Source organism: Magnolia sinica, chromosome 8, assembly GCF_029962835.1.
Source record: "Magnolia sinica isolate HGM2019 chromosome 8, MsV1, whole genome shotgun sequence".
NCBI classification, from domain to species: Eukaryota; Viridiplantae; Streptophyta; class Magnoliopsida; order Magnoliales; family Magnoliaceae; genus Magnolia; species Magnolia sinica.
In genome coordinates, this window is record NC_080580.1 from 60,306,611 (window position 1) to 60,378,699 (window position 72,089).

Sequence of the window (72,089 nt, forward strand, 5' to 3'; positions counted from 1 at the left end):
AGAGGAATGTCCTTGGTCCGAAGGACTTACTCCTTCCAATCAAGGATGGGGATTGGCTTCACAATGTAAGAAGCATCCTCACAGACCTCAAGAAGCTACTAATCAATCATGGGAATGGTGCTTGACCCACACTTCCACAACATCAAAACATGGAAAACGTTGTGGATGCTAGACAACTGAGAAGGTAAGGCAAGCTTATAGGTCAAGATGCCAATGTGCCTAGTGATCTCGAAAAGTCTAATAAACCTCGGGGCGAGCTTGCCCTTCGATATAAATTGAACCTCGCCCTTCATGGGTGAGACCTTGAGATAGACTTTATCCCTAACAACGAACTCCAAGGGATGATGTCGGCGATCAGCAAAACTCTTCTGCTGGCTCTGATCTGTGCATCCTCTGCCTAATGATGTTGATAACCTCCAGTGTCTACTACACAAGCTCGAGGCCTAGGAGACGGTGCTCTCCAACCTTAGCCTAACAACTGGGAGATCTACATGGCCTGCCATACAAGGCCTCAAAGGGAGTCATGCCATTGGTCGCCTAATAGTTGTTATTATATGCGAACTTAGCCAGGTGCAAATGCTCATCCCAGCTAACTGAGAAGTCGATCACGCAAGCCCTAAGCATATCCCCAAGAATCTAGTTGACCCTCTCGGTCTACCCATTGGTCTACTGATAATACATGGTGCTGAATTGCAAGGTAGACCCCATCGCCTTCTGGAAGCTCCTCCAAAACTAAGATGTGAACCTCAGGTCTCGGTTAGAAACAATCGAAACTGGACATTGTGCAGCCTCATAATCTCATCAATAAACAATCTGGCAAGCCAGTCCATAGGCTAAGTCGCATGATTAGCAAAAGAATGTGTCGACTTAGCCAGATGATCCACGACAACCCGGACGGCGTCATGACTGCGTTGAGTCCTCGGCAAGCCCATAATAAAATCGGTGGATACATGCTCCCACTTCCATGACGGGATGCTCAATGGCTATAATGGACCTAGCGGTCTCTGATGATCAGCCTTAACACGCTGACATATGTCACACTTGGCCAAAAAACTTGCTATTTGGTGCTCATCCCTGCCTAAAAATACTGTCTCTTCATATCACGATACATTTACATTGAGCCAGGGTGTGAAAGTACTATGTTGATAAACCCTATGTTTTGTCAAATTTTGGTGTGACAAACCAATTTAAGTTTGTATCTTGATTTATATCAAGCTTGTACATCTATTCACATTGAATCTTCGATGTTCGTTTTATTCGTGCTGAATCTATCTTACTAATATCTACGACAAACTTACCAAGATCTTCAAACTGGAAGAAAGTGAAGACTTTCATATATTGAGAGAAGACAGAGTTTTCAAGAACATTGCGGTTTAAGATCTGGAACTAAAAAAGTCTAAGAACTCAAGACCTAGTTGAAAATTATGTTTGGTATGTCAAGTTCAAGCTTTGAAGATCGCTAGAATGAAAGCTACTGAAGTGATCAATAGATTAAGTGTTCATATGTTCTATCTCACAAGTAAGCTATGATTGACCTAGATTGACCTTAAATCATGATTAGATCATTTCATACTTTCGGTCAATCATTTTGGTCATTTTATAAGTGTAAAATTCTGTTCTTTCGACTAGCCCTAGCACTGGCTTGACCAGGACCAATCCTAGTATTTCCTCGACTAGTCCAAGATTTGTTATGAATTTTCAGAATTTTTCTGTTGGTCTACAACTAGTACTGGAAACTGCTCAACCAATTGTGTGAATAGTGTTCGACCAGTCGTGCAGTGCTCGACTTGTTTTTCAACGAGTAATCTGGACTCACATGACCAGTCAGGTAGTATCCATGACCAGTCGAGCAGGCCACTAGGCCAGTTGTGGGACCAACAAGGACAGTTATGCAACTGAAAAATCTTATGGCGCCAGAATTTTTAAAAATTTATTTGGATAAGGCCAATCGTGTGAACCAATTTTTCACCTATAAATAGTGCTTGAATTTCAGACTTTTCTATTCAATTCTTATCATTCTTAAGCAATCACTCTGAGATAATTTTGAGTACATTCTAAGCTATTTTGTGCATATTTAAGATTCTTTAAAGTAGCTCTTATTTTTTTTATTTTGATTCTCTATTCCATTCACATTTTGAAAAGGGATATTTGATTTACCCTTCCTTGAGATCAAAATCAGTACAAAGCTCTTTCTGATTTAATAAAAAATCATCTAGACTTAAAACCCTATACACTTGCAAGACTAAACGTTAAACATCTACGTCATCATCAAGTTAGTTCTATCTGGCTACTTTAGAATCATCACGCAGATAAGTTTTTGGTTTTTCTATAATTCAATTCATTTCTGGTTTGTGAGATTGTTCAAGAAAATCTCTATTTTGATTTTGTCTGAGGTGATCCAGAAAATCTCAGAGCGAGGGATTTTTTGAATTGTATAAGCCCATCTAAAGACACAATTGTGAAGGTTTTAGGTCTAATTATATTATTGTGTAATATAATTATGTTTTTATAATATTATATTATAATTGTAATATAATTATATAATATTATAATTGTGTAATATAATTATGTTTTTATAATCTAATTGTATAATATAATTATGTTTTTACAATTATGCTTCTGACAGGGTTTAAGTTCGGATTGGAATCTGGGTTAGGCTAGTTTTAGGGTCTAGGCTAAGTTTAAGCTAGGATTTAGAGGTTTGAATTAGGGTTTCGGGGTTCGAATTAGGGTTTGGTGGTTCGGATTAGGGTTTCGGGGTGCAAATTAGAGTTTTGGTGTTCGGATTAGGGTTTTGAAGTTTGGATCAAGGTTTCGGGGTGTGGATTAGGGTTTCAAGGTTCTCGAACTGCCTTAGCCTTCTCAAGATATTAGCATGGGTGGGGTGTCTACAGATGCCCCTCTTTGGCTAAGGTTGTAAGCAACCGAGTGCCAAAGCGAGTGGACACCCCACCCTTCTGGTCAGAAAGGGTAGTGATTCGAATCTGTTGCCTACCATTGTATCATTGTCAATTGATTATTTGGGAAAAAGATGACTTGCACATATCATGAGGGTTGAGGAAAACATTGTGATTGTCCCTGCGTGTTCATGCGGCATTATGGGTCACCAATCACAACCCTTTCACGTCAGATTTTTAATAGCATTGGAGGGTAAGTCTGAAAGTAGGGCCACTGCGCGTTCATTGCGGCTTTACGATGATTCCTGTACTATTTGATCTGTCATTTTCTTTGCTATGTAATCACCCTAGGAGTATTCGTTCTGTTTGATCTCAAAGTGGTTAGCTACCATGCACGTTCGTGCGGCCTTATGGGGAACTCAATACGCCGACTTGGACTCGATCAAATTTTTCGAACATCCCGAACTAGGTATGTGCAGGTAATCTTTTGTCATGTAGTCTACTAATTCTGATACTTTGGTTACAATGGATTGTTATCACTTTGAGTTACATTATTTTTTCTAGAGATAGATCCACTCATTTCTACTAGCATTCATACGACTGTCCAGATATACAAATCAATCCAATCGTACATGTATCATGTACGGATTCGATCATCCTCGAGGGAAATCGGAAGAGATCAAATCTTATTTAACTGTTTGCACTGGCCGCAACTGGAGAATATGGAAGATTCCTCAGTGTACTGTGCGCCACGTGCAGTTTTTAAATTTTTTATTTGAAAGTTATTCCCTTTAGAACTAGACTCCTTGAGGATTTTTTAAAAATATATTTTTTGGATTTTGAAAAATATCCGTTCGATCTCGTGGGTGGGTGTCGTTGTTCGGTTTTTATTTGTGCAAGTTGAGTAAATAGTCGCATCGCCTCCACTAATGGTTGGCGGGGCTAACGGTTTTTATTTGAAATATTTTTGAGTTTTTGGTAACATCCGTCCGATCTTGCGGGAGGGCGTCGTCGTCTAGTTTTTATTGTACAAGTTAAGTTAAATAGTCGCATTGCCTCCACTGATGAGTTGGCCAGGGCTAACAGTTTTATTTGAGATATTTTTAGGATTTTTGAAAAATATCTGTTTGATCTCGAGGGAGGGCATCGTCGTCGGTTTTTATTGTACAAGTTAAGTAAACAGTCCCGTTGCCTCTACTTATGAGTTGGTGGGGCTAATGGTTTTTATTTGAAGATATTTTGGGATTTTTTAAAAAACATCCGTCCGATCTCGCAGGAGGGCGTTATCGTTCGACTTTTATTATACGGTTCAGATCGAATAGCCAGATGACCTCTACAAATGAATTAATGGGGCAATTGGGGAACATGGGCCTGATTTGGACATGTGGGCATAGGAAATGGACTTGAAAACATGGGCCTTGAACCATAGGCCTTTGGACAATGGGCTTGGTGGGCTTTTGACATGTGGGCCTTGTGGACTTTGAACTTGTGAGCCTTGTGGGTTTTGATATGTAGGCCTCGTGAACTTTAAACTTGGCTTTGTGGATCCCCGACTTTGTTGGCTGCTTGTCTTGTATATGTATGGATGCTTTTGTTTTTATTTTGTAATAAAAGAAAAATGATGTACAAAAAGACTTTTTGAAAGGAATGGAAATTTTGTTTGTGCCATATCTTATCAGTGTTTGCTTGCATTTGAACTTGTGCTTAGATGGTGGAATCAAAATATTGAACTTAACCCACGTCGAATCCGGTATTCTGAGTTGTTTAATAGGGATCCTGGTTCCCTAAGAGTAGCACATACTAGGATCATGCCCCTTGGATTTGGGTAGAGTCTGACAGAATTCTGATCTGAGACTTATCTTTTCTTTGTGCTTCTTCACTTTGCTTATTGCCTTGACTTCTCCTATTCCTGAACTTTTTTTTTCTTTTTCTTTTCTAGTCATTTTTGCCCGTAGCACCTTTTTAGGTTTTCACCACGACTAGGTTTCTCGTCATTTTTTCCCGTGGTGCCCTTTTAGATTTTCAGCACGTCCCGATTTTTTGCTCTTCCTTGCCCCTTAGCAGCTGTGCTCTTTTTACCCTTGGTGTTTTTTCAGGTTTTCACCAAGTCCGCTATATGCTCTCTGTTTTTACTTGAGGGGCCCTTTTGTGTTATCACCTCACCCGTTTTGCTTAGGCACGTTACTTTTCTTTTGATTTCTTTTTTCCTTGTATAAAGGCAGAAGGCTAAACTCCATTCATTGTCGGCTGACTGGTGAGCTTCCTGACTTTGTCTTCAATCACGATCGTGAAGCTGTTGACATTGGGTTAAACTATCATGAGGGGAAACAGGTTGGTGACTTGTGTTCTCACTCATTGGGTTCGACTTTTCTTTCTTTTTCTTTCTTTTTTTCTTTTTTTTGGACTGCGCGCTTTTATTTGTCCATTTTTTTAATTTCTTTATCTTTTTTTCTCTTTTTGTTTTCAACCCTTTATTTTTTGGAACACTTATTGGAGGGAACGAATGATGATGGAATGTACCTCAGTATGCTAACCTTTTGTCGTTTGACTTTAGCTTTACGATTGTGGTTATTAACATAGTCAGCCCCTAATGATGGTTCCCAAACGATCAGTGAATCAGCCTAGCATGACTTGGACTTGCCCCCTGGATCTAGTAGGCGCAATGATAAGATGTGCAATGTTACCATATTGCTAACCTTTCTTTCAAACTTGTTTCTCGTTGGTCCTAACGATCGTTGTGCGCTTTATATCTGTGAGATGTATTTGGTTGTATCAAGATTACCACCGAGCATTTTCCTTGAATTCTCCTTTTTATTCATACCGATGATGTAGGATGTTGTCGACGTCTGCTTTTGCCTACCAAGAGAATGTATTCATGACCATTGGATGCCTTTGGGCTCATTCTTTCGATGATGTCTACACCCCATGGTGAAGAGGGGTTAGGGTGTTGCCAGGTTATAAAGACTCGAATCATGCACATGGATCCATTATGCAAGCTTTGAATACTTGAAGCACTTTATGATATGTTGCAATAACTTATCTCCATCGTTCATCACAAGTTCTTCTTAGACATTGCATGTTCCTTTACACGCAAGTTGTGGACTCCGTTGTAGACTTCAGACATGATCTTGACATCTTTGCTTAATGGGCTTTGACTTCAGGCTTCATAACAGATAATGTATGATTGGTTCTTCATTTGATCTGAGTAAGGCTCCATAAGAGAACCCAAATTTAGATAGCCCTGGGCCTCAGGAATTCTGTCATTGTCTGCTTGTATTTAGGAGGCGGGGATCTCTTGATGTGTATTGTTCTAGGGAGCTCAAGGGATCCCAAGTTTACGATTTCAAAATCATCTGTGACGACATTGGCCTTTGCCTCGAACTTTCAGAGGGAATCCTTTAGCTCGAAAGTCAGATCATCATTTTTCACATCTTGGGCTTCATTCAAACCCACGAGTTTGAAGTCTAACTCCATATCCAAATCATATGAGTCAACTTCAAACTTGGGTGTTGTAATAGACGCATTTGGCACATTATTGCTTGTGAGTTTTGAAAGATTTTTTTTATTGTTTTTGTGTTTTGAGAAATTTCTGATTTTATTTTTTTTTTGGATTTTGACAAGTATCTAATTTTATTTTATTTTTGTATTTCGAAAATATCTAATGTTTCTGGCTTTTGGAAATTTTCTAATTAAATTTTTTTATTTTTTAGATTTTTTTAAGAAAGACGGCGATGTGAACCAGGGATTGCCTGATTCTGTTTGAGGAGCCAAACATTATTTTCTTTAATTTTTGTCTTGGGGATTGTGAACCAACTATTGCCCTGCACTCCCTCCCCTGAGGAGGTAGGGCCAGACGGATCAGTAGGTGGGCCCTCATTGTCGTGCCCAAATGTTGTGATGAGTTTGGGATTAGGCTCTGAGTTGGTGTTGGATGTCACTTTCCTCAGCTCATCCCCCACGCACTATGACTTTTTGGATTCTTTCAGCTCGGGTGGGATCCAGACTATGATCAAGTCAATCAGAGGCAATTTGTGCCCCTTGCCCAAGTCATTTCCAAACAGCCTAGTTAGGCTCATTTTGCTCATTTGATCCTCCACGGTGGAACTTGGCTTGCCCACCGGATAGATGATCCCCTCCTTGATGGATCTGATTGATGTGTATATGGAGGGATCATCCTCCTCTTACCGATTTTGCCCTCCTCCGATACATCTGTGCTTTGGTATCTCACCCATAAGAGGTAGATATCCCAGTCCTCTCATTTCTACATTCTCTTAATATTCGAGCTTATAATAAAAATGTTGGTGATCGACTAAAGGGAAGTCATAGTTTGATCCGATGGGACATACAAGAGGCATGTAATTTAAAGTCTTGAACTGAAGACTATGGTATGGAATATCCTCATCAGAGCATTGTATGTCTATGATCGGGATGGATAACTCTTGATGGTTGACTGCCTCTATCAGAAAGATTTGTTCAGGATCATCCGGAATGGTTAGCGCCTTGTCTATGAAAATGTACTTGGCCTTTCGGTGAAGAATTGAAGAGAGAGCCTTGACTCTATGGATCCAAGACCGATCAGGGAGGAGATTAAATAAAGCTATGATGTCAAAGACCTGAAAAGTGATGGTTGATGCTTTAAGGCTAATCAAGATCTTGACGCTAATTTCTTTCTCGACCTTTCTCCTAGAGGCGGGAACCACTCATCTTAGACTCTTCTCTTGAATGATTGAAGACTGAGCAGAGCTAACTAAATCCTTTTGAGTACCAGAATGTCCTTCCTGGAAAGTTACCACATGATTGAAGCTGGGCCCTGATTTTACTAAGGCATGTGGTATGTTGATCGAGGAAGGAGATTTTTCTTGGAGCATAACAGTTGGAGCAAGGGTTGGATAGGCAGATGGTGACCCTTACGAGACAGAGGATGTATGGATTGGATTGAATGGGGGTGGATCTGAGGGCACGGAGATTGGACCGGCTAGAGATGCCCCTTGCATATTTAAGGGCGTAGAGATTAGATTGGATAGGCATGCCGCTTGCAAAATCGGGAGTATCGGTGTTGGACTGGCAATGATTGAATGGATGCATTGGATTGGATGGCAAGGCGATTCTTCCTAAATGATATTAGTGACAGGGGTGCCCAATGAGATAAGGCTTACTTGATATAGTGGCAAGGGATTCTGTAGGGTGTAATGGGTGGTGGCAACAGTAGGAGAGGTAACCACAATCGTTTGGTTGTCAATCAGATCTTGTACCACATGTTTCAGGGTGAAACAACAGTCCGTTGTGTGGCCTCAGGATTGTTGGTATGCACAGTACTCATTCTCATTATAATTTGGTGGCTAAGGGTTTGGTGGGAGCCTAGGCAGTAGCGGTGTAAGTATTTACCTTTGGACTAGTGTGAATAGTATCTCACTATAAGTTTGGGCTATCGGTGTAAACTGCCTAGGTTCCCAAGCCACCCTCATCTGCTGACAACGTTTGGGGTACTAAGGAAATTTCCTTTGTGTTATTGTTGTCATTGTCCCTTTTGAGGAGCGAATTGAGCACCTTAGGTAGAGGCAATAAGATTGTCTTCTTCTGTTGGATGGTGGTTAGAAACATTTCTATTACCGTTCTCGTATCTAATAGACCTTCCTTCCACTATCTATTGTACTGGGGAGGCCTGATGAGGCCATCAAGGGAAGATCGTCTCAGCCCTTATTCCGACTTCGACTTGTTCCCTAGCACAGATGAGTTGGGTAAAGTTGTCGTATAGATAGGAGACGAGGTATCCAGAGATACTCGAGTTTGCCGAGTGGATGATCATGTAGATTTGCTCCTTGTCATTAATGGGTGTTTTCATTCTGGCAGCCAAGGCCCGCCACCGTCCAACGTAAACTGAAAATGACTCATTACTCCTTTGCCTTAAAGCAGCAAGATCTACCCTTTTGGGTGCTACATTAAGATTATACACAAAATGATCAATGAAAGCTTGGGAAAGTTGTTCCCAAGTTTTTATTTGATGGTAGTTTAATGATGTGTACCAATCTAACGCATCGCCTTTCAAGGATTTTTGAAACAAACAGATCAATGCTCTGTCATTACCTGCCATGGTATTAAGCTCTCCATAGAATGCTCTTAAATGGCCCATAGGACACCCCATACCATCAGACATTTTGAATTTTAGTACCTCAAAGTTTTGATTTACCTTTGAATTGGGAAAGGGACAAAGATCCCTGAACTTGGTGGATGGGAAATCCACCCCTTGCTACTTCTGTAGCTTCCTCTGCATATCTCGTAATTGCTCGTGGAGTTCTTCGATTTCGGAGGGATCATATGAGGGGGGTTTTGCCCAATTGAATTGACTAGATCTCCTACTAGGAAGAGGATGTTGGAATTGGATGTGATTCCTGGCTGTGAGGGGTTGATTTTGATAGCGGTTCTCATTAGGGAGAGGCTGTTGAAAAGGATTCTCAGCCGAGGAAAATTGGGTTTGAAGGTAACTCCCATTACAGGGCGGATGCTGGAAGTTTAAGATGACTAGAACACTAGGAGAAGACACTTGTATAGTTTGGATAGCCTCTCTTTGAATACATTGGGTAAGAAGGTCCTGCAAAGCTTTAAAATTTTGGGTTATTTCGGCCATGGATGCAATGGTTCCTATATTACTAGCCATGAGTTTAGGTCATATGGGGGTACCTTTCAGGCACAATGGTTTCTTCTTTTGGTTTTCCATGACAGCTTTGGAATGAGTAAGCATGGGGTGAACGGAAGCCTTGAATGGGTGTAAGCCAAAGATCGATCCTCATCTTTCTTTCTCTCTTTCTTTCTTTTTTTATATGCAAGGTATGAATGCAAATGTTTATATGTAGAATATCCCTTAAGATTATATTACCACATTATTTCGAGTCGGGTCTCAGCTAGTACGAGCTAGCAAATCTCTAGTGGAGTCATCACATTCTGTGAATGTTGGAAATCGGTGCCCACATTGATTTGTATGTTGGGTTTTGGTGATGGGGGTGATTAGGTATATTTGTGGATATTGGAGTCGCCACTAGCCACTTAATCTTAGAATCCCGCAGTCGGCTAGAGCCTGTAGAATATTCAAGGTTGGAGAAATCCGAAGACTCTCCTACCTTAGATTGACTCCTGGTCTGGGATCCGGGATTTCGAGTAAGGGACCTCGGTTATAAAGAGGGAAGGCATTAGGCACCCTCTCTGCCCGTACAAATGTACGGTCTCTATTTAGTGTGGTAAGGCAATCTCAAGGGTTGAATGATGTAGTCAAAGTAGGACTAGGCACACGTGGATTTCTGACGTGGTAAGATCTGAGATTTCAGCAAGCCCCAAATCATATGTCTAACAATGTGTCTAGAAGGTGGATGTGATGATGCTTATGTAAAAAGGTAAAGAAAAGTAGACTAGATCATTAGGAATTTCTGATATGATAGGATCCGATGTATGACAAGTCACATAACATACGTTCACTAGAGATCTAGAGAAGCAGGGGCGTTGATAAGGGAATAGATGTCATGACGAATGCTTGTATATAAAATAAAAAGATCTTTAGCTTGAACTTGAATAAGCTAAGACATGGGTTGCACCATGATCAATCCGGTCTAGACTTGGGGTTTGAGGTGGTTAGGAGGAGGTTAAGGGGTAGCTAAAAAATATGAACTTTAAGACTTGGGAGCTCCTTCTTACCCTCACTCTCTTCCTTTCTCTCCCTCTCACCCTTTGAAATGAGAAGAGTTTTCTCTCTTGGAATTGTTGTGTCAAATGTGAAGAGGAGAGAGTTATTTATAGTCTTTTGTGATGGCATTGTGGTAATTGTTGGGCTTATGAAGGGTAAAAGCTAACATGGCAGCTTAGGATTGATTGAGGAGAGGGGAATGTCATGTGGCATGCTCTCATTGGCTTTTAAGGTTGGTAAAAAGGTAAATAGTATAAGCTGGAAGGGTAATTTTAGGAGAAAGTTGACTTCCAGGTGCAGATACAGCTATTCCTCGGAGGATACATGCACCACACAAGCGGAGCTAGTCGAAGTACTGCTGGTGGTAGTCAAACTACCGCCCGAGCCTAGTCCGAGCCGGGCTTTGGTCGGTGGACCTCGTTTGGTGCGCTAGCTCGTCCGATAGTCTTCTTTTGAGCTTTTGGGTTCGAATAGGTGAGTTTCTATGTTGAATTGCGTATATATTCTGATTCTGACAGGGTTTAAGTTCGGATTGAAATCCGGGTTAGGCTTGGTTTAGGGTCTAGCCTGAGTTTAAGCTGGGATTTAGAGGTTCAGATTAGGGTCTCGGGGTTCGAATTAGGGTTTGGGGGTTCAGATTTGGGTTTCAGGGTGCGGATTAGGGTTTCGAGGTATGGATTAGGGTTTCGAGGTTTGGATCAAGGTTTTGTGTTAGGGTTTCGGGGTGCGGATTAGGGTTTCGAGGTTCGGATAGAATCATGGCTCTCGGACTGTCTTAGCCTTCTCAAGATATTAGCTTGGGTGGGGTGTCTACAGTACCATACCCTAAGGCCAATAATAGGATGATCTGTTCCGTTCACCTTTTCGGCCAGCTCGTCATGGGCCCAAAAAGTTCTCACTTGGGTAGTGTTCACTTCTAACATACATCACAATGAGCCTGGAAAGTTTCAACGGTGGGTGCCACTGTCACTATTATTTTCTATTATGTGGCTTACACAAGCTCTGGATCAGGCTGATATTTAGGCCCTAGCCCTAAAATGACGCGGCAAAAAAGATGAGAGGCATGAATTATACACATACATCAATGTGGGCCCCACAAGTTGGGCCTTGCCTATGCTCAAAAAAGGTTTTCGTCCACATTACTTTCTTAGCATTAAATAATGTATAACTTCTTAATTACTAAAAAACCGTATAATTACTGAACAAAGTACAAAGGCATTTTGGTCTAAAAGATTTTTCAAAGCCTGTTAGAAGACTAAAAAAAAAAAAAAAAAAAAAAACCCTCTTTTGCAAACATGCGTTTTCTTGGAGGGCTTATTGGGTATGCAAGATCCAAAACGTCACTTTACACTTTGCTGGACAATGCCCCCTCTTTCCACCGTAGGATGTGTCCCACATTTTACTCGCCATGCCTAGCAAAACCGAAATACTTCCAAACACTAGATGGCAAAGGAAGCTACATTTGTGCCTATCCTAAGAGAACTGACCACCTACAAGTGACCACACCATAATTTGTGCACAACACGAATATCTTTCCCGCCAACAGGCTGCCTATGTGGAACATCTGCACCGTCCAAACTATATGCACAATCATGAAAATCAGTTGAGATAAAAATCAGGATGGTCGACCCATAAGGTAGACGATGCCACCGCAATCTATGGGAAACTGTCAGTCTTAATCAATATACAACTGTGTGCCCCTTCCAATAAGTTGATAATCCTGATTTTCGAGATGAGCGGTCCTAAAGCGGGGAGTAACGTTTCAATGGTACTGACGTCGTACAGAAATGTCTTGTCAGTAGAAAAGAATGGCCAAATGAAATGTTATGGTGTGGTAGGCTGTGGTGATCTGCTCTTCTGTACTAAATGGGTAGGGATCTCTTTTAAGTAGCTGCTAGAAGTTATATATTTTTCTTTTGGAGGTGTTTCCATGGAGAAATGCATTCCTTCGGGTCGGGTTCAAGAGACCCATCGCACCCAGTTCCCTTCCATGTACAAAGGTTGTTTGATCCTTCCATGGCCTGCCCATGTAACTAGCCCATGGTTTGTACGTGGAACCACCTCCTCTTCATCAATGGAAGAAAGTGTAGAAGCAAGGGCCATAACCACTTCAAGCAGCCACAGCCAGGCTGAGAAAAGGCGTAGGGAGAGGATCAATGCGCACCTGTCCACACTCAGGCATCTCATCCCAAGTGCAAGCAAGGTCTCTCTCTCTCTCTCTCTCTCTCTCTCTCTCTCTCTCTCTCTCGTTTTTGGTAAATAGCTTGAGATATGTGTGATTCAGCTCGTGACTAGGATGAGTTGACTCGGTTGAGTTGGATTCATGAACCCGAATGTACACACACACACACACTCTCTCTCTCTCTCTCTCTCTCTCTCTCTCTCTCTAGTTTTTGGCAGTTAACACTATGGGAATTGTTTGACTCAGCTTCTGACATGGATGAGTAGACTCGGTTCAATTGGTTCAATGAACCGGAGGAAACTGACTCTTTACGACTTGAGTTGCAATTGGTTTCACCTAAATGCTCTTTTGTCATCTTTTTAGATAGGACAAATGCTAAGTACTGGCCTGCATGCCATCACGGAACACCTGTGTGAGATCAGGGCCATTTACCTGCTGGGGGTTAATCTGCAAATTCCGTGTTCCAAAACCATAGTGATGTACTCATCAAGTGGGCCACACATGTCATGCAGTACTGATTTTTCTACCTAACAATCCATTTTCATTGTACATGTCTGGTCCACCTGATAAATGGGGTTGCCTGATTTATTGAACAGGGCAGGTTCATGGCCCTACCCACTGACTTCGCCAGGATTTTACACGTGTATGCTATGATGTTTTCGAGGAAGCCACAACCATTCTTTTCGGGATTCATCCCACAAGGATTAATTTGTTCAAAATAGAAGTATTCAGGTAAAGGGCGCTGATCCCATACAGCCATCATACTGCAACTTGTGATGCCGTGCCATCTTTCCACTCCAAACATGCAACTTGCACAGGACATCTGTACCATAGAAAAGGTAGCCCCTGCAGTGAAGATCATGCTTCTCGAAAATGGAGCTGATCCACTAGCTAGTTGGCTTACCCCCCCTGTATGCTGAGTCAGACCATCGGCTGTATATTGACTACAACAGTGTGGTCCTGCTGGTTAGTGGAACAGCGTGATTTTTGTCTAATTGATCTTTATAGTGGGTACGAACCTTTTCATGGTGCTCATGTCCTGTTCAAGGGGCATTTTGGGAGAGAGATGGTACAATATTGCAAGCTGTGGACCCTTGCCACACGAGGTGAACATTTGGCCGAGTTATATCCCATCTCGGTGCATGTCCGAGTCTCCGTCGTACTCAGGATCTATGTTATCCTCTGGATCCAAGAATCTATATTTACTATATGTAATACGACCAGCTTTGAACATTTTTGGGCCGTAATTAGTTTAACGCGGCTAAAGTCTTTGGCTACTTCAAGGAAGCGGTAATATAGTTTAAATGAATTTAGGCATGTTTTGGGGAATGCAAAACGTGGTTGTTGTCCAGCATATCCTTCGGACTTCACCGGTAAAAACCAGTAATGATCTATTTTTTTGTCATTTCTTTTCAGTTCTTTGATTTGACAAACCTGCTCGTAGCTTCACCTTCACTAAATGTGGGATTATATTTGGGCATCAACCCAAAACACAAGTCAGATCTATAATTTGAGTGGTCCACAGCACAAAAACATGAAAATTGCACACCATTGGAATCTTGAGTACTCTTCTCTTTCTATGTCTGATAACTTATCTTTGTGCGTGGCCTGCAAGACAGAGTGCTAAGGATACCATATAAATAAGGTTCTACGGGGCCATTATAATACCCCGTAAAATCTATATCATAGATTTATCACACTCGATTATTTTATAGGTTAGGCAAAAAAAAAAAAACTAGGCAAATCTAAAGCTCGAGTGGGCCACCACACAAGTGGTCCACAACATAGTAAAACGCGGAGAAGGATCACCTAGAGTTAACATAGTGAGTGCTATCTCTGTTTCTATGTTTAGTGGCACCTTTATAATTTCTAGAATTTTCTCTCCCTCCAATATTTCTCCCATCATCTCTATACATGCCTCGCACCACTCAGTATGCCCCTACTTTAGTGATTTTTCGTTTGGGATTTATATAAGATATAAATATTGAATAAATATTATATGGTTGAATTTATCATTCATTCATAAGATATCTATTAAACATTCTCATCACAATACCATGTCTACACAAGAAATATAAGAATGCATATAGTAAAAAAGTTATTATTATTATTATATGGGTTATTGTTACACTCAATGTTGTTATTTATCATAAACCCTTAATTACATTTTGTAGAATAACCTTTGATTCTAAGGTAAGATATGGTGATAAAACAGTTGTAAATATAGTTATGGTGATAAAGGGGGGATACGTAATAGAATGTGAGAGAGGTATGTAATACAAGGATGAGATTGTAGACACCCCACCCTAGGCTGATAAGTTGATTGATTTTAAACCAATGGATGGTCAACCAAAACCCTGATCCTAAACCCTAACCCTAGAGACCTAAACCCTAAGAATTATTATCCTAAACCCTAAACTCAACCCAATCAACACAACCAACCCTATCAATGTTGTCAATCTAATCATAAATCCTAAGACCCTAAAATCATAGAGCCTTGAGTCAACTCACCAATCCAACTCCCTGAGTCAACTCACCTAATTCAGCCTAAAACCAAGCCCGAACCAATGCCCAAAATCAAGCCCAATCAGAGTATAGTGCATAACAACAATGCAACATCCTTCATAAAAGAACCTCCACACTAGTGAGGGAGGTGGCCTGCTGAAGGAGTTCCAAGTATGGATAGCTAGTAACCTAGTTGCCGTCAGCCATGTGACACTCCCCCTCTTTGATCTGACATACCTCAAGCATGTGGAGACTATCTTTATTATTCTTATTATTATTCTCTAAGTGTGCGGTTGATGAGTAGTTACTCCGATGCTCATCTCCTTACCCAAGTTCACCATTTTACCACCTCATCCAACCTATGAGATGATACCATGTGGAAATCTCCAATCATAGTATTTTAACCACCTTTTACCCTAGACTTTACAAGAATAACAAGAAAATCGAGTTTTGAGGCTATAAATAGCCTCATCCCTTTTCCATTTGAAGCATCCCAAAAATCATCCAAGAAATCCCCTTCCATCCCACTACCAAGGAGAGTGAGAATGAGAGGGAGAGAGTCCAACCCTAGTTTAATTTAGCCTAGCCTGAGTCTAAGTTTCATGATCCATTTAAGCCTAATCCGAGCCACTGGATCTTTCTTTTGTGACCTTACCGTCCATCCAACCATTTAAGTTTTAATCAGTTGCATCTAAGTTAAACAATTAGCATTGTGCAACACTCATTTCCTTCTCACCCCCTGCTCCTAAAATACATCATCATTGCATTGCATTTCATCGTTTTCTCATATACAATTGGTGGGTGTATGTATGCCCTATGGCTTTCCAATAAAATCAAAGTTTGCTCACAAGAAACCCGGCCAGTTAACCGTCGCTCTGTGATAAGCATAAACATTAAGCATCTCACACATTACATTTCTACATATTTTTCACCCTGCACTCGGTAAGTTTGAACGTATGCTCTATAACTTGCTAATATAATCGATCCTGTCCATCAGAAATTCAAACTGGTTAACCATCATCATCATTGTATTACTTTACATCTACTTTGCGTGAGAACTAATTCTATTCCTAAAAAATTAGTCAAATATTGTGAAATATAAACTGTACATCAATACGGGCAGAGTGGGTGGCTACCACATTCCCTCTCTATAATCGTTGTCCTTTACTCATAATCTTTGGAACACAAACTTAAGAGCCATCTTAAGGTTAATGATATTCAAATTCTCCATCCTAAGCATTTCTATAGGGTCTAACCAACTGTAGAATCGAATTAATTGGTTAGTGACACTTTGTCAAACATAACACTCTCTTAACCCTAAAGGCCATCGAGAGAGGCAACAGTTGAGAGTGAAATATTGTATATATCTCCCTTGTTATACATTGGTTTTATGAACATGGACGCACTTAATTGATCTAATTACTTGCGTTTTCTCTTAAGAGGTGATTTTGAGAGCTAAGGAGAAAATGACACTTAAAGCAATGCTTTATTGCCCAAAGAATAACCTAGTGGAGGATTGGATCTATGGAGATCAAGACTAAAAAAATCAAGTACCAAATATCCAAGGAAACTAAGTGAGGAATGAAGAAAATTTTGACTCAAACTGAAGAAATAAAAAATTGCAGAAATCGACCCTTCAATGCCATCGAAGTTAGTATTGATGCTATCGAAGTCATCTTCCATCCCATCACAAAAATTCCAAAAATTTGATTTTGTTGCTAGACGTATGCATGTACCCTTTGATGAGTCTTCGATGTCATCGAGAAAATCCATGAAATTGAAAGTTTGTTGTTGGACAGGTTCCTACTTTGATCTGGATTCTTCAATGGGATTTTAATACTATCAAAGATGCGAAAGCTATGTAAATTCAAAGTTGGTTTGAAGTCAGTATAAATCAAAGTTATATAAAGGGATGTTTCTTTCTTTACTAAACACGAATTAGGGTAAGAGTAGATCAAGGAGTTGTGGAGTTCCAAGGAGTCATCACTCATCTTTAATCTTTTAGTTTGAGTTATTTTTTTTTTGAGATTTGGTTCAATCATGTCTATCGTTGGTTAATCTCTTGGCTAGAGCTAAGAGGTGAAACATATAGTTCTTCTTAATGTTTATTTTACTTTGGTTTAACTTATTTGGTTTTCATGTTGAACAATAGACATGATTGAACCAAATAGTTCTTCTTAATGTTTATTTTACTTTGCTTCAACTTATTTGGTTTTCATGTTGAACAATTCATTGATATTTGGTTTGAATGATGAAGTATTTCTAGTTTATTTTGATCCATCATTGATTCTGAGTATATTGGATGCTTATGAAGACTATAAATATTTTCTTATATGTTTTATAAGGAATTGATTTGTAGATTCCATTGATCTATCATGGACTCGAGGTACGAGATATGCTTTGAATATATTACAATCAAGTCACTAGTGCTTTGTTGTAATGCTCTGAAATTCGGGGGTCGAGCATAACTCAGCTCTCAAGTTTCAAAACATCACTTATGCAACATATTTAATGATGGATGTATGTTGTCTATATGAGCATATAAAACATGGAATAGATTAAGCCAAACTGTAAACATAATTTAGGGATAAGTGATAGACGCAAGCGGAAGACTTAAAGAAACATATGTGTACATGTGCAAGTCCCTAAAATACGTATACATGCCAGGTCATACTTACAAGTGTTGCTATCAAAATACAAGCATCAAATGACATTATCTATTCCAAAAGAAAATCCAGAATTCCTACGCCTCAGGACATGGCTCACAGGAACCCGCCTGAAAACTGCATAAAAGAAAATGCGGCCTCATCATCCTCGAACTCCTGCTCTGCCTTAGGGGTCGCATCAATATCTGCATCTACGACAGAGTCTGGTTGGTGATGTTTTATTTAAATCAACCTGATTTAAATGATTTTAAACTCGCAAATATACGAATCAGATGTAAATATGGTACGTATTTCGAGATCGTTCCTACGAGGACTGGTTGTCACAATTCAAAATTAAAGATTCTTCTTAACTAATCCAACAAATATTTGTGATAGTAATTGAGTAAACTAAACAAAAATCAATAGAAAAATAATCAAGAGCAATAAGGTAAATTCAATAAAGGAGAAGACTAGGACTTTCGAATCCACCTCTAATTATCATAAACCTTGTTTTACCTGTTGATTCACCCTAATTCAGATTGATATCAAAATAAATAAAGGGCACTCTATGTCCTTGGTCGTGTACACAGAATGTATAATTCCTTAAAGCATATGGATCACATCTTTCCATCCATGGTCAGGCATGGAGAGATGTAGATTCCTGTTTATTCATCTATAGGAACCTGTTCATGGTCAGACACAAGCACCTAGAATAATATTCCAAACAACATCCATAACTAGACTTTGGTTGAGCTCTTAGAATGGAGGAGTACGGAAATTCCAGTCAAGTACACTAGAGAAAGAAACAAATCAATCAAGTTAAGGATAAATCAACAAACAAAGATCATTCAAGTTGGAGGCTTCATCTCAGCCCTGACTAAGGAATTTAGCTATCCATGTGATCAATTAGAAAGTAAGAAAAATAACATTGATGAAATGAAAACATCCTTCTCTCCTCTTTCTTCTCTTTTCTTCTCTTTCTCTTCTCTCTTCTTCTTTGGATCTGTTTCCTGGCTCTCCTTTCTTCTCTTCTGCTTTTTTTTTCTCTCCAAACCGAGCTCTCCCTTTCTTATAGCAATGTAGGCGGTGGAGAGATGTGTTGGGATGCGTACAAAGAGTCGGTGGAAAGGTCTTTACGCACCAGCGTGCGTAACTTCTTTATCCGTAAAATCAACGTCTCCTGGGACATTTTTGGCTGGTCTATATGATGGACGGATCAGATCTTCCATCTGATCGAAGATGATGGGCCACAACCGCCCGGAAGTCCGCTTTTCGCAGACGTGCGTAAGCCTTCGTACGTCCGGCGCTGTGATGCTCGGTGGGCCCCACATAAGCGTTTTCAAGGAAATCCAAGCCATCCATTGGATGCATGACGAATTTTCGGTCAGATATGGATAGTTTTAAACATCCATTGACGCGACCCATAGAAGGAATTACAATAAAATCAATTTTGAACGTCACAAGACAGTCCACTTGTGGCCTCTGTGTCTCACACGTGTGCACGTATGGGCACAAAATATAAACATGGTTTTGTATTTATCGAATCCCTCCACACGATGAATGGCTTGGATCATCCGTACGTGCTATGGGTGGGCCCCACAGAGGTCTGCAAAAACGGACTTCCCGTCCGTTATGTTGAATGAAAACGGCAACTGCCGTTTTGGAAAAGGAAACACGGGTCAGCGCCTGCTGACCCACCTTGGCTGGTTCCGTGCTCCGTGGGCACGTGTACATGGTGTACGCACATGCTACATATACAGGCCCCTCTGTGATGCTTATAAGAAATCTTTACCGTCCATCTGTTTTGTCTCCCCAATTAAGGGGTTGAGACCAAATTTAAAGCATATCCTGTTATTAGGTGGACCCCACTTAATGAATTAAGGGGCTGATCTGACCGTTGGACAACTTCCTCAGTGATTCAATGGCTGAAATTTAATTTGTACGGTTAATTTATGATCCCCATCCCATGTATGGAGTTTCGAGCCAGTCGGATGGCGGGAAACATGTGATCTTGCATTCTGCACCAATTTCGGGCCTCTTTAATGTGAATGGCTTGATTTCCTCAGATCCCTGACATGTAAATTCTTCAGTCTTAGTTCTCTGGAGTGCGTCTTTTGCTCTGGTGACTTCGAAGTGTCAAATCCATGCTTGTAGTACTCTTTTTCCATCAACACTCCTGATTTCATCCTGTAACAAAAATATAATTAAAATATTCCATTAAACATTATCATATACGTAAAATCAGGTAATGATTGGGGTCTGACATGTAATATTCGACCCTCATCACAACCCCCAACCAGCATTTTGCTAGTCCCGAGCAAAACATGCGAAAAATAATTTTAGGAATACACGACAATTCCTGTAAACTTGAGTGACTTATGAACACATAGTCGAAATGTGAGAATTCTAAGATTCATGAATGGTGAGTAGAATTTTCTCCTGGAATCAAGCTCACGGTAAACTTCATATTCAAGTTCAAAATATTAATCCATTAACTAGAAAATCCTAAACATTGAGTTCCATGAGTGTATAGTGTAATCTCGGCTTACAATCATTAAGAGATCCAATTGTCAATTCCATGATATCATTGGTAATTAACAACGGAATTCATAACAACTGAAACCAACACTTGCCTGATAGGTTAACTTTTCATTCTATCAGCCTTTGATTTTTTTCTAAACAATAACACCAAGGGAATCAAATCCTCACCTATAGGGAGCAAACCTATGGTAGAGATTGTACACATAATCCTTTTCTCATGTCAACCATGGGGAATCGAATCTTCATCTATAGGGAGCAAACCTATGATGACGATTATTCAATTCACCTTTTCAGTTTTTCTTTATAACTCACCTTTTCAATTCTTCTTTATAAACTGATTCTAAAAATTTTGTTTTTCAGGTTAATCATTAAATCATCGAACCGGAACCATAATATGCAACCGAGATGTGATATGTGAAATCATGACTCAATCAATGTTTACAACTTCTAATCATGGGTTAACAATTCAAACTTAACTGTAAAATCTAACAGACAACTGAATCCAAGAGTCATCAATTACCAACATTCTGTATCTTGCACTTTTAAAATCACGACTATCCTTCAAAATCACAAGAAATTTCAGGAAAATTTTAAAATTTTTCACAATCTTTGCTTCACAATCTTTGCTCAAACCAAGAAAATACAGATGAGGTAACCTAATCTCCCACCCCCAACCTAAAATCTACATTGTCCTTAATGTAAAAGAAATAAACATGCAATGCACATGGGACAACGAAAATAAAAGAGGAGTGATGGAAAGATATCAGCGTAAGAGCGGGTGAGCACAAGAGAGAAATCAACAAAAATAAAATAACAAAAAAATAACATCACAAAAAGAAGATCCTACCTATACCACTTTCGCAGGTGCTCTCGATTGCATTTAGCGTATGCAACAAGCCTTTAAACCCCTAGGTTGCCCCTAGTGGACGAGTTATAGTCTCGTGAGGGTTTGCAGTAATGTTACCCACAAACATTGAACTGACTAGGAAAATAAAATGGAATGAAAAGATGGGTTGCCTCCCAAGAGCGCTAAGTTTAACGTCTTCAGCCAGACAAGAATGGACCATGAACTAATCAATCTTGATAACCTGGGTCCGCTAAATAAATTTCCTCAACATCTTGATTAACCAATCCCAGACTTTTTAGGAACAACTTGAACCGTGCTATTTGAAATGGGGTAGACATCCAACAATTTAAGCACCTCCGCTCGAATGATTTCTTTCACGTCTAACACCCTAAGCACCTCCGTTGGAATGATACCAACGTCTAACAATCTAAGCACCTTCGCTCGAACATCCTTTTTTATGTTAGGGTTAAGCCCCCTTTGCATTTCACGCGATGTTTCTGCATTTTCTTCAAGATCAGTACGATGCATACACAAAGTGGGGCTTACTCCCTTCATGTCCTCTATCGTCCACCCAATAGCTGCCTTATATTCTCTAAGCACTTTAAGCAACTTGTTCTTCTGTTCCTTCTCAAGGTTAGACATTCTGATGACAGGTAGGGTCTCAGACGGACCTAAAAATGCATACTTGAGGTTTTCAGGCAATTGTTTAAGGTCAAGTTCAGGTGGTTTCTCAATAGATGGGACCGGTTTAGACTCAGAGGGTGGAAGAGGTTCCACTTTCGCTTTCCATTTGACAGTCTCCATTATAGGAGTAGAATCGAGCAATGCATTGACTTCTTGGATGGAATTCTCTATGTCAAAATCCATGCCAAAATGTGCTAAGCAAGTCTCAAGTGCGTCTTCGGAAGATTGAAGGAAAGATTCATGCACTAGACTCTCAATCATGTCCACTTCACATATATCCTCCGAGTCTGCTGGTTGTTGTGCAGCATTGAAAACGTTGAGCTTGATCTTCATGTTACCAAAGGACAACTTCATAACTCCATTCCTGCAATTTATGATAACATTGGATGTGGCCAAGAATGGACGTCCTAAGATAACCGGGATTTGACTTGTAGGATTCTGGACAGGTTGAGTATCTAGAACAATGAAATCCACTGGAAAATAAAACTTGTCAACCTGGATTAGCACATCTTCAATAATACCACGGGACACCTTGATAGATCTATCAACTAGTTGTAATGTTATTTTAGTTGGTTTCAACTCACCAAGTCCTAGCTGCTCATAGACCGAATATGGTAACAAATTAACACTGGCCCCTAAATCAAGCAACGCTTTCTGAACCTTATGCTCTCCTATGACACAAGAAATGGTAGGAGCTCCTGGATCCCTAAATTTAGGAGGAGTGTTGTTTTGAATCATGGAGCTGAGTTGCTCTGCAAGGAAGACCTTCTTATAAACATTCATCTTACGCTTTTGAGTGCATAAATCTTTAAGAAACTTAGCGTAAGCAGGGACTTGCTTGATAGCATCAAGCAACGGAATGTTGATTTGGACTTGCTTAAACATGTCCAATATCTCATTAAAGTTGTTTCCTTTCTTAACCGGTGCCAGACGTTGAGGAAAAGGTGCTTTAGGCACACAAGATGGCACATGAGTGGTTCCTGGAGAGTCAGAGTGCTTTTGGGCTTTCGATGCATTAGTATGTCTCTCTGCTTCATTTTGATCTTCTGAGTTGGAATTTGATTCTTCCTTAGGCATTTCTACTTTGTTCTCGATCTGTTTACCGGACCTAAGGGTAATGATTAATTTGGCTTACTCATGATATTGTTCTTGGTTTGAATTAGAGCCAATCTCATACTGTCCTTTTGGATTTACCACAGGTTGACTAGGGAACTTGCCCTTCTCTCTCTCACTCAATGTGGCAGCAAGTTGACCCAACTATACTTTCACCTTGGCAATGGATTGCGCATTTGCATGTAAACTCTGCTGGTTAGCTAGTAAAGTATGTTGGGTGTCTTTTTAAAATTGAAGTGAACTCTACATAAAAAGATTGAGTGTATCCTCAAGAGATGGTTTCCTAGATTGTGGAGGCACTTGTTGATACTGTGAGAACTGCTGAGGTTGTTGACTGCCAACTTGGGAGTAAGGTTGCATAGGAGGATTTCCAGATGGTCCTTCTTGTTGTGGTCCTTTTGCCCAAGAGAAATTTGGATGTCTAGCCCATCTTGGATTGTAGGTGTTTGAGTAAGGATCATTCTCAGTTCTCCTAAAGGTGTTCATAGCATGTACTTGTTCAGAGAGAAATTCTGGAAATGCTGAACTAGATGGATAAGACTGCATAGGATGGGCAAGACTAGAACATATGGCACATGACTCGACTTGAGTTGTTTGTGGAGGTTCATTATTTAACATTAAAGCATCTACTTTCTTTGTCAGGCTATCAATTTTGGCATAAAGATCTGGCGTGACTCCTACCTCATATATACCCCCTTTCTTCAGTGGTTGAGGGCTTCTTTCGCCTCTATTTGAGTAGTCCCATTGTTGGGAGTTTTCACACAAGGTTTCAAAGAAATTTCAAGCTTCGACATCACTTTTGGTCATGAATGACCCTCCACTGGTGGCGTCAACCATGCGACGGTTTTGGGGTGTCAGACCGTCATAGAAGTATTGAACCTGTTGCCACTTTTCAAAACCATGGTGTGGACATTTAAGAAGTAAATCCTTTCATCTTTCCCAACATTCATGAAAGTGCTCACCCTCTTTTTGTGTGAAATTCGTAATTTCTCTACGGAAAGCATTAGTTTTGTGAACCGGGAAGAACTTGTTTAAGAACTTCTTAGACAGTTGGTCCCATGTAGTGATAGACCCAACTCCTAGAGAATTCAACCATGCTTTCGCCTTATCCTTCAAAGAAAAAGGAAAAAGGTGCAAATGGATCGAATCGTCTGAAAATTTTTAGAACTTAAAGGTGGAGCAAATGTCTAAGAATTCTTTCACATGATGATATGGATCTTCCTTATCTGAACCATAAAAGGAGGGCAACTGTTGTATGACCCCAGGTTTAAGTTCAAAGTGTGCGCCATGGTGGCAGGCAACACTATACATGAAGGCGCATTGAATTGGACAGGAGCTGAATAATCTCTAAGAGCTTTAGTTCCATTCTCTTCCGCCATTTCAAATAGGATGTTTCTAAATCTTCTACGAAAGGTTCTTTCTATTTCAGGATCGAAAGGTGCTAGTTCTATGTTCAGAGATCTACGTCCTAGCATAAACTATGTTATCAATATAAGAAAGAAAACTAAACTAAGATGCAACCTAAGATGAATAAAACTAAAAATAAAAGTGATGAATTCCTAAAAATAAGAGAAAGCTATGTAAACGAGAATTGGAAGGAAGAACCCGGAAAAGGCGATGATGAATGTCTGAAGATTTGAGAGCTCCTCCTTTTGAAGATAATCTTATGTAGCAGCTTCCTTCCTCAATTCCTGTAAACATAAAAAACAAAAATAAATTAAATTTCCTAAAATAATGCTAGAAAAAAATCCGAAGCAACGGTTAATTTCTAAAAGAAAGAAAGTTTCTAATCTTTAAAAAAAAAAAAAACTAAGTTAGTTTCTAACAAAGGGAAAAATTTCTAAAACTAGAAAATAGAAAGTTACTTGAAAGAAGAATCTAAATCTAAAATTAGAAAATAGTTAATTTCTAAAAATAAAAAATAAAAAAGCCTAGAAATAGAAAAAAAATTTAAAAAATAAAACCCTAATTCTAAAAATAGAAATTAGAAAAAGTAGAGAATTTAGAAAGAGATTACCAAATTAGCAGTTTACGTCAGGACCCTACAAAATAAGAAATAGGTTAGTTTCTAAAAAAAAAAATTAACCTAAAGTTAGTAAAAATCTAAGACTATGAATTATGATAAGAGAGAATCCTAAATCCAATTGGACCGAAACAGTCCCCGGCAACGACGCCAAAAACTTGATGTTTTATTTAAATCAACCTGATTTAAATGATTTTAAACTCCCAAGTATACAAATCAGATGTAAATATGGTACGTATTACGAGATCGTTCCCACGAGGACTGGTTGTCACAATTCAAAATTAAAGACTCTTCTTAACTAATCCAACAAATATTTGCGATAGTAATTGAGTAAACTAAACAAAAATCAATGGAAAAATAATCAAGAGCAATAAGAAAAATTCAATCAAGGAGAAGACTAGGACTTTCGAATCCACCTCTAATTATCATAAACCTTGTTTTAGCTGTTGATTCACCCTAATTCAGATCGATATCAAAATAAATAAAGCGCACTCTAGGTCCTTGGTCGGGTACACAGATGTATAATTTTTTAAAGCATATGGATCACATCTTTCCATCCATGGTCAGGCATGGAGAGATGTAAATTCCTGTTTCCTCCTCTATAGGAACCTGTTCATGGTCAGACACAAGCACCTAGAATAATATTCCAAACAATATCCATAACTAGACTTTGGTTGAGCTCTTAGAATGGAGGAGTACGGAAATTCCAGTCAAGTACACTAGAGAAAGAAACAAATCAATCAAGTTAAGAATAAATCAACAAACAAAGATCATTCAAGTTGGAGGCTTCATCTCAGCCCTAGCTAAGGAATTTAGCTGTCCATGTGATCAATTAGAAAGTAAGAAAAATAACATTGATGAAATGAAAACATCCTCCTCTCCTCTTTCTTCTCTTTTCTTCTCTTTTTCTTCTCTTTCTCTTCTCTTTTCTTCTCTTGTCTTCTCTTTCTCTTTTCTGGATCTGTTCCCTGGCTCCCCTCCCCTCTTGTCTACGTTTTGCATCTCTTTTTATAGCTGCTGGAGTCGCTGGAATGGAGAAAATCGGGTTTGGAAAGCTGTCGTATGCGCAGCGAAAGCCCTTTTCGCAGCAAACTTCTATACCTGCATAAGTCCCTCATTCTTTGTACTTTATCCGTAAAATTAACGTCTCTTGGGACGTTTTTGGCTGGTCTATATGATAGACGGATCAGATTTTCCATCTGATCGAAGATGATGGGCCACAACCGCCCGGAAGTCCACTTTTCGCGGACGTGCGTAAGCCTTCGCACGTCCGGCGCTGTGATGCTCGGTGGGCCCCACATAAGCGTTTTTGGGGAAATCCAAGCCGTCCATTGGATGTACGACGAATTTTCGGTCAGATATGGATGGTTTTAAACATCCATTGACGCGACCCATATAAGGAATTACAATAAAATCAATTTTGAACGTTACAGGATAGTCCACTTGTGGCCTCTGTATCTCACACGTGTGCACGTATGGGCACAAAATGTAAACATGGTTTCGTATTTATCGAATCCCTCCACACGATGAACGGCTTGGATCATCCGTACGTGCCATGGGTGGGCCCCACAGAGGTCCGCAAAAATGGACTTTCCGTCCGTTACGTTGAATGAAAATGGCAACTGCCGTTTTGGAAAAGGAAACACGGGTCAGCGCCTGCTGACCCGCCTTGGCTGGTTCCGTGCTCCGTGGGCACATGTACATGGTGTACGCATGTGCTACATATACAGGGCCCTCTATGATGCTTATAAGAAATCTTTACCGTCCATCTGTTTTGTCTCCCCGATTAAGGGGTTGAGACCAAATTTGAAGCATATCCTGTTATCAGGTGGACCCCACTTAATGAATTAAGGGGCTGATCTGGCCGTTGGACAACTTCTTCAGTGATTCAATGGATGAAATTTAATTTGTACGGTTAATTTATGATCCCCATCCCATGTATGGAGTTTCGAGCCAGTCGAATGGCGGGAACCATGTGATCTTGCATTCTGCACCAATTTCGGGCCTCTTTAATGTGAATGGCTTGATTTCCTCAGATCCCTGACATATAAATTCTTCAGTCTTAGTTCTCTGGAGTGTGTCTTTTGCTTTGGTGACTTCGGAGTGTCAAATCCATGCTTGTAGTACTCTTTTTCCATCAACGCTCCTGATTTCATCCTGTAACAAAAATATAATTAAAATATTCCATTAAGCATTATCATATACATAAAATTAGGTAATAATTAGGGTCTGACATGTAATATTCGACCCTCATCAGTTGGTGTTTCAACACCGTCCCAAAACGTGGGTGTGAGTGATCAACTTAGTAGAACAATATCGCAAAAGTTAACATGTTATCAAATTAATCAATCAGTAATGGTAAAGCAGTACAATCAAACATGTCTCTATTACTCTTGTTAATGCAAGGATGTATGTAGAATGATGTATGCCCTCGCCTTACTCCCTCTGTGTTTTCATCTCACGTTACGTATGACATCCTCCCACTGTGCCAACGACTTCCACGCACATGCAAATGCGGTGCATGAACATGATTACCAAGTTGTTATTAGTCCTTTTCAAACAGTAGGATTGGGAATCTAAGGTACCTTCCTCATATCAATTTCCACATAGTGATCCATTCTAGGGTCGTCAGTCCTAGGCCATCTCATACGGTCATATGGTTTTAGGTCACTGCAAAGGGCTCGTCACCAATCAATGCACGCCTATCATATCTTCGTTACTGCTCTAAGGCTCGTCGCCTTAATGCAGTATCCAGGTATGCTCGAGGTCACTACAAAGGGCTCGTCACCAATCAATGTAGGCCGACAACACGAATATAGTGTCCCATACTACCATAATCGGCTCACGAGTTTGGTTGCTCACTGGTCACTACGGGGAGGCTCGTCACCCCAGCGTAAGCCGACAGCTCGACCACGGTGTCCCATACCACCATGTCCGGCTCATGAGTCTTTGCGGATCAATGTATAACGGTTAACGGGATTTCATCGGTAAGTTTGGTACCCTAGATTCAAACAATAGCATTCATACATGGTGAACATACATCGGACAATCTGGTTACTTGACGAACTCAACTGGCACGAGCGCATGTTGGGTTAAACGACATAGAGTGCGCAAACACTCCGTGTGGCCAAACCACTGCCGACAACTCTAATACGACTCGGGTTCATCAAATCACATCCTTCGTGGCGAAAGCAACCTCAGCCACGAACTCAAGGCCGATTACCGATTTCCTGGACTATTTCATAGTCCCATACTCATTCCATTACAACAGATATGCATATAGAATTTAGAACAGTAATGGAACAATAATTCAAATCATGTAGTATATGAGCATTTGCAGAATATCAACTTAACATGGATTTACACATAAGTAATACTTCAAGTTGAACAACAAAGAATGTGACTTGCATGTAGAAAATCATACACATCAATAAAAGAGTTGAGAATCGCTTCTCAACGCCCGTAAATAGGATTATATGTTACACTTTAGACCATTCAGACATTTCTACAAACACTTAGAGTACATAGTTCAACATACATGACGCATGTTGAAATACACGCATTTAGACAATTCCTTTTGCCAAGGAGTTGACACACATACAATCAGCACAGGTACACGACAAATAATCATGGCAAGTACATGTTCATATTTTATACGTATACGGTACTTTCTACATACACAAGGAATACACAAATCTCAACACAAGGCATATATATCAGGAATACAATGTAAATATAGCATTTGGCATGTGAAATTGCACCCACAATAAGAATAAACTATTAATTGACATTGAAAGCCTTGAAAACCATAACCTATATGAATATAGTCCGCACCTTAAACCAGAAAAAGCACACCGAACTGATTCAGACGATAGGTCTTCGTTAACAGCGACTAGATAACCTAAGGCAAGAATAGGAATGAGCTACATCAACACATAGACTATTCTAAGCTCTAAAACAGATTAGGGTTAGGTTAACTTACCCAAGAAGGAACTTAGAATCGCCGGAATAACGATTCAAAAGTGATGGTTTAAAGATGTAGAGTAACAGGAAAGATTCTTAAGATAATTCACCAACTTCTCTCTTACTTTCTCTCTCTTTTCCTCTCTCTTTCTTAACTAGGGTTAGGAAATTCGTATGGAAAAGAGAGTGAGGGTTTTAAGGTCTTTATATAGGCCTAACATTGATGAAAATAGCCCCAAGGCCAAGGTATACTTAAGTTATAACCAAATCAGGCCTCTCTCGATCCAACGGAGCGCTTCCGGTGGTCCTTTTTCCACGTGCGGTCAGACTTAAGCTCACTGACCATGGATCTAGGTCAGGCTGAGTTTTCGTACCGATCGGCTTTACAGATCAGCCGTGGCCGACCACACTCAATTCAACGGTCACCGAAACTCGATCAGGTCCACAAGCATTATGACATACCTGTGCCATCTTCCCTGATCCGAGGGTGAATTGGGTTAGAATCCAACGGTCAGATTGCTTAAAATCGTCGCACAAGCGACACGACTCAGATTTCATAAAATCATATTAAATTTCTCACCGTTCTCACACTCTTCACTCCGGACTTAATCAAATCGACCCAGGACATCATCTGGACATGATTTTTGAGGTAATGGTCAAGTCCAACATGGTGACCATAAATGTCTAAGATCATCGCTATCGGACTTTCGACGCGCGGTCCAGGTCCGATCCAAAGTTTCTAAAAATTCCCACGAACAATAAAAAACTTTCGACGCGCGGTCCAGCCCACGAACAATAACCAAGACATCATTACAAAATCCACTCTGATAAAAAACTTTAAGGTACAATGTGTATAAAAGGAAATACAATGATAATAATAATGGAAACTCCTGAAGCTTGACTGCATGCTCCTGCTCCTACTAAGCAATGGCTGTGTCCTGGCGTCACTTGCACGCATCAATCGTGCATAAGCTTATAGAAACCTTAGAGGGTGGTGAGAGTGTGTGCGCAATATAAGCGTGCTTAGAATGCAATATCAAAGTAATGTGGAATATACTGGCGAATCCATGAATGCTATCAGCAGTACCAAGGCTATGCGATGCAAGGCATGAATGATATCGGCCATGTCAAGGCCATGCGATGCAAGACGTAAATGATGTTGGCCATACCAAGGCCATGTAATGTAAGATGCAACTCAAGCATATCAATCCTCATCCGAATTCACATATCAATGTAGCTCATCACTAGAGCATCAAATATCAGTACAGATCTCACTCTAGATAATCATCGAGGTCTAGTACACTCTATGCTAACTTGCCGCCCCTATCCAAGCCCACAAATGAGTAAGTGGAAGAGACCTCACTATCTGCCTGCCAATATCGGGCCCGACTCGTCGATAGAGAACTCATTCCTCAAGCTGGTCAAACTCAACCTAGATATTGCCCCCTCACTCAGGCGGGTAAGGTCACACCCCTTTCCAACCGACCACGACATAGTGGGAGAGCGACTTACTAGTATATGGCCCTCGTGTTCTCATGTATCCACTTGGTCTCGACGTTGGAGTCATCTTCCTGTACTATCGGGTTTAGGGATTTTCACCGAGGGAGATATATGACACCCCAATACTAATAACAGTATTTTTGGTATCCAATCCAGCCCTCCATGATGTGCTTGTGGAGGCCACGACCCTGATGTCGCTAGGGCGTATAGTAACCACATCACACAATGCAAGATGTATGAGTCATACAATCTAGTCATGCATCAATCCTACACGTACCGTGCGCTCATGAGGGACAACACCGCCTATCAGGGAGTCCCATAAATAACTTGCCAGAAGGCATATGCAATGGTCAACCACATCTCATCACAAGCACGCAAATGATATGTATGGGCATGTATCATGATATTATGCTAAGTATGCTCGTAATCGGTATCGATAACTAGCCTATTGATAAGGCGGGGTCCATAGGTGGACTCCAAGAATAAAACAGTCCTACTGGCAACCAATGGGGGCCTAATATTATGGGTTATCCCAATATGAATAGATGAGTCATGCATATATCAATGGGGCCCAATGATTTGGGTTTACCTAGAATAATGAGAATGGGCATAACAAAGGCCCAAGGGAAGGTTAGAATGTGGACATTTAACCATCATCGCACATCAATGTGAACATTTAACCAACATTGCTCTTAAGGAGTGGCCCACATAGAGTCAAATGTATAGTGGGCCCATGGCCTCACATAAGGGCCTAATATACATCACCATGGGTCTCACTCAAGGGCCTAATACACATCACGATGGGCCTCACTCATGGGCCACATATGCATTATATTGGGCCGCAATACATAGACCTCATATACTTCAAATGGGCCGCAATATATGGGACTCATATACATCAAATGGGCGGCAATATATGGGCCTCATATACATTAAATGGGGTGCAACACATGGGCCGCAATAATAGACCTTATATACATCAAGTGGCACCCATCGTCCTAGTTAGACTATATACACCATTTATATATTTTTAGAGATCATTTGGAGCATTACCCAAAAAAATGAATCATATTGAAAGATCATCTGGACCATACTATAAATAGGAGTGTAGATAATGATTTTCACTGTTAACAATTCACCAGGCCCACCATAACGTTTATTTTCCATCCAATTTGTTTCATAAGGTCACAAAGACCTGAATTAAGGGGACAAGAAATTTCATATTGATCCAGAACTTCTAAGACCCCAAATGGGTTTCAATGGTTGATGTTTTATCCTCCACTAATATTTATAGTGTGGTCCACTTGATAGACTGATCTGTCTTATTTTTAGTCTCAAGCCTTAAAACAAGCTCGTCCAATAGATGGATGATTTGGATCTAACACATAACTCATGATCAGGCCCACACTTGCTGATGTTACTGTAGCAACTATATAACTAGTGTGACCTAGCAAATGGATGGTTTGGAGCAGAACATATGCATCAATGGGGTCCACGTCCAGCTGGAATGGATGGTGTGGATTTGAAATATATACATCATGTGGTCTGCACAGATGGACGGCCAGGATATAACACATATCATGGTGCGTCCCCTAGCACATCGTCTAGGGACGGACGGTGTGGATACAAAATATATACATCAAGGTGGGCCTCATCCCCCACACGTGCTGAAAGAAATGGACAGAGTGGATTAAAACCCATACATCATGGTTGGGGTCCACATGTCCTAAAACAGATAGACGGTATGGATACAACGTATACATCTTGGGTGGGTCCACGTACGTGGCCCACTAGAGATTTGAATCCTCCACCGTCCATGGCCAGACGGTGGACAACATGGATGAAATGCATACATCTGGTGGGCTCCACGTACACATGGCCCACTTGATTAAAATCAAGTCGATATTTGTATTTCCCTTCATCAGGGTTGTCCAATGTCCAATGACGGAAGGTGTGGATAAAACATTGTCATCATGGTGGGGGTCTACGCAAATGAATGGTTAGGATATAACACGTATACCAAGGTGGTCCCACACTGCCCATCCAAATGGACAATGCTGATATACAACACATATATTAAGGTGGGTCCCACCGTCCTATCTGCTGGACCATGTAGACACCACACGTGCTAGGTGGGTCTCATCGTCCAGATAGTGGACGGTGTAAATATAGCACATACCTCATGGTCAACGTCACGAAACTTGCTGACGACGATACAATATCCATTTAGTTGTTGAAGGTACATCAGCCAATCCACTTCCACCGCATGGTGAGTCCCACGTGTGGCCTGAAGCTGATATTTGTATTTTTCCTTCATCTGGGCCGGTTGGATGTCAGCAAGGTGGGCCCCATGGATGCCTGGATCAGGTGGGCCACACTCCATCATGAAAAGGGAGAGAGAGAGAGAGAGAGAGAGAGAGAGAGAGACGTAGTGGAAGGACCCCGCCACTATGGGCCCCTCTTAGGATTACAATACATACATCAAGATGTGTCCTAAATAGGATTCATACCATCAATCGGTAGGCCCCACTTAGTCCATCACAAAAATCACAATCTAATCCTACAAACGCTCATCGATTATCTTCTTCTTGGCTCCTTGGAATGTTAAGCTCCTAAGCTTTCTCTTTGATGGAGGTTGATGAAGTTTGAAGGGTTAGATGGTGAGATGATGGGGTAGGAAGTGAGTCTTAATCTTTTTTTTACTTAGAGCTTTTCTCTCATGGAAGCTTAGGAAATGGTGGAGAAAATTAGAGAAGAGAGGGTGTTGTAAAAGAGATGGGATGGGAGGAATGAATGTTGTAAGAAAATGACATGGAGGGTATGGGCTTGGTTGAATTTTGGATGAGAAAGGGATGGGTGGAGAGAGAGAGAGAGAGAGAGAGTTGACTGTGGGTAAGGCTTGTGTAAGAGAGGGATGGGTTGTGTACTTGACTTGTGATTGATTGATTGATGTGAAAGGTGGTAGAGATTCTCTCAAAATTCACAACGCGTGGCATTTTCCTCGAAATAAATGCAGGCCCATAACTCCTAGCTTAGGTATAGCATTGGCATGCGAGACAGGGCATTGGAACCATGACAACGATGCGGTCGCTAGGGTACAAGTCTCGGGTCGAGCCAACTCTAATATATGGGATGTAACTTACGGTCACAGGGAAACGTCGGTTACAGGTCGCATGTCACCAGAATTCGACAAAGAGGATCGTGGAAATCTACAGAACAGTACGGTCTAGGATACGGGCCTTACATTTAGTGTTTTGTCTTTGATAGTTTCTTTCACAATTACTCATTTAAAATCAAATTTTAGTAGTTAGATTAGATTCTAGTTCTAATTCTAATGTATTATACGAATCACATAGTAGCAAATCCCAGTGGGTACGACCTCGATTTCACCGAGTTGTTAGTACATCGCGGCCCTACACTTGGGGTTGTCAAATAACAAACCAAGGAAAGTGAGTCGATTCCCCCTCCTAGGATCCAACATCCACTGAATGGTTACTCTAAAAGGGTTGTGCTAGTCACACACTATCACGACCCGACTTGAGAATAAAAAAGGTCATACATATTACTAAGGAAGAACACCAGTTCTTACACGTTTGCGTCTGCACCTCCATCAGTATCCATTTCAAAAAATTAATAGAGAAACAAAATATTGTGTTAGTGCGCTATTTTATGCACCCTATTTGTCAATCACATGAGTCATTGTGTCTTATAGTCGGTTGAGCCCTTGGAAGCTAAAGACCAAAGACACAAGTGAAGGTAGAGCATCAAGGAGTGAAGAACAAGTAAAAAAGATGCATTGGTGACCTTAAATATTGACCCAAAACAACTAAAACCTCTAAATGATCTTAAAACTAATAGAAAAATCTTTTATTGATCATCCCTTAAGCCATAAGAGCCTAAATTGGCCATCCTTAGTTGGCTTTGGAGGTCCCGTGTTGTTGAGAAAACTACACAATTTCAGCAACCTTTAGTCTCACTGAACCCACCTTCGGTCTGACCGAAAATGGCTAAAGAAGTATACTGAGCTGAGATAAAATTTTAGGTAATTCGACTGTAAACAAGTGCCACCTTCGGCATGACCGAAAGTTCTCATATCTGTTTAACAACTTTCTTGTCTAAATTTTATTCGATCAAACCTTAATTCAGTGTGAACGAACATAATTTGGTGTGATCGAACATGCACTTGGTGCAACCGAAGACAGTCGTTGTAGATCGGTTAACGCCTATCTTTGTGGAAATGATGAATTTTAAAATTTTAAAGCCACAAATACATCCCGAGCTTTACCAAACCTCTTAGGTTCTATCCTAATGAGATTTATGTTCTCTTCTTAGTGATTCTTAACTCTAATAAGCATTCCAAGCTCCTCTATATGAAAACCATAATCTTAAGCCCTCTTTAGAGTTCAAACATCATTTCTCTTGGCAAAGTCAATTGTTTATTATCTTCTAGAGTGTCCATCAAGTAGAATCTCCAATGCTTTACAACTTTTCATTACTTGTAAAAGATTCTACCAAACCTTCTAATTACCTTGGTCACCTTAATGGAGCACTACTTGTAATGTAGTTGATCTTGGAGCTGAAGCATTGGCAAAACATTAACATCATGATTGTGAGAGAAAGATGATCCGATTGAAGCATAAGAAAGTATCGATCAAGTAAACCAAGACAACACATCAAAAGGACTTAATTTAACAAGTGTGTGTACATGTTAGTCTCCATGAGAGCCTCCAGCGAGAGTAAACATGTAGATTCTTGAGTAGGACCGAGGTTCATGGCTAGCTTATAGAAAATCATGTAAGTCTTCGAGGGAGCATTCCTTGAGTAGGATTGTAAAGTTTAGATGTGAACCTAATTTAAAACTTTTAAGACAGTGAATATCGGTACTCTAAGAGAGAGTGCGTCCGCCAATAGTGGAGTAGGGAAATTGAACCATTATACATACATGCTTATTTTTTGGATTGTATTTGATCACTTGTTTGATTATGCTAATCTGATGAATGTTTAATTATATGTATGAATGATTTGATGAATGCTAGGAGTTCATAAGTAGCACATCTCATACACACATGTACACTATAATACTTACAAACTAGTTTCTTAATTACTACATCTTTTCTAATATATGTGATTGGACACTCTATTGGCTTGGAAACCTTAGAGTTAATTGTCTTACTTAATTTAATTTTCATATTAGTTTAAGTTAAGAAATTATGTTTTAAAAGGCATAAATTTTAATTAGTCTTAATCATTCCCCCTCTAGGACATAGCCATCATTCATTAGTTCCACCAAGCTTCCATATAAAGTCTGTTGGCCTTCCATATGCAATTTCAGTAATGCCCCGCCACATTTCAGTGAATACATGTTGAGTATTTTATTTTTTTAATATGGTGGAGTAGTTTTTTGAGGTCTTCATGGACAACTTCTCTGTCTTTGGCTCTTCCTTCGGTAAGTGCCTTGAGCACTTAAAATTGGTGCTAAGAGATGTGAAGAAAGGAACCTTGTTCTAAATTCAGAAAAATGTCACTTTATGGTTCAAAAGGGAATAGTCTTGGGAGATGGCATATCATCCAATGGAATTGAGGTGCATAAAGCTAAAATTGACTTAATCTCTAACCTACCACCACTCAAGAGCATACGCGACCTGAGATCTTTTTTGAGACACGCTAGATTCTACCAAAGGTTCATAAATGAATTTAATCTCATATCTCATCCTTTGTGAAATCTTCTTCAAAAGGAAACTCCTTTCGAGTAGAGTGAGGAATGCCAAAAAACATTTATGAATCTTAAAGGCATGTTGACAAGTGTCTCATTATACAACCACCCAATTGGAGTATCCATTTTGAAATCATGTGTGAGGCCAGTAATTATGCGATTAGGGCGGTGATATGATAGAGAAAAGATATGAATCCATATGTCATTTATTATGTTAATAGAACTCTAAACCTTACCCAGGTGAACTACTCCACTTCAAAAAAGGAACTCTTAGTCGTAGTGTTTGCCTTGGACAAGTTTAGGTTACACTTGATCGGATCTAAGATAATCATCTTTATCGACCATGCGGTGTTGAAGTACTTCTTTCTAAGAAGGATGCTAAGCCTCATTTGCTGATATGGATCCTTCCATTCCATGAGTTTGAAATAGAAATTTGAGATATGAAAGAAGTAGAAAACGTAGTGGTTGACCATCTCTCATGGCTTGTTCTATCCAATTTCATAAAAATGACACCTATTAATTACATATTCCCAGATGATCAACTCTTTAAAGTATCCCAATTCTCTTGGTACACTGACATTGCCAATTATCTTACCACAAGTACAATTTATAGTCATTGCACTACGCAAGATAAATAAGAAATTTTTTACTAAGGTACTCAAGTTCTTCTAGGATGATCCACACCTTTTCAAATATTACCCAAATCAAATCATAAGGAGATGTGTACCCAATCAATAATACTATAGTATAATCTCCTTTTTCTCACTTACATGCATGTGGTGACCACTTTTCGACTAAGAAGAGCACAATAAAAAGTCAATAATACAACTTTTATTAGCCTACTATATTCAAAGAAACTAATAAATTCTGTAAAGTGTGTGATAGATGTTCACAACCCCAAGTGCAAGGTCATGATATAATAATAACTCGGTAAGACCGAGGTCGAATCCATATGGACTAAACTTGTACATATTTTGAAATAACTAGAACTAGAACTAGAAGAAGATCTAAATCTAAAATCTGTAATAAAGGAGAGTAATTGTGAATAATGTTTAAACTATCAATTAAATGTGGGAACTAGGGTGCCAAGGATCCATTTATAACTGTCAAGATGCTACCTTACTTAATTCAAGGAATACAATTGGAATTGGAGTCATATCCTTTCCAATTGGAAGATAAATTAAGCAATTTAAATCAAATCTGAACTTTTCATTGACCTAATTCTCAGTGGAGGAGGATTGTGATGATTGGAAGGGATTCTATCACCCTAACTTGCCTAGGAGATAATGGTGAACAACGAGATTTACCAATCTCACTATCTCAAAACAGGAAAAGAAGATATCCAAAACTATCACAACATCTATTGTAATTTGAGTCACAATAAATCATAGAAAAGTGAAAATATTCCTTTAATATCAAACTATAAATCAATGAAGTTCAATAAGAACAGGATTCAAAGTAAAATAAACATCTAAATACGCAACAAGCTTCACCTCTTATCCCTAGCTAAGAGGTTTATCCAGCCATATACATGATTGAAACCAAATCTCTTAAACAAAGCATGAAAAATAAACTACGGAAGAAGAAAAACTCATTGGCAGCTTCTCCACCCTTGTGTATGCTCCTTGAGACCTTATAAAACCCTATAAGATGCTTTGGAGTATCTTAGGGAGTCTTATTTATAGTTGTAGAACTCCAACTTTTGCACCAAATTGGAAAAATCTAAAAACTGCCTCAAATTTACGCACTCTATACGGTTTACCAAAATATGCTCAAAGTTTAAACCATCTCAAATTTACGCACTTTGTGCAGTTTTTGAAAATAGAATCGGAGTTTCAGAATATGCCTTTTCAGGACAATTTCAAGAATATGTTAGTTTTCAGAACAATTTCGAGATTTCTTTTCTTCGCTTCAAATCTTTGATTCTCTTCATTCCTCACATGATTTTCTTGGATCTTTGGCATGAAAATTGTTCATTAATGAATTTAAAATCTTTAAATCTTCATTTAGTAATCTATTGAGCATAAATCTTCCTTTTGGCATTAATTTTACCTTTAAGCTCTCGAAATCACCTCACACATGAAAATATGCATAATTAAATCGACTAAGCACTATCATGTTTATAAAACCAATGTATAAATAGGGAAAAATATGCAATATTTCACACTCAACGCACCCCAAACCAGCATTTTACTAGTCTCAATCAAAACATGTGTGAAGTGATCTTCAATTCTCAATGTTCAAAGTTCTTCAAGAAAATAATCTTTTGTACTGTAAACAAGTCTGAATGAGTATAATATAAAGATGCGAGAGTAAAAGTTTGAAAACCTAGAGTAGAATCAAACGAGCAATCAATCAAATAGGTTCTTCATCAATCAATTAAAAGCATAAGTTCATATATCAAGTTTCTCCAACGTACTTACTGAATTCTATTTACTTTCTATAACATACTACTATTTCATAATGTTAGCTATGCTCATCACCTCAAGTGTTATTAAATAATCAGGTACTGATTTATAACTTATCACATTTTTCTTCTTTTTCCATTTTTTGATTTTATATCGACGGTCCTTTTTATTTATTTATTCTTTTAAGACTTTTAATTCCTTTCCAGTCTTTTCATCATATATGACCTTTTTGTCTATCTCTCTATTTTTTAACTGGTTCTTTTCATCTCTTAAAAGTGGATAAAATTCTCCTTACTTAATTCTCAATATCTTTCAATGATATACATACTAACAATAAAAAATTCTAGTATTATTCACAGAAAGTAAATTAAATGTGTCTTGTGACTTAGATTAACATGATATTCAAACTTTTTCTTAATCAATTAAATGCAAGAATTTAGACGATAGTCTACTCGGTCAATCAAACTCCAACAATTCAAAGTTCAATCTCCATATTACCATCATACTCAAAGCATTCTTAATTTCACAAATTATCATTTCCCAAACATGTTTTTAACTAGAAAAATTAAAAAGTTTCACAATTTTTGCTCAAAACTAAGAAAACACTGATTAGTTTACCTGATCCACACCCCCCAACCAAAAACCTACATTGTCCTTAATGTAATAGATATGAGTATGCAATGCACATGAGACAACGAAAAGAAATGAGAAATGATGGAAAGATAATACTTGAAGAAGGAGAATTGAAGCTTTTCCAAAGTTCTTAACATGTAAATGGGTTAACACGAAGACTAAACAAACTGAAATCAAACTATCCTAACGCTAAATTCTATGAAAGAAATAAACCTAACTACACCTCCATTATACTAGGAGGTCAATCATAGTACACAGGATCAATCAGAGGCATGAACGTGTCCTCTGAATTAAACTTCTCAACAAATTGCTTGAGAGGATGTCCATTTACTTTGAAAACATTGTCATCTGTCAAATTCTTTATACCGATGGCCCTATGAAGATTAACATTAGTAACAGTGAAAGGGTCGGTCCAACGAGATCGAAGTTTTTTCGAAAAAAGATGTAACTGAGAATTTTATAGAAGAAATTTTTGATCGGTTATGAATGATTTCGAAATAATGTTCCTATCATGGAACACCTTCATCTCGTCCTTGTAAATTCTCTAGTTCTCATAAGCATCATTCTGGAATTCCTCAAGTTCATTTAGTTGGAGCTTGCGCATCGAGCCAGCATTGCCCATGTTAAAGTTTAGATTTTTTATAGCTCAGTAGGCTCTATGATCCAACTCCATAGACAAGTGGCAAGCTTTCACATAGATGAGTCTAAAGGTAGACATTCCAATGGAGGTCATAAAAGTTGTACAGTAAGCACATAAGGTATCAGTCGAGCTAATTGACTAATCCTTACAGTCAAGGTTAACCAATTTTTTTTCAGAATTTGTTTAATTTCTCTGTTTGAAATCTCAACTTGCCCTCTTATCTACAGGTGGTATGGAGTGCTCACTTTATGAGAGATGTCATATTTCTTCATTAAGTTCCCAAATAGCCTATTACAAAAGTGTGAACTTCCATTACTAATGATGACCCGAGGCATTCCGAACTGGGAAAAGATATTTTTTTAAAGAATCGAATAACCATTTTATGATCATTGTTCCGGAATGAGATTGCTTCAGCCCATTTGGTGACATAGTCTAAAACTAACAAAATCTAAATATTTTCAAAGGATTGAGGGAATGGTCCCATGAAATCGATGCCCCAATAATCAAATACTTTAATGATAAGAATGGGGTTCAGAGGCATCCTATTTCAATGGGATAATCCTCCTAATTTCTGACAACACTCACAAGCTTTGCAAAACTCATGATTATCTCTGAACATCGTGAGCTAGTAAAAGCCGCATTGCAGAATTTTGATCGTGGTCTTTTTAGCAGAAAAGTGACCATCACAGGCTTGAGAATGATAAAAGAAGATGAAACTCTGATGTTAATTGTCTGGCACACATCTCCTTAGAATTTAGTCTACGAAATATTTAAACAAATAAAGATAATCCCAGAAAAACTTACATACCTCAGCGGAGAATTTTTTTCTTATCTTGTGTAGTCTAATATGTTGGCATGAAACCTGTAGCAAGATAATTTACAATGTCAGCAAACCAAGGTAGTTAGGAGAGTTTAAACAATTGTTTGTCAGGGAACATACCATTTATTGGTGTTGGTTCAAGTGAATCAGGGAGGTTAAGTTGAGAAAAGTGGTCGGCCGCTACGTTTTCTACTCATTTTTTGACTTGTATTTCAATATCAAATTATTGGAGTAAAAGGATCCATCTTATCAAGCGGGGCTTGACATCCATCTTAGAAAGAAGATACTCTAGCACCGCATGGTCTGTGTAGATGATGATCTTAGATCCGATCAGTTAGGACCTAAATTTGTCTAAAGAGAACACTATGGCTAAGAGTTCCTTCTCCGTAATAGAGTAGTTTACGTGGGTAGAATTTAGAGTTCTACTTGCATAATGAATAACGTAGGGCTTCTTTTCTTTTTTCTGGCCTAACACTGCCCCAATAGCATAGTCAGATGCATCGCACATAATCTCAAAAGGAATGTTCCAATCAGGTGATTGCATGATAGGTACAGTAGTTAACTTGTCCTTGAACTTAGTGAAAGTTTCTTGGCATTGTTCAGTCCACTCGTATGGTACATCCTTTTGAAGTAGATTGCATAAAGGATGAGAGAGATTACTAAAGTCCTTTATGAATCGTTTATAGAATTTGGCATGTCCTAAGAAGGATCACACGTCACGTATGCTTTTGGGTGGAGGTAGGTTAGAGATAAGATCAATTTTTGCCTTATCTACTTCAATTCTCTTGGACAAAATTATGTGTTCAAGCACAATTCCCTTAGGAACCATGAAATGACATTTCTCCCAATTCAGAACCAAATTATTTTCCTCGCATCGCTTGAGCACACATTTAAGATTTTTCAAACACTCATTGAAGGATGGACTAAAGACAGAGAAGTCGTTCATGAAGACCTTTAAATATTGCCTCACCATGTCAGAAAAAAATACTTAACATGCATTGCTGAAAAGTAGCGGGGGCATTACATAGTCTGAATGACATCCTTCGGTAAGCAAAGGTGCCAAAGGGATATGTGAATGTTGTCTTCTCTTGATCTTCAAGGGCTATCTCTATCTGATTGTATCCCAAATATCCGTTAAGGAAGCAATAGTAAGAGTGAACGGCTAGCCTTTCCAAAATTTGATCGATGAAGGTCAAAGGAAAGTGGTCATATCATGTTTATAAAACCAAGGTATAAATAGGGGGAAGTATGTAATATTTCACTCTCAATAATAGATGTAAAAAATTAAGAAGTCTATCAAGTAGAAATATGATGTCGCTGAATTACAACCTAATCATTGAGCTATTTGATTGTTAAGGCATCGATTTCATGGGACCATTCTCAAGATCTTTTAGAAATCTTTATATTCTTCTTGTTGTCAACTATGTTTCCAAATGGGTTGAGGCAATTCCATGCCGGAATAATGATTGTCGTAAAGTCATTAAGTTTCTCAAAGAAAATAATTTATGTAGATTCGGAATGCCTCGAGTTATCATTAGTGATGGAGGATCTCACTTTTGAAATAGCCCATTGAAAACATTAATGAAAAATATTCTATTTTACATAAAGTGAGCAACCCTTATCACCCGTAGACAAGTGGCCAAGCTGAAATATTGAATAAGGAGATCAAATAAATCTTATTGAAAATGGTTAATGCAGATCATAAGGATTGGTCACCTCAACTAACCGACACATTGTGGGCTTACCATGAAGCGTACAAAACTCCTATTGGTGTGTCACCTATAGACTTGTACATGGGAAGGTTTGCCACTTACCTGTGGAGTTATAACATAATGCGTATTAGGCTATAAAGAATTTCAATTGTAATGTCGACAAAGCTAGATCGGTGTGCAAATTATAATTAAATGAACTTGATGAAATCATAAATGAGGCCTACGATAACTCTAGAATATACAAGGACATGATGAAGGTATTTCATGACAAGAACATCCTCTGGAAAAACTTTGAACTACATTAGAAAGTCCTTTTGTATAATTCGAGATTGCATTTTTTTCTCAGAAAATCGAGATCTATTTGTACTAACCTCTTTATAGTCAAAAGGGTTTATCCTCATGGGGCTGTTGAGATATAAAATATGGTGAATGTTCACCTCCTTAAGCCACTTGTTGAGAATTTTGATTCAGAGGATAAATCTATCTCTTTGAAAGATCCTGTCTATCAGGACTGACCTTTTAGTCTGATCGAGGTCATTTTATCCATTTACTACTTTCTTAGGTTAGGATAAAGTAGTTTAGGTTTGCTTGTGTTGTTATGTTTTTGTTTAACAACTTGGACACCTTCTAAATGATGGAGAATTCATACCATTCCTTTAAAGTTTCTTAGGTACTCTCTTACTTGCTCCTCTTTTATTTTTGTTATCTTATGTTATAATGCATTGCATATCTTTTTATATTGTGGACACTGTAGTTTTTAGGTTGGGGGTGAGATTTGATAGAATCATTAGTGTATTCTTAGTTTCTTTGCAAATTTTTTAAAATTTTCAATTTTCAAACTTCAAAACTCTTTTTGGATATTGATTTTCTGTGTAATGGAATGTGGTTAAGTGTAAGAAGATGAGATATAATGTAATCTTTGAAAGTCTAAAGTCTAGTTGGTTAGTATAGCTCTTTTAATAAACTGATTGATAGGAAGATTTAAACGTCAATTGAGTTTAGTTCACAGTTCACATCTGACTCATATTTTGTGAGGATACCTTGACTCCTAGTGTTTAGTTTGATGATTGCTAAAAAGTGTTAGGAACCAAGCTTGGAAATCCTTATTTACCTTGATATAAAAAAGATGAAAAATGACTAGCTAAAAAAGAGTGGAATAAAAAATGGCTACATATTACATGTGCCTAAATGAAAAAAAAAATGAGAGAAGAAAAAAATGAAGAAAAGAAAGGAAAGAAGAAAACACGATAGTGTGAAAACCGTTAATGAAAAATTAAGGGGTAAAAAAATAAGTGGGAAGGGAGATGAGTTCAGAATCAACGACTTGTGTTGATATAACCACTTTGAAGTAATCCTCATAGTTAATATCATAAAAGGCTGACTATCATAGATTATAAGTTAGAATTCTTTAAGCACACTAGGAACTTGATGTTTGAAGCTATATTCTATTGATTGATTGATGAAAGTGAACTTAGTTTAATGGTTCACTAATCATATTAGGTTTTAGACTGATGATATTTTTCCTTGTATCTCTGAATTTTATTTATATATGCCTTGGATTACAATGAATGTTATTTTTCTAAGAGAGGTTCGAAGTTGAGTTTTGAAGTTAGATTGTCTGATGTTTTGCTCAAGACTAGTAATGCTAGTTGGGGTGTGTGTTGAGACTCAAATATTATGTATTTATCCTCTCAATTGCATTTGTTTTCCATGGATTTGAGTGTTAAGTTGATATACTTATATGTGTTTTATACATGTGAGGTGATTCGTGAATTAATGATGAAACCATGCTTAAAGTGATGGAATTAGAGCTTAAAAGAGGACAAAATGAAGATTTGAAAATTTCAAGGTCATAAAAGCGCCAAAGGATCAAAGAATTAAGGGCAAAAGGAAGGAAATCGATGATTCAAATTGGAGTTGCAAAGATAAGAAGTTCAGAACCTTTCGATACCATTATGTGATCTTTGATGCCATCGAGTGGACTTCGATGGGAGTTCGATGCCATCATCCATAAATCAAGAAATTCTAGAAAGTTGCTGGACAGAAATTTGGGTTCCTACCTAATGCCATCGAAGGATCTTTGATGCCATCAACATATTTCAAAATTTGAAAAACCTTCACTAGACTACTTTCATGCTTTTACTCGAACCTTAGACGATATCTTTGATGCCATCAACAGGACTTCGAGGATAGTTCGATGCCTTCGAAGACCCATTAATAGTGTGTGCAATTGCATAACTTCAAAATCGGTGTGAAGTCAGTGCATAATTTTCCTATATAAAGGGTTATTTAGTCTCTTCTAAATATAATTTAGGGTTTGGGAAATAGGGAAAGGAGTAGCGGAGCATCTACATAACCACTCTTCCTCTCTAATCTTTCAGTTCTAAGTTGTTTTTCATATTTTTCTAAGAGTTTAGTGTAATCATGTCCATGGTTAGCTAAACTCTTAGATAGGGCTAAAACATGAAGCTTGAAGTGGTTTTTAATATTCTAGTTTACCTTAATTTAAGTTATTTAGTTCGAATGATGAAAAATTCATTGATATTGGTTTGAATAAAATATTAGTTTTACTTTACTTTCATCCATTATTAACTCCGGGAACCTTAGATATTAGGAAGGCTAAGATTGATGGCTAATATATTTTGCAAGTGATTGATCTATAAAATCCGTTACTCTATAATAGACTAAGGGCACGATAGATGCTTTGAATTCCATGTGATCAATACTTTGGTGCTTCATGTGGGAACTGAATCAATTGAAGTTCATATCTACATTCATTTGTGGAAGATGAATTAACCACTCTATTATCTGGATGGATATGATAGAACTTCAATTCTAGTTGAGTTATCCAATTGAATCAAGTTAATTAAACATTAAGAATGACTATAAGTGGATCCTTGTTGCTATAGTGTTTTTCTTTATTGAATTCTTGTTTAAATTACTTAATTATTAATTCTTATTATCCAATTTCATAGTTACTTTTAGATTTAATTGTAGTTATAAAGTGTTTCAGAGAACGCACAAATATAAGTCTCTCTAAATTAAATTTCAGTCTCATCAAATTAAAACTACATCACAGCCTTGCACTTGGGATGTCATCCTTTTGGATAGATAAACAATTTCTTCACTTTGAGCATAATTGCATCAATCTCTACCATTTTGTTTTCAAACATTATAGCATTTGGAGGTAGCCAGATTTTCCAGGCAATGAAGGCAAGGACTTGACCTCTATAGACTAAGAAATTTACTAGAGTGGGAGGGTCCTGACATCCATAATTTAATCTTGTAGCTAATAGACATCCCATGGGCCATACACATATTAAAAAATTTATTGAAATAGCTTCATACATTGGTTGGTAGATGACTCTTGCAAAGTAAGTGATCTAGGTCTTTAACATTATATGGGTGGAGCAATTACCATGGGTATGAGTTTGAGGGCTGTTGAATTGGCCGATTACTCAAATTGTGTAGAATTGATCCCCAACTGTCTACTCTAGAATGGATGTGTGACTTCCTCTCATTTATATTCTCTGTTGGCCAAAGTGGATCTCCTGCCATTTGCAGTTGAGTCCAATAACTGGGAGGAATTGAATGATGCCTACATGATTTTGAGGCATGTTGAGGATGCCACTGAATAATAGAGTATTCCATTGAAGCCCTAGTCACTACTGCACTTGGCTGAAAGTAGTCAATTTCATATTGAAGAGGGGGTTCTATCATTGGTGTACCTAATTGGATATAGTCTGCTTCAATGGGAGTATTGTGATCTGCACCATCTATTCCTCACATCGACTGAGAAAGCCTAATATCCTCTACTACCTAACGAATAGAGAAAGACTAAAAGGGACGAGGTGATATTGATGAGGGTTGATTCTGAGTCTCAGATGTTGGAACAGAAGTAGCTCACTAATGAACATAACAAAAGCTAGATTTGGAAGCCATTTGAATCCCCCCTTCTAAATTTTTGAATCTACATGATCTACATTATTCATAATCTTTTAGATAAAGACAAGAATTTTAGGGTGAAGGAATTTATTCCACTGCCAGCTCGACCAATAAAAATTTGGGTTGTGGCTTCTGAGCAAATTCCACATTGATTTAACACTGAATTTACCATTCACTGAACCCATATAGATTAATCTATCTTCCATGTCTGTGAATCGGATATTGGTTTTTGTAATGGCTTGCACAGTACCCCCTGGTAAGACCCCTTCAATTGTTAAAAAGTCCCAAGCCCCCTCTTTCCAAAAGTCCTGAACACAATCCTCTTGAAGATGGGAGGGGATAGGAGTTGAGGTTGCCACATGAAGAAGCCCTCCGCTTGTCCAGTTACATCTTCATAAGTTAATGGAGCCTTTTTAGACCAACCATATATAGTTATGAATGGTGAGGAGGAGCCTTTTCTATATCTCTTTCCATTGCTTGGAGCTTCCCACAAGAATTGCAATGTAGAATTGAAGAAATTTAGAGAATTATCTAGTAGTGAAAAACTTCTCTCAGAGGGACTTCCCCATAAGCAGGCTCTAACCTATTTTCATCCTGAATGTGTGCATGATGTCCAGTATTTTTCTAATTCCTAGGCCCCCTTCTTTTGTTGGTTGGCAAATTTTTGACCATCGAACCCAATGCTTGCATTTCTCCCCTTCGGAATTTCCCTAAAATAATCTAGCAAAGGCTAAATCCATTTTCTTACAGCATTCTTTAGTAAGGTTGAATGCCACCATAACACGCATGGGTAGCTTGCTAACATGTGCTTCATCAGGACTAACTTTGCCCCTTGATTAAGAAGTCTTGCCTTCCAACCCGTTATCTTTTTGTAGATCTTTTGCATGATGTTGGTGGCGTGTGCAGACTTAATTCTTCCTTTGAGAAGGGAGATCACCAACTAGGTTATTGGCAATTGAGCTTGGGAGAAGCCCATGATATGCCCAATCTTGATCCTTCCATCCATCGCCGTTCTGTTGAGGAAGATTGTACATCTTTTGGTAATATTAATCTTGTCCTGAAGTGTTGTGTAACTTCTGAAGAATTTTGTCGTCGCTCTAACTAAGGAGGTCCTACAATTCAAGAATAGAATGGTATCATCAACAAAGAATAGGTGATAAATGAGAGGACATGACCTAGGAAGGTGGAACAGAATACACTCCCCAGATGCGAAAAGCCTCTTTAAGCCTCAGCTTAGAACATCAATTGGTAGAATAAATATAACTGACAATATTGGATGGCCCTGCCTCAAGCCTCGAGAAGATTGGAAAAATCTAGTTGGTCTGACATTATTTGAAACCGAGAACCATCATCTCATCCAACAACTTCGAACTACATCCACCTAAACAAGATTGAAAACAAACTTGATGAGGACTTTATGAATGAAGTTATACTCTAAATGATCGTATATTTTTTCCATGTCCAACTTTAAGGTTAGGTTTCCTCCTTAGACTTTCCTAACAAGATCATAAACCATTTCTATTGCTATAGAGATGTTTTCTCCTATGGATCTGCCCAGAAGAAAGGCTCCATGCTCATCTGACACAATTGAACGGAAGATCCTTACTAGCCTAACTGCTATAATTTTAGAGAAAAATTTGTAAATACAATTACATAAGTTGATTGGACGGAAGTTGGAGAAGCAAACTGGATTTTTATTTTTATTTTGGAATTAATCATGTAAGCGTGCATGTGAAAGCCCGAGAGATGGGGGAGCCTAGAAAGAAATCACAAGATGCTTTATACACATTACCTCCTATGATGTCTCAACAAGAGGAGAAGAAGGCTGCACAAAATCCATTCATTCCAAGAGCGCTATTTAAAGGAATCCCAGAAGCCACTTTTTTGACCAATCTAAACTGGGGCTTGCAAAAGAGTCTAGTTTATTTTCTTGGAGACTAAGCTTATAATACATTCAAACAAATCTTCATCGTCAATCGTGCTGCTGGAAGATAGGAGCTACGTTGAATGTTTTGCAGCTTCTGTAGCAATCTCTTCTTTTGATTCACATATGACACACATTTGCAATTTAATCTTGTGAATGGAAAGTTGCCTCCTATCTATGAGAGAATCATGGAAGAATTTTTTGTTTCTATCCCCCTCTCTAAGCCACATATTTGGTGCTTTTTGTTTTCAAATAAATTTTTTTTTTTTCTTGTAATTGGGCCTTGGTCAAATTTTGCACTACTTCATCTAGATGTTGGCCATCCTCATCTGATTAGGATTTCAGAAGATTCCATTCATCTTCTTTGACATGCTCTTCAACTAATTTGACATTGTTGAAAACATTTCCAAAGAAAAATGAGTTCCAAGCTTTAAGCGCTAATTTTAGGTGCTTCATTTTGAGAAACAACCTAAGCATGGGCATATATGGAATTTCTTCCTCCCAACTAGACTCATGTTTGGTCCACATACACTGAAATTGAAAGGATTGAGGGTTGGGGTTGCATACCATATTTGCTCTAAGGAGGAGGAGAATTATCATATTGGACTTTAACCAAGTGTTCCATACATAAAGAAGGGAATGCATACTACCATTCCAAGTTTACCAACATCCTATCGAGCCTAGCCCATCTCTAGCTATCTCTGGCACTGTTGTTACACCAGGTGAATTTGGGTCCTGAGCACCCTACATCCAAAAGGCATATGTCATTAATCGCATCCCCAAGCTCTTCCATAGCCTGGAGATCAATCATGTTACCACCTAGCCTCTCCTCTGTAATTAGTGTGACATTGAAGTCCCCACTCACCAGCCATGGACCTGAAAGCGACCTCTAAGTGGCTCTAATATCTTCCCACAGAATGTTCTTGGTACCCTTGTCACAACTAGCATAAATCATCGATATGAAAGCCATTAGCTGAGTGTCTTTCAGGATAACTTTGACCATGCACATTTCCTAGATTCCGAGATAGTCGATACTTGCAAGAAGTCGTTGAATAAAATCCATATTTTTCCTTCAGAAGCTTTCTCCATGATAAAATTTTGGAATCTGATCTTTACAACTATCAGCCTTAATCCTGATTCTCTCAACACGAGTTCCTGGAGAAGCAGAATTCCCATGCTATAGTGTCGAACAAGGTGCTTCAACTGCCTCATTGTTAGGGCGTTACCAACTCCCCCCATGTTCCAAGATAACATGCTAGTCATAGGATACCCAACCAGAAAGATCAGCCCTATTCATATGCATTGTCTGCCTTTGGCTCACCCTTCTCATAACCACTGTCCTTATCCCTTTGCCTCTGTCATTTTTGGGACTTTTTACGAGTTCTAGTTTAGCTGTTGGGTCAGCAGAGGATTGCTCTTGCTCATAAGTATTAGGGTGAGTTCTCATCACACATATCTACCCAGAGGTTCAGCTGGTGTTGATCCAATCTAGCTTCGTTATCCAGCATGGTATGTATCTGGATCACCAGTTGAGTTTTTTTGCAAGATGTTGATGAAGGTTGTTGGGCAAGGAATTCAAACTCAATGCAGTTTGCTCCTTACGAGTGGGCCCTGTGAGAAAAAGTGCAATCATGATTTCCTTGTGTTTGGATGATTTGAGCCTTGACTTCATCGGCTAGAGAGAAGGAAAGGAGGTTGGTGTTGTAACGCTGGAGGTTAGCTCTGTTTGAGTATTACGTTGATAGTCTTTGAATGGTGGGTACATATCCTTCTCAAACCGTATTTTCTCTGCGGGCCTGGAAGGTGTGGCCAAAAGCGTTAATGGCCTCTGGAACAATTTGAGACTCCCTACAATTTAGAGATGTTACAACCCGCTCTACTGACTAGATAACTGACAAAAGGATCCCAATGTTGCAATTGGGAGTGTTTTGATTGTATTGAATTGTGGGCTAACCTTCCGTGAGAGGATTACTTCTCATCGTTGTGCAAGATTGTTCTGAGTAATTCCCCTCGATTTGGCTGTTTTGACATTCTTCCTGAGCATTCTGTTGTTGTCTCTATTCATCAACATTAGAGTGGGAAGCTTGTGTGGCATCTGTTGCTGCTGCTGGATCATTTTATCGAGCAGTGGGTGAGCTATCCAATATAGGTTATGGGGCATTTTGTCAAGTAGTGAGGGACTATCTATTAAAACGATAGGGTCATTTCGTTGAACAATTGTTAAACCTTCCCGTGGCCATCTCGAGTCGTTAGCTCGAATGCTCTCCTTTTCTCTATAGTCTTCATGTTATTACACCTGTTGTTTCCCAAAAGCTCTAATTGCCCACTGCTTCGTTCCTTCTTTACATCATGGTTTAGAGGGTAGATTTTCCTTCTACTTCTTTCCTGGCTGAGATAGAGAGGCTGGTTAGAAATAAGAGGTAATCGGAAATGATTTCCCTTCTACAACCAAGTTCAGGATCATGAATGTTGGGGTGTCCGAGAGAGGAATGATTTTAGCTCTAGTAAAACAGAGCAACGAGCCATCTAGAGTATGTTTCTCAATTTCAATCACTGACCCAAAACTCTTATGTTATATGACTGATAGTTTGTTCACACTAAGCATGGAAGGGAGTGCCCTCAAATTGGATCCAAGCACCTCTGCTCGATACCGCCATAAATGGATCCCACGTCCTGACATTGAAGATTGACATCTTTTGTTGTAGGCATCCATCTCTTGCAAAGGCGGTTGATGCTTATCTATATTTGAAGATGAAGTGGAAGCTTGAGTCTGACATTTTACAAATGTCGACACTCGTGGCATGAAATGACGAGGAGCGCAGGGCCTCAAGAATAGAGTCAATTGTCACACCTGGCTTCTATGATTCCCCAATCAGAGAATTGGCCAATTCCACTCTCCATATATTAGAAATCTACTTGGGGACAATAATCTATGAATTTTTTAGGTATAGAGAGCGGCCCGGCCTAACCACATCGGCACAGGACATTGTCTCAGGACGGATTCTACCCCTCTCTACAGTCGGAGCAACCTTCGGAGTACTATTATCGAGGGTGTGAACAGTTTTGTTAGGGTGAGATTCTATCTAAGCCGACCTTGACTTTATGATGTTATTCTTTATTGGGAGTGACATAACATGGGCTCATACATCAGGTTCCCGTGATTCCCTCCATTGGGCAATCCTAATCGTCATCTTACGTCCTCCTAGGGCATGGAGGGGATAAAGACATCCGTTAGCTTCCCAAATTGTTCGAATCTGGACCTAACCTAATATCTTTGATCTTACAGGTTAAGGTAGGCATCACATATGTGGAAATCAAAGTTTTCAATGGGTTTTTTCATTTATTTTTAAGAAAAGCACTACTTATTTGTTTATATAGGTCAGTGATAGCAAGCATCATAGTATTGCATGTATGTGACCCCTTAGGTTTGCACTCGATCCGACCAAGCTTTTGTAGTAGGAATGATTGGGAGATAAATGGTGAATCTAAATATGGATCCACAAAAAGTTAAGAAATAAAGTGACACAATGTTGACAAAGAACCAAGAATTTATACTCACATATATATAGAATGATCGGTTAAAACTAATTGGATATATAAATTCAGTTGGATGCCTTATCAGGACATGGAAACATTAGGATTCGTTCATGTTGACCCTGTAAGATGCAATGTGGAAGATTAAAATACAGATGCTTACAGTTTATCCATCATCAAAGATAAGGTTATTGCCTACTAGGAAGTCAAAAGTTAAGCATTATGGTACAATGTTCTTCTCCAATAACAATAAGGATTCATCTAAGTTAATGATATTTACTTGATGTTCCTTTTTGAAAAGATATCATTTAGAAACTTTAGGTGATTCTAGATCTCTATACACCTACTAATCAAAGTATCACCTCCTTGTGGGATGTTTAGATCAGCGGGAGTTTATGTAAATAGAGATTATAGTGGTGTACACATTCCATCTTTTTTCAAGTTCAGTTGACAATTTTGATTATATTTTCTTCATTTTTATTTCATTCTATGTACATGCATAAATTAAATGGATAGAATGGTTTTGATTTTATATAAATGATAAAGCATCTCTTAGTGAAGAGTATAGAACTACTTAAAAATAAGCTTGTGCGACCACACTTGGCATGTAATTTTCATCTCATACATTCACGTGAAAGGATTCATGTCATTTGGAATGCTCATATATATGATCATTATGGGCCCTAGTTTGATCAATGTTATGACTACTTTCATGGTCCCCGCATTAGTAATCTCAATGGATTAAATTATTCAGGGTATTGCTTACGGTATATCTAGTAAGAAAAGGTTGGAGTTCATAAAGTATATACTATATTACCTAATCTATTATATATCCTGATGCCACATGTGATTCAAGTGAGAAAATGTTAAAATTTTTCTTAAGGTGGGCCACGTGTCACCCGCATTACGATGACAGATTGAAACAGTTTAGATTCATATAATGAGCATCCAGTGGGGCTTACATGATTGTGGTTGTACACATTTATTATAGGCCCTATAATTATCTTTTTATCTTTGCATGCGAAGAGAGTAGAAATGCATGGACTCTATATCTTTACGGTGGGTTATCAAGATATGAAGAAATGGAAGTCAGTGATGGGTAGACCTCTCCACCAACAGCTCTACTTATACACTCTCAATCTCCATCATTACTTATATGCCGAGCAAACCCTAGGATCCTAAACAGGTATATAATAACGAGGATGAAGATCCAGGGAGCATCAAGTCATTATTCCCCAAACTTGGGGAGATTTTCTATTTTCTTATGATTTGATGGCTGTATAAGCCAGAGCTTTTCTTGGCTTTACAAAGCCTTAGATTTGAACTCACTGGACACACGTAAGAAATGAGAAGAGAAACTTTGCTATTTTACTATTGCTTACAAGCTGACTGACTTGATGACAAACAGACTATAAGAGCTCCCTTATATAGATATTTTCAACCAAGGTGAAAAGACAAAAATGCCCTTTTAAATTACACTATAGGGGCATGGTACTAACTACTGTAACAAACACCAAAACAAAATTTAAAAGATTTTTGCATATGGAACTGATCAGCCGCATGGAGGAATTCACCTGTTGCTGGAAACTTCCTCCAACATTTACTTTCCTTGAGAATCCAATGGGATTGATTTGGACTTCCAACACTCCCCTTCAAACAAAAACCGACTTCATTCCGAGTATCGTTCTTAGTCGTTTGAATGCATCTGTCGGCAATGCTTTTGTGAAAATATCCGCCACCTGTTTCGTATTATGATAATACTCTAATTTTATCGTTGCCTGCTTCACATGATCTCTTAGAAAATGATATCGGGTATCAATGTGTTTGCTTCTTACATGTTGCACTAGATGTTTTGGCTAGTTCGATTGCCGACTTGCTATCCACATATATGACTATGGATTCTTCCTATGGATGCTTCAACTCCTTTAGCAGGTTTCTCAACTAAATTTCCTTACAGATAGTGGATGATGCTGCCACGTACTCTGCTTCACATGTGGACAAGGCGACCACACTCAGCTTCTTCGAATTCCATGTGAAAGCAGTCGTTCCGAGATAGAATACATAGCCAGTGGTGCTATTTCTTTCATCTTGGTCACCTCTCCAATCACTGTCTGAGTATCCATACAGTATTGCTTCATCATTGTATGGATAGAAAATATCGAATTCCATTGTTCCTTTGACGTACCTGAAGATTCTTTTTGCGGCTAGCCAATGTGATTCTTTTGGTGCTTCCATGTACCTACTTAGAAGCCCAACACTGTAGGCGATATCTGGCCTTGTGATTGTGAGGTACCTTAGGCTTCAAATTAGACTCTTGAACATAGTCAAGTGAACACTTCTTCCTTCTCCGTCTTTTGTCAATTTTAAGCTCGTTGCTACATGCGTGTTTACGGCATTGCAATCGGCCATCTTGAACTTTTCAAGCAATTCCTTGGCATACTTCTTCTGAGATATATAGATACTACCATATTGTTGCTTCACTTAAATGCCCAGAAAAAAGGACATCAAATCTCTGTCGGTCATCTCGAACTCCTTAAACATGGCATTCTTGAATTTATCAAACATCGGTCGGCTATTTCCTATAAACAACAAATCATCAACATATAGGCATGCTGTAAGCATATCGCCATGAGCATTCTTCTTGATGTAAACTGCATGCTTATATGGACATTAGGCGAAGCTGTTTTCTTGAAGATAGTTGTCGATGCGTGTATTTCAAGCACGTGAAGCTTGTTTTAACCCATAGAGGGCTTTCTTCAGTCGAAACACCTTGTGTTCCTCTCCTTGCATAACAAAGCCTTCAGGCTGGTCAACATAGACCTCTTCTTTTAAAATTCCATTCAGGAATGTATATTTCACATCTAGTTAGTAGATCATCCAACTGGGATGGGCTGCAAGGGAGATAATCATCCTCACAGTGTCAAGGCGAGCAACGGGAGTGAAGACTTCTTCATAATCCACCCCGTACTTCTGTTTGTAGCCCTTTACTACGAGCCTTGCCTTGTAGTGATCGATCTCACCATCAGCATTTCTCTTGATCTTGTACACCCATTTGACGCCAATAGTTTTCTGGCCATTAGGAAGCGTAGTCAATTCCCATGTGTCATTTTTCTCAATGGCATATATGTCTTCTTTCATAACAATTCTCGAACATTCTTCTTTTATGGCCTCCTAAAACTTTAGAGGCTCATGATCTGCATACAGGCAGAAAAGATTGACCTCTTCAGTTTGCTTATAGATGTCGCTTAAGCTTTCATTTTTATAGGTGTCATGGGTGAGGACGAGCTGACCGAATTTTGACTTGATGGAGTGCTTTTAGGAGTGATGGAATGTACTCCTGAACTTCTGTGTACTGATGATGTAGCCGAAGAAGGTGTTGCGGGCATTTACACTTGACACTTATGCCTTTCTTCATGTTCTTCTATTTCGACTTGAATATCTTCGGTCAATTCTTCATCGATCCATTTCCAAGCTTCTTCATCACTAAAGTCCACATCTTTACTCACCACTACTTTATTGGTTAGTGGATTGTAGAGCTTATATGCTTTAGATCCTTCACTGTATCCGATGAAGATGCATTTTTCACCCCGATCATCAAGCTTCCTTCTTTTTGCTTCTACAACTTGAGCATAGGCAACACACCCAAAAATCCTTATGTGCGCCACTCTCGATTTGTAGCCACTCCATGCCTCCTGTAGTGTCATGTTTCTAACGTTCTTGGTTGGACACCAATTGAGTAGGTAGGCAGTACATGCAACTATCTCTGCCCAGAAGCTCTTTGGTAGGCCTTTCTCTTTGAGCATGGTTCTTGTCATGTCGAGGATGGTGTGGTTATTTCGTTCCGCAATGTCATTCTGCTGTGGTGTGTAGGCTGCAATGTGTTGTTGCTTGATGCCTTGTTCCTTGCAAAAATCTTGAAATGCATTTGAGGTGTACTCTCCACCTCTGTCAGATCCAAGTACTTTAATTTTGTGACCACTTTTAACTTCAACACGAGCTTTGAAAATTTTAAAGATAGTGAAAGTAGAAGATTTTTATTTGATGTAATACACCCAAAGTTTTCTGATGAAATCATCAATGAATGTAATAGAGTATTTATTACCTCCAAGAGAGGATATTTCAAGTGGTCCGCAAATATCAGTGTGAACCAATTGAAGTGGTTCCTTTGCTCTTCTAGATACTCCTCTTGGAAAGGAGTTCCTTTGTTGCTTGCCGAGTGTACATGCCTCACACACATGTTCTAGAGCTTCAATAGCTAGCAAGCCATGCACCATGCTTGATGATGATAAGAGTTTGAGGCCACTGAAATGGAGATGCGCAAAGCGAAGATGTCATCTCCATGAATCATTCTTCACAAGTCCATAGAAACACTCCTCAGCCTTTGTGTTAATATGAAATGGAAACATGCGATTCTTTGCCATTTAGACTTGAGCCACAAGTCTCCTGTGAGCATTTCTTATAAAGAAAGAATAGTTCTCCATATGTATGACATACCCCTTCTCAAGGAGTTGGCCGATACTGGGGATGTTATTTTTTATGTTTGGTACGTAATACACATTAGAGATGTAATTTGGCTCGCCATTCTTCTGATAGATTTTAACTTTTCCTTTCCCTATCACGGGTACCTTTGATGAGTTGCCAAAACTCACGTTGCCACAAACTCTTTCTGTGAGTTCCACAAATAGTTCTTTGTTACCACTCATGTGGTTGCTTGCACCAGTGTCCAGATACCACACATCTGGTCATTCGCATGCCTTTTCTTGTGCGAGGAGTGTGAAGTCTTCTTGTCATGGTGCGATGCTTCAGCATAGTTGGATCGTTCATCTTGATACACTTTGCTCCAACACTCATACGCATAATGGTCGAATTTCTTGCAATTGTGGCATTGAACGTTCTTTGTGTTTCCACGACCACGTATGAACCGGCCTCTACCATTTCCTCTTCTACGGAAACTGGTAGGCTTTTGTTGATTTTGTTGATGGCTTGGATGATATCCACGCCCTCTGCTTATTGCACGATTGCTATTGTCACGGCCGCCTCGTTGTGTATGGTCATTCTTTTGTTCATTTAGAGTCAACTTAAACTCTAAGGCATGTTCAAGCACTAAATTAGTATTCTTTTACATTCGTTGCTCATGCACTTGCAATGATCCCATTAGTTCTTCAATGGACAGTTTTTCCAAGTCCTTTAATTCTTCGATCGCTACAACCACATGCTCAAACTTGGTTGTGAGAGATCGCAGTGTCTTTTTAGTAACATGTATGTCTTCAACTTTTTCACCATTTCTTTTTATATTGTTAATAATAACAATTAGATGTGAGAAGTATTTAGAGATACTTTCACCTTCCTTCATGTGCGCCGCTTCAAACTCGAGTCTTAGTGTTTTAGGAAAGTAAATATTGGAGGAATGCACCTCTGGAAGCTTCCTCCAACATTAACTTTCCTAAAACACTAAGAGTCGAGTTCGAAGTGGCGCACATGAAGGAAGGTGAAAGTATCTCTGACTACTTTTTTCGTCTAATTGTTATTATTAACAATTTAAAAAGAAATAGTAAAAAAGTTGAAGACATACGTGTCATTGAAAAGGCACTGCGATCTCTCACAACCAAGTTTGAGCATGTGATTGTAGCGATCGAAGAATCAAAGGAGGTTTGAAAAAACTGTCTATTGAAGAACTGATGGGATCGTTACAAGTGCATGAGCAACCAATGCAAAAGAATGCTGGTTCAATGCTTGAACATGCCTTAGAGTCTAAGTTGCATATGGGGTTTACCATCTTGTTGGAGCTTAAAACCGGGTTGAAAATGAATGAATCTGGGTTAGAATGTAGAATGATCAAATTGTGTAATAGCTTGTTGGGTTGAGGTATAGAATAGGTTGCTCTCTTCCAAATGAATCAAACCGCTTCCGAGTGAAACGAGTTGTAGCATGTTCATCAATAATCCTCTCACGTGTGAACTAAAGGACAACCTCTTAAGCTTGTTGGGGCAGGATAAGCTTGTTGGGGCAGGATTGGCACCAACCTTGAGCACGAGTATGCATGTAGTCGGTTAATTGGCATTCTGGCAGACTCATCCCTCGAGTTGGGATCATGCGCGCGTGAATGTTAGAGCATAGCATAGTTACCTCCATACAGCGGTAGGGAGTAGAACCCTTTGTAAGCCCTCTCTGTACCTTGGTGATTTCTAAGGTCGGACTAGACATTTTCACAAGAAATAGATGAAAAACACTGTAAAATGTAAAAAACACTTCAGATGGTTTATTTTTTAATACAAACAGAATTTGCAATGTACAGGAATAATCCATGTTGGAAAGCTCACTGCACTTGCCAACCCAACCAATTCACTTGCATCCAATGCCAACTTACTCCAAAAAGAAATAATAATAATAAATATAATGGAAGCTCACCAATAATTAGTCCTAGCGTGCCACCAAAATTTTCAACTTTAAAATTTTGACAATTTTTGTTCCCCTTTTCCTTTGGGACCTGTGTTGGATTGATAGAAGGAAAAGGAAATGAAATATTCTTCCCATGAAACTCACATTCCATTGCTTGTTATGACTTTCTTTGTGGAAATTTATTAGAAACACCGCTTTTCACTTCATATCTTTGTATGAAAAATATACACGTTCATCCTTAATAAATACATTTTTCCGCGATGGAAAGAAAATAGATTTCTCAAGGGTTAAGCCCAAATGTGCAAACATCCATCTTCATTCACTTCGCATGTGCTCCATGTGCCAATTATGTCTATGCCACATTTGCCAAGTACCACGTCACAGCATCCATCTTCTCTTGCCCCCCACATGTGCAAAGCATCCCACATGTGTCATCATTCATCTTCTCTTGCACACCACATGTGCTAATGCACCACATGTACCACCACTCATTTTCTCTTGCACCCCAAATGTGTAAAGTATTTCACATGTGCACAAATGATATCATTCATCTTCAATTGCTCCGAAACTGCCAATGGTGCCAATGTGCACAAGTGGTATATCATCCAACTTCAAGTGCCCATATGTCAAGTTTGCAAATGCATTTCTTATGCCACATGTACCCGTATGACTTCAAACACTTCAAATGTATTATGTGTTCCACAACTTAGCTTCAAAAGCCCGCATATGTCACATATGCCACATGTACCACCATCCAAGTTCAAGCATTCCACATGTGCCATGTGCTAAGTAACACATGCTAGTGACTAATTAGAAATGTTTTTTCCCATGACAATTACTTATTTATTTATTTACAAAACAACAAATTTGAAATGTATTCCTTAATTAATAGAAAAATCTTGTTTAAATTTTATTTATTTATTTATATTAATTTTTTTTAATTTTTTTTTTAAAAAAGGAACAAAGAAGAAGAAGGAAAAAAAAAAAAAAAAACTTCCTTTCATACAGTATCTTGAAAATAAGATTTCTCAAGAAACAATATTTGTTTTCTTATGCCTTTGATTAATTCAACCATGCCCTTAGAAAGTAATATATATATATATATATATATATATATATATATATATATATATATATATATATATTTGTGTGTGTGTGTGTGTGTGTGTGTGTGTGTGTGTGTGTGTGTGTGGTTAAAATGGGCTTCTTACAGTTGTTTGTAGCTGATCATTTCTGTGAAAATTTAAATAAAGATTATCTAAGAAAATAATCATGGTAATGCAGATGGACAAGGCCTCTTTGCTCGGCGCCGTCATAGACCATGTAAAGGATCTGAAGAGAAAAGCATTCGAATTAGGCCAAAGCCTTATAATGCCAACAGAAGTGGACGAAGTGACAGTTGAATGTAACGAAAATGGCAACAACAAAATCAAGAACAAGGAAAGCATCATCATAAGGGTTTCTTTCTGTTGCAATGACCGGCCAGAGTTGTTTGCGGACCTCAGTCAAGCATTAGATAGCCTACAACTTAGAACAGTTAGAGCAGATATTGTTACATTGGGTGGGAGAGTGAGAAATGTTCTTATCTTGTCTGCAAAGGATAGTGAAGAGATTGTATGCCTTAGTTCTCTCAAGGATTCTCTAAAAGCAGTTTTGGGTTGGGTTGCTTTGCCAAGAATGTCATCCCCAGGTACCAGCACCAACAAAAAGCAATGTGTTTCAAATCCATTTACCTGAATTAATCTTCGTATTTTTCTTCCTTCCTTCCTTTATTTATTTATTTATTTATATATAATTTAAACTAATCTTTGTATGCTTTTCTCTTTACATATTACTTAGGATTTTGTAACTTTTTTTTTTCTCTTTTCCTGACATTGCTCATATTTAATTGTTTGTCTAAAATTCGTAACAATGTTTTTAGCTTATCATATAAAAAAGTGAGAAAAACTTGCAAGGGCATGTTTGGGTGACATCCAAAAATCATTTAGTTTTTCTGCATGACATGAATGAAAAGTGTGAGGCATGTTGGAATCTCTATGGATGGTTTGTTACAGTAAATGACTGCTCAAGGAATGCCATATTTTTTACGGTCAAATGAAAGATTAAAAAAATATATATTAATAAAGGGGATTCTTTTATGATAATTAATTAATTTGTTAAAAGAGAAAGAAGAACCCCTGAAAGGATATTGCAACAATTGTCCTTAATTATAAGGAAAAGCTGGGAATTTTTTCCAGAGTGAGAGTTACCTCTCCATGTTAATGGATAGATTTTCCACCGCCATTTTATTAAGCTTTGCGGAGATAGATGTGAGAAACTCCTGCCCAGGCCGGCGCCTAAAATAAATGTCTTTTATGGGGAAAATTAGTATACACCCTCTTAAAATCTGACAATTGTACGTACCCCTAGAGCTCTCTCTCTCTCTCTCTCTCTCTCTCTCAGCTGCCTTGAGTTTTTCTGTCAATTCTCGTTCTAGTTATTTCTGTGTAATGAGCATTTGCCGCATATTGTTAAATCAGATGTTTTCCTTTATAAGCAGGGAAAAAATGGACTTTGAAATTTAATTCGGTTTTTATAGTTTTGGTTAATTCATTAGAGACCGGATCCTAAAATTTGTAGTTTATGCTAAACCTGCAATGCAGGACCAACCATGATGTGTTCATTGTTGAATGGAAGACTTCAATTTGTGCAAAAATAGGGGTATGGATCGATTGATAGCCTTGCTTGATCTACTCTTGTTCACTGGATTGTTTGGACCATGTTCAATCAATCGAACCAATTCGGAAAATTTCTTTTTACTCTTTGGACATTTTTGGACTAGTTCAATCACTCAAGCTTTCATTTATCCAATCTATCAAATGATGCCCAATCAGTGTCGATCGATCGACACTTAGATCATTAGTGTGCATGGATCTACGTAACTGTGTGAATTGTTTTCTATTTTTGTTATGATGCTATATATATCAAGTGTAATCAAGATTAGGGCATTCAAAGGAATTGCTAAGACGTTCCTATGGGCTCTAAAGAAGAAAAACTAAGGTTTTGAGAAATTTAAATGGGGGTTCTCATCATTATAAGTGCATCATCTCTTGTAAATCATTTCATAGTGGATTACCTGTCACTTTGTGCTGTGGATTTTTTGCGGGAGGGTTTTTCCACCTAAAATTTGTATGTTCTAGTGTATTTTGTATACATTTGATTTTGTCTTATTTGATTAAATTTGGGTTTGCTTTCATGCAATCCCCAATAAGTGGTATCAAAGATAACATTGGGTTTTGTGTTCGAATCTGAAACATGTCGATGAAGGGGTCTAACGTGCAGTACGAAATGAAGTAATTCACTATTAGAAATAATTTCGAGCTATAAATGGTGAAGATAAGATGCATTCTAGTTCAATAAGGATTGCAACATGCTCTTCCTGATAAGTTGAAGTGTCTTGCTGTAACGCCCCGGTTTTCGAAACCCGAGTATATGACTCGTTTCCTAAAAACCTGAGTGTTAACCTTTAATGTAATGCCCCGAACTTTTCAATACCGCGTATCAAAAATTCTTGAAGGTTACCATGAAATCTAACTTAGTATACACATATGTATGATATCAACTAAGCCATCCTAGCCGTACATCTATTCTTCAACACGAATTTGACCATTGAGAATGATCTGCATCTATAGATCAAGCCATCTGATCATTGGATTGATGAGATCCTACAGCTAGAACCCAAATCAAGCCATGTGGCCCACCTACGCTTTGGATCTACCTAATTTTTATCTAAATGTCCTAAGGGGGACTATTCAAATAAAATGAATGGTGTGTGTAAGTGTTATGGTTTCTAGCTCCTATAATTGTCAAATTTTGCGGTGCCAAAACCCCTCTTGGAATCTGTGTCTTGTGTAGCTCATCTACATAATAAAGATTACGCATCTCTCAAGAACAAAGATCTTTACTTTAAGAATTGCAAGATTACATGGTCATGTGCGAGTACAACATCAAGAGAGTGTTTAATGTTCAAGATTCATAGTTCAAGCTCCTAGTCAAGACAGTCTTTATACTTTGAACCTCAAGTTCAAGATTCAAGATATTTCAAGTTCAAGCTTCTTAAGGTTACAAATTCAAGTTTGAACATACTTTAAAAGGTCTCAAGTTCAAGCTTCATCATGTGTAATGATCTCAAGCATTGTGAACTTCAAAGAACGACTATCAACTGAAGAAAAAGAAGTTTTAATGTTCATACATCATGTTTAAGGCATGAATGACCCTAGATTGACCATAGGGTAGGTCATTTTGAATACATAATTCAATTAAATCATTTTATAAGTGAATAGACTATTTCTCAATTAGTCCTGAATTCTGTACGACTAGTCCTAGCACTAACTTAACTAGTCCAAGAAATTCTTAAACCAGTCCTAAGTTTGTTACAAATTTTCAGAATTTTTTATTAAGACACGACTAGTCCTGGAGACTGCTCGACTGGTCGTGTGAATAGTGGTCAACTCGTTCACGACTAGTCCTGCATTTACGACTCAAAGTCCGGTAACTATTTCAAGTTCCACATGACTAGTCGTGGATATATAGGTCATGACTAGGCATGGAGGTCCCTTAATTAACAGGTCGTGCAGGGCTTACGACCAGTCGTGGAACGGCATTATCTTATCGCGCCTAAATTTTAAAAATCTGTTGGTCCTATGACCATTCGTGGTGTCCTTAGGACCAGTCGTGAATGTGATTTCTTCACTTATAAATAGAGCACGAATTTCAGAGTTTTCATTCAATTCAAGATAAATCAATATGTCACTCTTAGAGATAAGTTAGTGCTCTTTTTAAGTTATATTGTGTTGATTTAATATTCTCTTAATTTAGCAAAGGAAGCCAAGGGAGCAAGAAGAAGGCGGTGGGTGATTTAGATTTTTTTCTTTCATTCATTTGTTTGATTTAAGGGTCCATATATGTGGGACCCACCATGATGAAGTCTTTGTATCAAAGAGGGGCCCATAGTGGCGGGGCCCCTCCATTCTCTTCGATCTTTCTCTCTCTCTCTCTCTCTCTCTCTCTTGTGTATGATGGCTTGTGGCCCACCTTGATGCATGATGTCATCCACCCCGTCCACCCATCCAAAACGGTGTGACCCGCCTTGATTATGCCCCTTTTACTCGGTGCCGTCCATCTATTTTATCCAGGCCATCCAGTGGGCCTGGATTATGAGAAACACATAACAGCTTGATCCAAAATCAGGTGGGCCACATCCATGTGGGACCCACCTTGAGACTTGTGTTATATCCACATTGTCCAGCGTCCAGGGATGCTGGACGTGTGTGACAGTGAAGTGTAAACTGCAGTGGGGGTACTGACAAAGTGTCAGCTAATAGTGGGGTCCATGGGCACCACCCCCGTCCTCCACCCCTCCAAGTGGGCCACACCATGATGTATGTGCTTTATCCAAACCATCCACCGTTCTGGACAGTGGACCATGTCCGTATGGGGCCCACTTCCATGCCCTCATCCATAGCTCTCGTGGTAGACTGAGTGGGGATACATCATTTCAACGGTGGGACACACCCACATCCATAGCTCACAGGCAGACCGAGTGAAAGATACCTCGTTTCAACCTGGGGCAACTCCAGTGGTGGGTTGAGCAAAAGATACCTCGTTTCAATGCTGGGACCCACCCAACCCCATAGCTCATGTGGTAGTCTGAGTGGAGATACCTCGTTACAACGCTGAGGTCCTGGGGTAGATTTCCCTAGTGCGGTGGCTAACAGGGAAGTGTGGACTAACGGTGGGCCGTGGGATCCATCCACACCGTTCATTCATTTGGAGTGGGCCACACCACCATGCACGTGTGGTGTCCACCACCTTTGGACGGTGGGACCCCCCCCCCCCCCCCACGTGTGGGGCCCTCCCTGGTTTTCGTGACCGTTTAGGCCCTGGATGGCCTGAACGTCATGCATATAATATATATGTATTATATTATATAATATATATATTATATCTAATATGTATAGCTACTGTGGTGGGCCCTACATGGGCCCCACCTCTGTTTTGTCTCTGACCCGAGAAAGGAAAATAAAATGTAAAAAAAAGGGGCAGCTATGCTGCTCATTTCAGCAGCCACGTGCTGCTCTCTCTATCTCTCTCTCTCTCTGTCTATTTCACTCTCTTAACGTCTATAGCCTTGTGGGTCCCACCATGATGCACGTGTGATCTGACAGTGGGACCCACACTAGATGTATGTGTTTCATCCCCCTGGCATGGGCCCCAACGATGTATGTGCTCTATCGACACCGTCCACTATTTGAACGGCGGGGCCCACCATGATGCATGTGTTATATCCATGTCGTCCAACCATTTATGAGATCGTTGTATGGCATGGGAGAATGGGTGAATTAGATCTGAAGTTCAAGTGGACTCCACCATTTAAATAGTGGACCGTGGCATCCACCGCTCAACTTCTAAGGGCAACATTAGTTTCCAATTAAGTTGATATTTGTTTTCATTTCATCTATCTCTATGTTAGCTTGAGAATAGGTCAGATCTTAAAAATATATGAGGGTGGGCCCGATTTGATATGCCTGAGGCCTATTTGATTCGGCCCATCCGACTCGACCCATATGATTAGGCCCATCTTGATGTAGTTATGGCCCATCCGTTGAGGCCCACCTTGATATATATGAAGCTCATGTTATGAGGCCCATTTGATGTAACTAAGGCCCATAGGTCGAGGCCCAATTGGATGCACACAAGTCCATTACTATGTATAACTCTACCATGGTTTGTGTAATGATGTTTATGACAGTCGTGCCTTGGGAGCAATGTTGGTTTGTCGTCCACATTGTAAGAATAATGTTGGTTAAATATCTGGATTATGATTCTCCCTAGGGCCCATTGTTAGGCCCGTACTTGTAGGCCGTCTAGGCCCATCTTCGTTATGAACAACATCCATCACTATATAACATGTTTAATATAGTTCCATGATTCATGATCATACGCATCATATGTATTCTTGATATGAGAAGTGACTGATCATTGCATATGCCTTTAGACAGATTGTTTAGGGACTCCCGGATAGGCGGTGTTGCCCTACAAGAGCGCACAATACGCGTAGGATTGTTGTATGACTGGATAGTGTGATTCATGCATTCACATTGTGTGATATGGTTACTGTACACCCTAACGACATCAGGGTCGTAGCCTCCACAGACGTATCGTGGTTGGCAGGATTGGATACCGAAAATCTTGTTCTACATGGGGTGCTATAGATATCCCTGGGTGAAAGTCCCTAAACCCTTATGGTACCAAGAGGTTGCTCCAACATCTAGACCGAGTGGGTGCATGAGAGCTAAGCGCCGATTACCAGACGGTCGTGCTTTTCACTGTGTCGTGGTCGGTTGGAAGGGGGTGCAACCTTACCCGCCCGAGAGGTGGGGGCAATACTAGGTTGAGTTTGACCAGCTAGAGGAATGGGTCCGCTATCGACGAGTCGAGCCCGATATTGGCAAGCGGATAGTGAGGTCTCTTCCACTCGCCTTATTGCACGTAATGGGGCGGCAATCTGGTTTAGAGTGTACTGGACCCCGGTGATATTCCAGAGTTGAACTATATTGATATGTGAACTTAGATGAGGATTCGCATGCTTGAGTTGCACTTCGTACCGCATGACTTTGGTATGGCCGACCACATTCATGTCTTGCACCGCATGGCCTTAGTATGGATAATGGCATTCATGGATTCATTAGCATGTTCCACATTACTCTGATACTGCATACTTATATTACTACCTTACGCACACACTTACACCACCATCTAAGCTTTCCATAAGCTTATGCACGACCATTACATGCGAGTGACGTTGGAGCGCAGCAGCGCTGAGGCAGGAGCACTCTGCAGATCATCTTGGAGCTTTTTATTCATTATCATTGTATTTCCCTTTATGCTCATTGTACTTGTAAAGTTTCTGATCATAGTGAAAATATGATGGAGTTTTTGGTTGTTATTTGTGGGTTATGCATTTGGTTATGCTCATTACAAATCAAACTAATGTTGAAAATCCTCCTCGAAGTATCACAGGATCGGAACCTGGCGAATGGGCGCTGGGAGCCGAGAATGGGGTACTACGAAGGCTGTCGGCGCTGGATTCGACGATCGAGAATTTTGTAAGTCCGATTTTTGAGTTTGGGGTGTGACAGAAGTTAGTATTAGAGCATAACTCGGGAATAACCAAGAACAACATTACAAGTCTGTTATGAATGACTAAGTCCCGAAGTTCAGATAGCTTAGCGATCTTCCGTTATAGGCCCTTAACGAGCATGCCTTCAAGAGTTTTTAAAGTTAATAGGCGCCTTCACTCTTTTCTGTAGGACATGCCATCATGTAGGAGAGTGACCCAATCGACTCCCGCTCCACCACCTGCAGCTCTCGCCTTACCACCTACGATCCCCACTCCACAACCAGAGGTTCCTACTGCCCATCCTGAGGATGCTGCTCCTCCACTAGAGACCGGTGCGGATCCGACTATATCCGTGAGTGCCTCCTAGTTATAGCAGATGTTGCAGGCTGTGATTGTCGCACTTCAGGGGCAGGGCAGCTACCCCATTGTTTCATTGGTCCAAACAGAGAAGGAGCACACGAGTGCCCTCCTTCGAGAGTTTCGACAGCTCGATCCCCCACATTTTCAGGGTGAGCCAGACCCGACTGTAGCTGGGAGATGGCGCACCTATGTGGAGAAGATATTCGATACGATGGGATGTACGACCAAGCGGTGAGTACGATTAGCAGTATTTCTTCTCCATGGTGAGGCTGAGCATTGGTGGACATCAGTCTCCCGAGTAGCAGGCACCGATTTTACGTGGACATGGGAGGACTTTGTTGGTCGGTTTGACCGATAGTACTTTCCTGATCACATCCGATGATAGCAGGCGTTGGAGTTCGAGGCCTTGGTGCAGGGTGATATGACGGTGGCTCAGTACGCTTCTCGTTTTGTAGCGCTATCCAGATTTACACCATACCTGGTAGATGATGAGGAGCGGAGAGCCCGCCGCTTTGAGGATGACTTACGTTACGGTCTTCGAGGCTGTGTTATTGGGCATGAGCTCCTGACTTTCGAGGGAGTGGTACGGCAGGCCCAGATTTTTGAGGCTGAGTGGGCCAATTCTCAGTCTGATTGCTGTCAGAGGAGAGACCAAAAGAGGCATGCTCCTTCCAGTGATTCCCAGTAGGGTCGACCACAGCAGAGGCGCACAGGTCACCCAGCCTTTCGAGCACCAGCAGCACCTCCAGCACCACCTCCGAGGTAGTTCACCGGCCCTTGTTTTAGGTATGGTGCGACGGGACACCGTATGTGGGAGTGTCCTTGCCCCCAGCAGCAGCAGCAGCAGAGAGGTCCATAACAGCCTCCACCACAACCGCAACAGAGACCCCCACAGCAGCAGCGACAATAGCCCCCACCACTGAGGCCACCTCAGCAGTAGCATCAGCACCAACCTCCGAGACCACAACAGCAGAGGTAGCAGTTTCGACCACCTCAGCGACAGCAGCAGCAGCAACACGCTTAGAGGGGATAGGCACCTCCCTAGCTAGCTCAGGCTAGGTTTTATACGGCTCAGCAGGACCCGCAGTCATCCAGAGGAGTCATCAAGGGTATACTTTTAGTATCTTCATGTATTGCATGTGTGTTGTTTGATTCTATTGCATCACATTCTTTTATGGTCGAGAGTTTTTGCCAATTGACTGGTTTGCCATTGGAGTCTGCTCGTGAGGGCTTGTCAGTATCGACTCCCTTGGGGAAGACTGCAGTGTTGGGTCAATTTTTCTTGTCTTACCCTGTTCTGGTTGGGGATATCTTTTTGCCTACCGATCTGTTTATATTGTCGATGTTCGAGTTCGATGTCATCTTAGGCATGGTTTGACTTGCCAAGTACCATGCCATCTTGGACTGCTCCACGAGGACAATCACATTCTGTATACCAGGCTTGCTACAGTTTCAGTTCGTTGCAGAGCCCCGGGGAGAGCCATTGTCTTGCTTGATATCCTGCGCCGTTGAGGAGCCTCTTCCCGCTTGTATTGATCAGATGTCAATTGTTTGCAATTTTCCCGATGTGTTTCAGGAGATTCCGGGATTACCGCCTCGCTGACTCACCGAGTTTCAGATTGATCTTGTGCCCGATACCGCGCCTATTTCGAAGGCCCCGTATCGTATGACACTGTTGGAGTTGCAGGAACTGCAGAAGCAGTTGGACGAGTTGCGCGAGTTGGGTTTTATCCGTCCGAGCAGTTCACCATGGGGAGCACCGGTACTCTTCGTGAAGAAGAAGGATGGCTCGTTGAGGCTCTGCATACATTACCGTGAGCTCAACAAGGTCACAATAAAAAACAAGTACCCGCTCCCGAGGATTGATGATTTGTTTGATCAACTGCAGGGTGCACAGTTCTTTTCGAAGATTGACTTGCATTCCGGTTATCATCAGATTCGGGTCCGAGAGGAGGACATTCCGAAGACAGCATTCAGGACGCGTTATGGTCATTTCGAGTTTCAGGTCATGTCCTTCGGACTTACCAATGCACCCGCAGTGTTCATGTAGTTGATTAACGAGGTCTTCCACCCTTATATCGATCAGTTTGTTGTAGTCTTCATCGACGACATTCTGATTTATTCGAGGACCTATGAGGAGCACGAGCAGCATCTGGAGGTTACGTTACAGACCCTTCGCGCACAACAGCTATATGCAAAGTTGGAGAAGTGCAGGTTTTGACAGAAAGAGGTGAAGTTTCTCGATCATGTGGTGACGAGGGAGGGTGTTGCAGTGGACCCCTTGAAGGTTGAAGTATTGCGTCAGTGGGGCTAGCCCACAGACGCGTCCAAGATTTGTAGTTTCCTTGGTTTAGTGGGCTATTACCAACGTTTCATTGAGGGCTTCTCTCGTATTGCAGCCCCGCTGACCAAGTTGACTCGGAAGGGCACGGAGTTTATTTGGAGCGACGCCTACGAGCGAGCATTTATAGAGTTGAAGGACCGCCTCACGTCCGCTCCTGTTATCACTCTTCCTTCTAGGAATGATGGATTTATTATATTTACCGATGCCTCGCATATTGGGTTAGGTGTTGTCTTGATGCAGCACGGGAGACCAGTGGCTTTCGCATCTCGTCAGCTCAAGGTCCATGAGTTGAACTAACCCACGCATGATTTAGGGCTAGCTGTAGTTGTCTTAGCACTGAAGGTATGGAGATACTATTTCTAAGGGGTTAGGTTCGAGCTCTTTTCTAACCATAAGAGCTTGAAGTACCTCTTCTCGCAGTCTGAGTTGAACATGAGGCAGAGGTGTTGGATGGAGCTCCTGAAGGACTATGACTTCGATCTTCAGTACCACCCGGGAAAAGTGGACGTGGTGGCGGATGCCCTCAGCCATCAGCCACGAGGCCTGGTGGTGCATATGATGATTCAAGAGTGGAGGATGCTTGAGGATATAGCACAGTACGACTTTGAGTTTGACTGGCAGTCTTCTATTGTGCAGTTATCGAGCCTATCGATTCAACTCTCTCTTGTCGTAAGGGCGATCGAGGCTCAGCAGGCAGACAAGTCATTACAGGATTACTGAGCAGAGGCATCATCTGAGAGTTAGGCAGATTGGTAGGTTGGTTCTGATGGTGGACTTCACATCAGAGGCCGATTATGTGTCCCGGATATTCCCGAGTTACGCAGAGATCTTATGACCGAGGCGCATCGATCGCGGTTTTCTATCTATCCTGGCTCGACGAAGATTTACTGCGATATAAGGCGACAATATTTTTGGGCAGGGATGAAGCGCCAGATCGCCAGTTTTGTGGCCGAGTGTGATACGTGCCAGCATGTCAAGGCCAATCATCAGAGACCCCCTAGTCTATTGCAGCCGTTGAGTGTCCCGATGTGGAAGTGGGAGCACGTGTCGACAGATTTCATTATAGGCTTGCCGAGGACTCAACACCGTCATGACGCCAACTGGGTTGTTGTTGATCATCTGACGAAGTCGGCGCATTTTCTTCGGATTCGTGCAACTTGGCCTTTAGACCGGCTTATGAGATTATTCATCGAGGAGATTGTGAGACTACATGGCGTTCCAATCTAGATCGTTTCTGACCAAGACCCGAGGTTCACGTCTTAGTTTTGGGAGAGCTTCCAGAGGGCGGTGGGGACTGATTTACAGCTCAGCACCGCGTACCATCCATAGACCGATGGCCAGATTGAGAGGGTCAACCAGATCCTTGAGGATATGCTTCAGGCTTGTACGATTAATTTCGGGGGTAGCTGGGATGACCATCTCGATTGGCTGAGTTCGCATACAATAACAACTATCAGGCGACCATCAACATGGCTCCTTTTGAGGCACTATATGGCAGACCATACAGATCACCGAGTTGTTGGACTGAGGTTGGAGAGCGCTGTCTCCTAGGTCTCGAGCTTGTGTAGGAGACATCAGAGGCTATTGATATCATCAAGCAGAGGATGCGCATAACTCAGAGCCGACAGAAGAGTTTTGTTGATCGTCAGCATCGTCCCTTAGAGTTTGATGTAAGGGACCATGTGTATCCCAAGGTCTCGCCCATGAAGGGCATAGTTCGATTTGGAGGGAAGGGCAAGCTTGCCCTAAGATTCATAGGACCTTTTGAGATCACTGGGCGCATTGGCGTCATGACCTATCGACTTGCCTTGCCATCTCAGTTGTCTGGCGTCCATAACGTTTTCCATGTCTCCATGTTAAGGAAGTGTGGGTCAGACATCTTTCCTGTTATTGACTGGCAGTCGTTAAAGGTTCGTGAGGACGCTTCCTATATTGAGCAGCCAGTCCGTATCCTTGATCGGAAGGAGTAGGTCCTCCGAACCAAGGTCATTCCGTTGGTGAAGGTTCAGTGGGGTCACCATTCTGTCGAGGAGACTTCTTAGGAGCGCGAGGCTGAGATTCAAGAGCGTTATCCCCATCTTTTTTATGATTGATTGTGTTGTATTTTGTATGTTATCTCTGATTTTATATAGTGATGCTATGTTTCTTCTTCCTCTTGAGTTATGACTAGTTGCGATGATTGTGTAAATTTCGAGAACGAAATTTTTATTAGGAGGGGAGAGTTGTAAGCCCCGTATCCTAGACCGTACCATTCCATAGACTTCCGCGGTCTTCCTGATCAAATTCTGGTAACCTTCGACCCTTAATTGGTATTTGTGAGCGACCCTACGTCACACGCCGTCAACCCAAGTCGACTCAAACTGAGACTTATACCCGAGCGACCGCGTCGTCGTCGCAATTTAGATGTCGCGTCTCATGCGCCGATCCGATACTCTAGCCAAGAGATGTGGGCCAGCGTTTGGTGCGAGGAAAATGCCGTGCGTGCAAATTCTGAGAGAATCTCTACGACTTGTCACATCAATCAATCCCATCATGTCAAGTACATGTCAAGTGCACATCACCTTTCACCCATTCCCAAGCAACCCCCTAAAGTCAAAAAGTCTCTTACACACTCATGCCTTTCTTACACCAAGCAACCACAAAAGTCAAAAAGCTCTTACACACATCACCCACCACATCCATCATCTATCACCCATCTTTCACTCTCTCTCTCTCTTTACAACCCTCTCTCTCATTTTCATTTCTCAAAACTCTCTTTCCCAAGCAAGAAAACACCACATGTCCAAGCCTCTCGAAGCTCTCCCAAGCAACATGTGTGGCCCACGTTTCCTACCCCCTCATCTCTCATCTCAACCATCTAAACCTCATCTCCTCCATTGGAATCAAAACTAAGGAGCAAAGGAAGCCAAGGGAGCAAGAAGAAG

At 39.9% G+C, this 72,089-nt stretch overlaps 1 protein-coding gene and 1 non-coding gene across 2 annotated transcripts; both read left to right on the plus strand.

The window, feature by feature from the left end:
• The first annotated feature begins 12,452 nt into the window (after positions 1-12,452).
• LOC131253361 (transcription factor bHLH30-like) lies at positions 12,453-60,149 on the plus strand. The gene is made up of 2 exons (XM_058254331.1): positions 12,453-12,772; positions 59,585-60,149. The coding sequence occupies exons 1-2, from the start codon at positions 12,500-12,502 to the stop codon at positions 60,035-60,037; spliced, it is 726 nt and encodes a 241-aa protein (XP_058110314.1). The 5' UTR covers positions 12,453-12,499; the 3' UTR covers positions 60,038-60,149.
• Positions 23,982-24,090, plus strand: LOC131254477 (small nucleolar RNA R71). The gene has a single exon (XR_009175591.1). It is a non-coding gene; the product is annotated as a small nucleolar RNA R71 (small nucleolar RNA).
• Positions 60,150-72,089: the final 11,940 nt, after the last annotated feature.

Bases quoted from the DNA above. Each gene is read 5' to 3' on its own strand.
- LOC131253361 (XM_058254331.1), top strand. From the start codon at position 12,500: ATGGAGAAATGCATTCCTTCGGGTCGGGTTCAAGAGACCCATCGCACC. The intron at 12,773-59,584 runs GTCTCTCTCTCT...ATGGTAATGCAG, and splicing joins TCATCCCAAGTGCAAGCAAG to ATGGACAAGGCCTCTTTGCT.